Source organism: Uloborus diversus, chromosome 5 (assembly GCF_026930045.1).
Source record: "Uloborus diversus isolate 005 chromosome 5, Udiv.v.3.1, whole genome shotgun sequence".
NCBI lineage: Eukaryota > Metazoa > Arthropoda > Arachnida > Araneae > Uloboridae > Uloborus > Uloborus diversus.
The window spans coordinates 25,797,619-25,869,707 of NC_072735.1; the positions used below are offsets into that span (position 1 = coordinate 25,797,619).

Sequence of the window (72,089 nt, forward strand, 5' to 3'; positions counted from 1 at the left end):
TAGAGTCCCTAGTGGGACTCTTGTGTCGCTGAACCACTCACCATTCAAATGTCACTCCAGCTAATGCCGTGCTCCGTTGCTTCGTGGCATTTAAAGTCTTATGCGTGGGATTGACCTTAACCGCATTCAATGTGTACAAATTTCTGAAAAATGATTTCGGACAGCTGTTAATGTGTCCAAATGTTTTAAATATGATTAAATTTAAACTGTATTTGGAAATGCTGTCTAACTTTGTTTCTGAACCATTTTTTTAATTCATGTGTTTTGTTATTGTCATTTCTTTTCGTGGTTGATTTACTTTGAATCTACAAGTAAGATGCGATTGATGTTGAAAAACTTCATCCACTTCTGTATTGCGGTTGTATGTTTTGAGGTAATTTCATTTTTTTCCGGTATTTTTTTTTAATGTGCGGTGGAAAGTGAAAAATTCTTTCCGACCGAGGCATCTTCATTTCCTACTTCTCCTTCATCCTTATAGTTTATTTCTGTAGCCTGTTTTTTGTTCCTGCCCAGATCTACCTCATTTCTTGATTGATTTCTTTGATTTACTCCTCATTTTAAAGCTTATAGTGCAGGCTAATGACGAAAAATAGACCCAATGTCTAAAAATTGTTTTTTCTGTCGAAAAAAACCTATTTTAAAGCACCGTACTGAGGTTTACGGTTAAATTTATAAGTTTAACTTGCGCTGTGACCAACAGAGCTGAATAGCTTGATCGGCAGAGCGTTCAACTGGTAACCAGAAGAACGAGTGCAGTAGCGGATTTTAGGGAGGGCACAGGGTGCACGTGCCCCCCCAAAAGGTTTAATTAATTTCGCTATTTTATTTATTACATTTTAACTGACCTTTCCTTTGCACTTTTTTTACGTAGCTAATTAAAAAGAACACAAATCACACACACACACACAGCATATTTTGACTAAAAGCATTTTTGCTTGCTAAAGAAGTATTACTGGAGTCAGAGGCCAAGAGTTGCAGAATACATTTATCTCATTGGCTTCAAATTCAAGAGACCACATTATCGCGATTCGTCCATTAATTCTTCTTTGATGGAATCAATTATTATCATTTTTTTTTAATGTGTAGGCACACCTGATAGAGTCATTTTGATCTCGGAACCTATTTGCGAAGTAATAGATATCTTTTTCAGCTAATAAAAGATGCAAAATGAAAGAAATCATGTGGTAGTTTCTTAGAAAAACCATGATTTTTAATAGAAACGGCATGTAGTATCAATATGTTATCTCACTGTATCATCGCTTTAAGAACAAATCAGCAATTGTTTTGAAATTCACACAGAAATAGTTTCTGAATTCTTCAGTGAAACTTATATATGTTATGAAGTTATAATTAAATTAATTTTAAAAAACTCAAGAGAGGTATGGGTGTATTTAATAACCTTACCCTCGTGTTATAATCATTATGACAATGTTCCTAGGTAAAACCGCTCAATGTCTAGCATCTTGGTGACATTATATTGGGTTTAGTATTTAAATGGCTTGAAACGTTAAAGATGTATTCCGTCCACATTCAAGGTATATTAGTGCACAATATTCATGTACTTAGAAGTAGATTCATTAACCTTAAGGAATCCTAAAAAAAAATAATAAATAAATAAATAAACATGCACATTTAAAAATAAAGTCGTCAAAACTTTGTTATGAAACATCGAAAGTGGGGGGGGGGTATCCAATTTCCCGTGCCCCCTCCAAAAGATTTTTCTGTATCCGCCCCTGAACGAGTGTTCAGGCCAAGCCTAGATGATCTGCATCAAAAAACAAGACAAATATCATGCATTGCATGAAAACTTCAAGTGAAATAATACATGTGAGGCAATAAAATAATTGAGATGAAAATGCTCCTTGCTGTTACAAAAAAATTGATGCAATCAGAAGCTAAAGTAAATCTTAAGTGTAAGTTTTTTTTTTTTTTTTTTAAAGCTTTGGCTCCGGTCAGAAAACTAAAGCATAATGTAAGTGAAGATATAAGTATCAGGTTTAAGATTTCAAGCTGCAATGCAATGTTTTTTTGTTCAGAAAAAAAATCGTATACTGAAATTCTTCTAATGACACACAGTTTTTGCGCTTTGTGCAAATGTAAAATTACTACCCCAAATTGAAATTACACTTTTCATTTAATTAACCTATGAATATTTATTAGAATATGAAGTAAAACATTAAAATTACTAACAACTTGATGGGTAAATTATTTTTTTTTCTTCTTTCAGCAAAAAACAAATAGCAGTCGCATTTTTTACTACATTCGAAAAGCTACACTTAAAAAACAATCTTAATTTAACTGATTTTGTATTTTAACCATTCAGTTTAATGATGAACACATGCTGCCATCTAAGCCATAACGGTTCAAGCTGACTGCGATAACAAATTGTATAACTTTTCAAAAACGAAAGCACTTCTATTCAATATCTTATATATTATTTCTGTGGATTATTTGTCTGTTGGTATGCAAGATCTTTCTTATTTGTTCAAGAAATCTCCTCCCCCCCTCATTTTGAAGTTTATCGGGCCGACTAATGACATAAAAATAGACCTACGGTCTAAAAATCAATTTTTCGGAAATGCCCCTTGCTGTTGCAAAACCCTGATACAGCCTGTAGATCTTATGCAGCTTCTTTTCTTCTTTTTAAAGGAAAATTCTGATACAATTTTCCAATTTTTTGTGTCGCTTCCGGCGAAAAAAACCCCCCCCAATTAACCTTAAAAAAAAAAAAAAGTTTAAAAGCACTGGACTTAGTTGTTTGGTTGAATTGATAAGTTTTTCGGTAGAGCGTTCGGCTATAAACTAGCTGAATTTCGGGCCTGCCTGGGCTGTCCGCCATTATAGCTGATATTGATTAATATTGCGCATTACATGCCTACTCATGACATACAACTGATAACACATGTAAGGCAATAAAATAAATGCAACGGCAATGCTCCTTAGCGTTTGGACCCCTTTATGCAGGCTGCAGTTATTTTTCAGATAAGTTGACTATTAATCAAAGGGTGTTCTTTCATTTTTTTAAAGCTTCAACTCCGTTCTAATAACTAAGGATAATGTGAGCATAAAAACGTATTAGATTTAAAAATTCAGACCTCAAGGGGATCCTTTTTTGTGCGCAAAACCTTTTTCATTGTATGCTGAAATATAGATTTTTGTAATAGCGATGTTTGACCTTTTGTATAAATAAAAAAGTCCTACGCCAAATTCAAATTACGAGTTTCACCCAGCAAACCTTTACTATTTATTCGAATGTGATGTAAAACATTAAAATTACTTTCAACTTCATAAGTAAGAAATAATATTCTACTCCTCTCTGCTTTCGGCGACAAAAAAAAAAAAAAAAACATTTTCTCTACGTATGAAAAATTGCACTAAAACAAGGGACTCAGCTCAACTGGTTTTGGTTTTGAATTTTAAGCACTCAATTAAAAGAAAAGCATGTGCTGCTATTCAAGCCGCAATGGTAAAATACTCTGCTACAGGAAATTGTATCAATTTTCAAAAAAAAAAAAAACAAAAACGCTTATTTTCAATTTAATTTGTTTCTCCAGAAAATGTTTGTTTTCATCACTACGTGAGATCTTTCTCATTTCTTAATCAAAATTAATGTTTTTTACGAATAATTTTAAAGCGTATTATGCTGGTTGATGACAAAACATAGACACATGTTTTGTTTTTTTTGGCTAAAAGCTTTTTTGTTGTTTTTTATTATACATTACTTCAATGAACAGCATTCGAAAACGAAAGTGCAATTACTTGATTGGTTGGACTATCATGCTGATAATCAGAATGGCGCAGTCTGAATACGTGCCAATAAATATATCTTTGTTTCTTTTTTTCTGTCAAAGACTCACCTTGGCAGAATTGTATTTGCCACAACCAGTTTTTTCACCTGCACAATTACTGCTTTTTCACGAGTCACTAAGTCACTCTTTTAATGATATGTATGTTTGCATTGAAACTACGTACAACCAAAAGGTGAGCAATGATCACATTATCACAACGTTGTATCTAATGAGGTTTTGTTGCTGATGTCTTTAAATTACATGACTTCTTTTGTGCATTTACTTTTTTCAGTACCGTTGACTTTTTTCTATTCTTCTTCATAATGTTCTTTGAAACTTTCAGAGAGTAAAATGTCACATTAAACGATTCAAAGATCAGTGCAGAGTTCCGTAGGGGTCAACTAGTATCTTATGTTTACTTAAGCTTTTTTCGTTATTTGTTTTTCATAAAATGTTTTGTCTTTCAGAGAGCCTATAATAATGCATTGAATCTGAATGTTATTTGATTCTCGAAACTATGGAATTTGCACGTGCTGTCTTTGGAAAATCCCCAGAAGGATATAGTGGAAGAAATACTGCTGGTATGGTTTATTGAATCTGCAAACATAGTAAACTACAAAGTGCATGTAATAATGCCCCAGTTGTGCTGTTTAATTCAAACATGCGCCCTGCTACGTTGTTTTTATATGCAGAGCTTAGATTTGTTTCACTGAATTAATTTCCTCACAAGTGTTGAAATTGATTGGAATAACAATTATGTGAACTTGTAAATGGCAATATTATTGAAAAGAAAATGCACTAAAGCTGGGCAATGTCACCCTTTTTAATAATCCGTTCATCAGAGGAGGATTCATTTTTTTAACCTAGTTTCTTCCTATCATTTATTTGAATGACTTCGTTCATTTAAAAGTGTTGCATGGGATCTCTCTGCAAGACATACTCATGCACATTTGAGTTTTTTTATTGGGTCAGTAATATCCTTTTCACGAGTATCAAAGTAAGAAAAAAAGCCAAAAAACATTTAACCGAGAAATATTTTATTTTAGTTTCGATGCATAAAGCAATTTTTGTTAATTTTGAAAGATATTTATTAATAGCTGAGTGGTTAGATCTGTTTTTAATCCCAAAAATTGCAGATTGTTATGTAGGAAATTTCCTACATAACTCTTTTATTTATTGTTTTTTTTATTTAGATGCCTACATTTTGAAAAGCGCAATCTTTTTACATTCGATATTAGAATCATACTTTATTCTTTTTTCAAGCTAACTTCGCTTTATTAAGATGCAAATAAATGAAAAGTCTTTTTATTTTTGTAACAATGCTTATTTTAAGTTTTTAAAGAGGAATTCCATTTTCTTTTATGAGTCAAAAAATTAAATGCTGAATCGATGGTTTATTTTTTATTTATTTATTTTGATTCAACTGTGTCCAGACATTAATGAAATGTTTATCATAGGACTCTAAAGTGCAATTCTAAAATAATTTTATCAGAAATATTTATTTTACAAGCCGTTTTTATACTTTTGATGCTTTCACTTTGAGAATTGCGATCTCTTTGCATCCGCTATGGGAATATGATTTTTCGAATTTTCTATATTTAGTACGCTTTGTTAAGAGGTAAATAATTAAAATATTTTTTATTCTTGTAAAAATCATGGGGTTTATAAGTTTTAAACAAAATTCTGTGCTTTTTAACAATGTCTTGGTTCAAAAAGTTATATGCTGAACCCCTGCCTAAATTTCTTTATTACAATTATTTTAAATACTATACATACAGTGGCTCCCAAAAGTGTTCGTACACCTTGAGATTTTGTAGTAAAACCAAAATATCGCAAAACTGAATTCGAATAAGAAGTCCAATTTTTTTTTGCATCATTCCTATGTCATTCTGAATAAAACCCAGTAGTGTTTTTCAAAATATTGCCAGATTTTATTTTTGAAATTTGTCAAAAAATGAAGAGACAGAGAAAAAATACGCCACAAAAGTCATCGTACACTGAAATATTTTCGAATAAATTCATGATTAAAATTATCATATGTCGTTTCTTATTATTTTTGCATTGTATTGACCCTTAAAAGTCATTTGGATTTAATTTTTTGTTTATTCATTCCCTAATATTCTGCTTATTATTTTTAAATGGCTGGTATGCGTAGAAAACAACAAACACGATTCGAAATTTGTTTTTTTCCCTCATAGTAGCCACAAATTGGTTTGAAATGTTCCTAAATTAGTTAATTTATACCATTCTGTAGTGAAGTGCTTGATAAAATGCTTTTAAGACAAGAATCGGATCGAAAACAAGGTAAGAAAAGGTCAACTGGCAAAGTTAACAAAGCGTGATCGGAGGTTTACAGTTAAAGAAATTATGAAAAATACGCATTTGAGTGCTGAAAAAGTTTCTGCATAGTTGAATAAAACATTTTACGTTTAATTTTCACCTAAAATTGTTCGCCAAGTTCTCTGGTTAGTTGCATTAAAGGGAACTTCTTCCCGCAGAAATTTTCTTGTTTATGCGAAAAACACTAAGCTCACGCTTTCCGTCGTAAAATAAATGATAAATAAGCTCAAAACGTTTTGGAACAAAGTCGTACTTATGGAGGAAAATAAATTCAATATTTTGGGTTGAATTGTTGTATAATTGTCAATAGAAGAAAAAATGAGGAATTTAATCTTAGGAACTTAGCTGGATCCGTTAATCAGGACGGTGAGGTGTTCTTGGGGGAGGGTGCATAACTGTAACAGGACTTAGAAATTTTGAATTTTTTGATGAAATAATGAATCATGCTGTTCATTTAAATATTTTAAAAAACAATTTCAAATTATTAGCCCAAAATTTGGTAATTGGAAACAACTTTGTTTTTTATCAAGATAACGATAAGAAGTACACGTTTGCGGTTGGAGCCTCAAAAATTGTCCTTAAACTTAGAAATATCTCCTCAGTCGCCAGATTTAAACTTAATGGAACATATTTGGAAACATCTGGTGGCTAGATTACGAAAATACAACATTGAAACGAAAAGCGAACTAGAAACAGTAAGACTCGAAGTGCGGCTGAATACTTACTCAGAAATCGCAGAAAAAAAGAAAGAAAAAACAATGAAATCTATTCCCAGGCGTTTAAAAGCTGTTGTTGATACTCCATGATACTCTACTAAATAATAATTTTATAAAAAGTTAGATTATCTACTAATTTTTTGACATTTTTTCAAAGTGTACAAAGACTTTTGTGAGATAAAATTTCCGGCACTTTTTGGTTTTTGATTTTAAAAAAATTCAGTTTTAATGTTTTTTTTAAAAAATTTCGTGTAATTTTGTTAAAAATAGATTATATATCTTATAATTAAATACCTATTCCGAAATATTAATTCTAACCAATGCATAGGGGCCTATTTCATTGAAAGTCGTAGGTGTACGAACACTTTTGGGAGCCACTGTATAACATTTCCAGTATAATTTAACATAATGTAGAATGGTAAATGAATATTGATACTTGAGGGGTGCCCATCTCCCAGAGTGTATGCGACCCTCCCGTACTCCAATACTCGAAACACACTCAAGAATGATATTCTCAACAGAAAAGAGGGAAAACACTCAACATTAAGTGTCAATAATGCAGTTTGCGCCACCTCAAAATTCAAAAATTTTGTGTTTACAAAAAAAAAATTTTTTTTGCACAAAAAAATTTTTTTTTTTGATTTTTTACAAAATTAAGTGATTTTTCACAAAAATAATTGATTATTCACAAGAAACGAACCCTGTGAAAAATCCTAGACAGACCCCTGATTCGGCCGTGGCCAAATATTCATTGCATCATTAGTGGCCAGTACTTCATTAGTGGCCACTTCAAGCTTTATATTTGAAAAAATAGGATTCTCGGTCTCCCAATAGATTCAAAGGTGCAGGTGGTAACATCTCTTGCACGTTTTTGTTGCACTTTTAAATCCATTTGGAGAACTTGAATCCTATTTTTTCAAACATAAAACTTGAACTGGACACTACTTAAACACTGGCCACTACTGGTGTTTTACCTTATATGAATAATTCTTTAGTTTAAAATAAATTCTTTTCTCATTTCATTGCTTTAACATTTTTTAAATTAAAAAAAAAAGTTTTTAGGAGTTTATTGACAATGTGTTGCAATAAAAAATTTACCTACAGTGCAGAACCTTTTATCCGGGAACCGGAAAACCAGAAAACCGGCAACCTTTTGCCAATTTTCCCCCCATTTTTAAAAAACGTGCATTTTCTGCAATTTTTGAAAAACTAAGCATTTTTTGAAATACCTGAAAGTATATGAGCAATTATCTTAATAAATACCATATTACCCTCGGGAAAATGTTTTCAAAAACGAACTTCAGAGGGTTATCCTTAACGTGGGGCAAAATTTCCGAAATATTTTCTTGAATTAAAAAGTACATTCGTGAAATTTTCGTGTTTTATTCCAACTGAATATTAAAGAAATGAATATTGTCACATTCTAATGCAATATTGTATTGAATAGTCTCTAGTTAAAGCCGTTTGGAGCGTAAGTGACGTCGGAAAAGCGCGGGAAACACCGAAAACCAGATTTGCGAATTTTTGGATAGTTGATGGTGGAATCTAGAAATCTTTAACTGCAAGATTTAATGCAAAACAATAGTTATCAATAACTACCGTAATTGCAAACACCAAAACTTTACAAGAAATTAAAAAAAAAAAAGCTCGTTCAAGAAAACAAATTCTTTTAACTATAGTAGAAAAATCGCACATTTATGTTCAGAAACTTGTTGCTTGCCCTTCCTTTCATTTTCTTTTGTTTTAAAACATGAAAAAGTGTTTTTTTCCCCCATTTTCGAAATGAGTGTGCGGGTCTCAGGTCTTATATTCTCAGGTCTCTTTCAATAATAAGCAGTTCTGAACTGTTTTCTTCTTATTTTAATATGTATTACTATTTATTATAGTAATGTAAGTTTTATAAACAAATGACCAATAGCGCTTTTTAGCGATCCAGAAAATCGGGAAATTCAAATATCCGGGACAGCGATGGTCCCGAACTTCCCAGATAATTGGTTCTCGACTGTACTAAAATACAAGTTTGAAATGAGTTATTTTTCAATTGTTAAAATTATGTGAAAATGATATATAATATAAAAACTAGCATCTGAAATGAGGTCATGTTTACTGACAAAATTTAGTTTTTCATTTCTTGAAAGCATTTTAAGCTCATCCTAACATCCATAATTTTTGCAGTAGAGACATTATCAGAAGATGAAGACGATCCATATGGAGGAGATATCAGTGAAGCCATTAGCATTCGAGCTAATCTGTTTGGCTCGCCATCTAGTGGCCAGGGGTATTCTCCTGCTCCTGGTGGGCCATTTTCGGCTCTTACTCCTTCTATGTGGCCTCAGGACTTGCTTGCTACTCTAGCTCAGGTACATTTTATTTTTCTTGATTCCTTTTTTTTTCTTCTCATTTATTCATTTCCATTAAAGACCTGTTGTCTTGGCACTTTTTTTAGCAACTTTAGGTGTTTATTTTTATTGCAAAAAAGTTCATTGTTTTGTGCATTCAAAGACTTTAGTTTTTAAATTTTAGGGTTGCCACATACTTTTAAATATCACCAATTGCTTTAAGTAATTGTTCTATTGTCACCAAGGTAGAATGTAAACTAGTCACTAAACAGACACATACTATTGTTTTTTTAAAAATTAATTTTGCATCTCCTCATTCTGCAGATTTATTTTTGCTAGGTTTTATAACCCTGACAAAAAGTTTTGTGGCTGTCATTATTTCTAATCATTACTTGGATAATTGAATACAAATTGTGTTTTCAACAAGGTTCATTGATTTAAATCAGCTTGATTTAATTCATGATTGAAATCACGATTCACATCAAGTTTTTTTTTTTAAGTCATTGATTCAAATCAATTAATTTGAATTAAATGATTTTGTTAACAAAATCATTAATTAAAATCAGTTGATCTTACTTTTATAAATCAATTTCGCATTTTTAGAATGTATTGCTCTAAATTTACATTGCATTATACTACCTTACTTCAACAGGCAAAACTACATTAATCCCTCTTTCTGTGTGTGTAACAGAGATGAGTTCGGGCTCATTTTTGAGAGCCCAGACCCACCTGAGCCCGAAAATTTGTAACCGAGCCTGCCGGAGCCCGAGTGATATTGTCTCGGACCAAAATCTGAGCCCACCCGAGCCCGAAGGAAACTTTCTTGTATCAAAAACTAAGCCTTCTACAGTAGGGTGGTCCAAAAAAGGCCATTTTTAAAAAATTCCTGATTTTTGTTGGTCCTACCCACTCATTTGGTTCCATCTGAGTAAAAAATAATTAATGTGAAGTTTGAGCTCATAATTTTAACATTTAGAGGTAGCTCAACAGCCTCAAAGTTCCGCGTTTTACCATTTTATGCCATAAATGCAGATAGAAATAAAATTGACGCTAGAAAAAGTATATAATTTATTTAATTAAAATTGCCAGCATTTTTTAAGTTAAAAATAGTAACATAAGAATAATATTTCAACAGTTATGTATAATGACTTTCCTTAGTACACATTACAAACTCTGCTTTTTACATCCGGGATAAGCTCGTCAATGTTCTGCGACAACTTGCAACAAGAATTGGAATTGTTCTTCATTGCGTGTCATTTTTCCATTAAACTCTTTTATAAGGACTATACCCCTTTCAGCATTATCATTAACCACTGAAATTCCTTGAATAATCCTTTTTGCTTTCTTAAAATCCACCTGAAGCTCTCTGATTTCTGGAGGTACGTGAATGAAGGTACAGTAAAACCTGTAAAGTTGACCACCCTTGTAAGTTGACCACCTGTCTATGTTGACCGCTTTTGTCAGGAACGGAATTAGTCCTATCTCATATAATGAAGGAAAACCTCTGTAACTTGACCACCTTTCTATCTTGACCACCTGTCTATCTTGACCACTAATGTACGCCAAATTTGGTTTGGAGTATTGTAAAAAAACCTTTGTAAGTTGACCACTTGGTTTATTTTCTTAAACTTTCTTCAGCAAATTATTTTATTTTATTATCTATTTATTTATTTATTTATTATTTTCTTTTTGATTGCTTTCCAAGAATGTTTTCAATGCTTTGATGACAGACTAGCATTTTAAACAGCAGCATAAAGCTTATGCTGCTCTTTATGCTCCAAACTTGTTTATCATTTGTTGTTCTATTTGAGGTAGCTTTTTGTACTCTGTTCAATGAAAATAGGTGTCAGTAGAAAAGTTCAAAGTTTTTTCTTTCAGTTGCAATATGTTGGGCAACACAGGAATTCTGCTAAAAAGAGCAGGCCCCTGTGTACTAGGCCGAATATACAGTCGACTCGCGATAACTCAAACTTCGATAACTCGAAATTTTCGATATCTCGAAAAAAAAAGTATTTCCCTGCACCTTTATTGCGTTTTTAATGAAATTTTATCTCTTTAACTTGAATTAAATTCTCTTTCTTTTCGGTAACTCGAATTTTTTTCCCATTCACTTAAAAAATTTTCAATCCCTTAAAACTTGAATTTTCAAACAGCTATCCCTTTTCTCCCCCATTTACGTGCTCTAGAGAAGAAAAACGTGTCCTCGGGCTCTTTTGTTAGTGATTTTCAGTCGTGTTCACCACAGGTATGTGGGAGGGGAGACATGTTTCGGCTGCTGTTTTCTGTGGACAATGGTCGAGTTTCTAGAATAAGCGTTCTCTGAACTTGAATGACCAGTTCCTCGGAACACAAACCCTTTCTCGTTCTAGTCATCCATCGTCTTCTTACTTTACTTATTATACTCGATTGCAAGCTTTCTTGGCTATGGAGAAATGAGCTGCGGCCAAGTGAAGGAATAGTTCCTTGTGCTTTGCCAGATAATCGGGGGGAAATTACGCACTTTGCTTTAGAAATCGGATTAGTTAGTTAAACCGACGCAAAAGGGACATTTTTTTGTCATAATTTCTGTGAATCCTTAAATATTTTCAATTTTAAGAGCGGTGCAGCGCGGATCCATACATTCATTTGCAACTGAACGAACCAGCCAATCAGAGCTCACAAACAGTTGGCGATCTCCGGATATTCTGCGTTTGGCGCGATTTTGCTCAAGTGCTCCACTCTCGTTGAAGTATGCCAAAGTGGATTAATTCGCCAAGCAGGCAACTGCGAGTGCGGTGTCTTATCGGAGATCCTCCTTACAAACCTACAGGCGGTCTTTTCACTCAGTGTTTTTCCTCCGCGCTTAATGACGTCACTGACAAGTTAACTTGCAAGCTAGTATAGTGCTGTGAAAAAGCTCAGGTTTATTTGTCATCGAAATATGGCTACAAAACGAAAATGCACTACACTTTCTATTGCAGAGAAAAAAAAGGTGATTGATGCGGTTGAAAAAGGGGGAAAGAAAAAGATAGATATTACGAAGGAATTTGACATTCCTAACAGCACACTCTCAACCATTCTCAAAAATAAAGAGACTATTCTGAAAAACTTTGATGACAATCAAGGGGATCGGAAAAAAATGAAGATAGCGGAATACCCGGAAGTAGAAAAGTGTTTGATAAAATGGATTACCCAGTGCCGTACCCAGAACATTCCACTCGGTGGAAACATATTGAGAGAAAAAGCGGAGAATTTTGGGAAGCAACTCGGCTTTACAGATTTCAAAGCAAGCAGTGGTTGGTTTGAAAATTTCAAGAAAAGAAACAACATCACTTTTTACAAAATTTGTGGAGAAAGTGGAAGTGTAAGTCAAGAAGTCTGCGAAGAATGGAAGGGATCACTGTCTTCAATTCTAAAAGAGTATGACGACAAAGATGTATTCAATGCCGATGAAACAGGTCTATTTTTTAAATGTCTTCCTGACAAAACAATGGCTGTGAAAGGGGAAGCTTGCCAGGGTGGAAAGAGAAGCAAGGAACGAGTAACTTTGTTACTGTGCACCAACATGGATGGATCAGAAAAAATGAAGCCAGTAATGATAGGAAAATCAAAAAAGCCAAGATGTTTCGCTGGAGTTAAATCATTTCCTGTGGATTATGAAGCTAACACAAAATCATGGATGACAGCCGAATTGTTTGAAAAATGGCTGAAAAATTTAGACCGTAAAATGTCTAGTCAAAACCGCAAGATTGTCCAATTTGTTGACAACTGTACAGCCCATCCAAGCTCAATTACAAAAAAATTAAAATCTGTAAAACTGGAGTTCCTCCCTCCCAATACCACTTCAAAACTACAGCCGTTAGATCAGGGAATCATCCAAAATTTCAAACTAAAATATCGTCATCAAGTCGTAAAAAAATGCATTGCTGAAATTGATGAAGGAAGCAACCCTTCTGTAAATGTGTTGCAAGCAATGAGAATGGTTGATAAAGCCTGGAATTGCGTTGAACAAAAGACAATAGCAAACTGCTTTAGAAAGGCAGGTTTCCGTAAAGCATCTGCTGAGGAAATCCATCTAGAAGAGGAAGAAAAAGAAAAGGAAATCGAGGAAGTAGATGAGGAATGGAGTTTAGTGTCAAAAGCTCTGCAGCTAGATCCTGTAACAACATTTCGAGACTTTGTCAACATAGATGATGATGTTCAAGTGTGTGGAAATTTATCGGACAAAGACATAGTTGACGAATTTCGACCACTCTCAGAAGAGGAAGATGATGAGAGTGAAGAACTTATCCATCCAAAAAAGATAACCTTTAATGAAGCAAAAAGTGCCATGCATGTGATGCGGTTGTTTATTGAATCGAGACCTGATATGGACTTAAAGACATTCAATGCTATTTCCCATTTGGAAAATATAATTGACGTGGAGAGAAAAAAGAGTACCCGTCAAACTCTTCTGGACAGATATTTTAAATAAAGTAAGGTATGTTCTTATTTTGTGTTCGCTTTTGTTAATGAGGCATATAAGAATACTTATACCTTAAATAAAATGATTTTTTGTAAGATTTTTGATAACTCGAATTTTCGGTAACTCGAATTTTTTATGTCTTCCCTTCAATTTCGAGTTAGCAAGAGTCGACTGTATATATTTTTTAAAAGTTGCCTCTATAGCCTCACATGTACCACGAAAATATTTATCCAAATTAAAAAATATTTAGGTGTCCATTAGGAGTCCTAAACAGGGCCAGTTACCAAGGGCACCCATATAGGGGGGCTGGAGCCCCCCCCCCCTTGGATATTAGAACTTCCTTGCTTTTAGTACTTTTTTCTTTGCAAAAATATAAATATTTCTTCTCCAGCCATAAATTAATAAATAATTAAAAATGTCAAATTTTAATGACTGTAATCTGTCCTGAAATACGCAGAGTCGAGCTTGTTGCTCTTTGCGTTATAAGTTTTACATAAAAAGGCTTCAAAAAGAAACTTGAAATTAATAAAAAGTATGAAATATTAAAATTAATTGAAAATGAAGAAAACCTGAGAAAATTAGCTGGCACATATGGAGTTTCTAAAACTACAGTGTCTAATATAGTTAAAAACAAGGAAAAAATAACAAAATTATTTGAATAGTATTTTTAATTATTGTTTCACTTTCAATGATGTTAAACAATGAAAGTGAGTTGAACTGAAAGAGTAAGGGTGAATTACTCAAAAAATGAATACATGGTGCAAGAAATGAAAAAAAAAAAATCATTACCGCCCTTTATAAGTTGACCACCTGTCTAAGTTGACCGCCAAAGTACTGCACCGCGAGTGGTCAACTTACACAGGTTTCACTATATCAGGTAAACCCATGCTTTGAAAAAATGAAATTGACCCCTTAGTCACAAGTTCTTCAAATTTCATATCCATAAAATATTTTAGCAAAATCTTAGGGCGCTTCACCACATTATTTTTCCCGTTTACTTTATTCATCGCCTTCACCATCATCTGTCTTTTAATGCAGTGTGGCACTTTATTGGCAAAAAGGGCTAATGCCACAAGCTCTTCCGACAAATACCACAGGTGATTGACAAATTTCTGCGTTGCAGTTTTGCTTATGTCTTCTTCAATCTTTTTATACTTCAATAAAGATTTAATTAAAATCGTTATACGGTGCATTTTGAGACACAGAAGCAGTGATCCAAGCCTTTAAATACACATGTACAACAAATATGCATATTTTTTGCAATCCCTTTTGTTCTATTTACGTGATGGTAAATTGACAACTAAACATCCATATTTTGAAACAATACAAAATTTTGGACATCCATCTAGCATGATGCATAGCCCCAGATGCTACAAATTTGATACCATGTGGAGGAGCTTTACCGAGAAATATTAAGCATACTGTCTGACCACAGTTTGTGTGGAAAGACAAACATCTGTTTTACAGCAGGAAATGGACGAATCTATTATTTTTTAGCGATGCCAACTTTTGCAGAAGCAGAGTCTCATTCAAATGAGAGGCATACCTCCATCAAATGTTTACTTTTCCCCCCTCATTTAGATAGATTCCTCTTATCTGGACCTTTGAAAATTCCATACAATTCGTGGTTGGACAGTAGTTCAATACATTCTCGATAGTCATCTCTCGCTTGCGTGTCATGTAATAATCTTTCAGCAAATACTGTTGTATCATCCTTTACATCTGTCACTTGTGCTAAAATGTCCTTATTGTTGATGCCTATGATGTATTTGTCTTTGTCTATGAATTCCCAGTAGGCCTAGAAACGTTTAAAAAGAGATACGTCTGGTGCGGAAGAAAAATGCAAACATTTATTAAACACCGCACCATTAATTCATTCCATAATGTGATGTCGACATGGAAAATATAGTAACTATTTCTTTAGTTTTTGCTCTAGTAAAACATGGGTACCCTTGCTTTCCTTGGTATTGACACTCGTTGTGTCAAAGCACGTTGAAGAAACTTTGTCAGTAAGGCCCCAGTCCTGCAAAGCTCACCTTCTTTATTTTTTTGTGTCATAGTACTTCTGGTTTTTTTTTCAATAACTTCCATTGTTAATAAAGTTTTTCTAGCTTGGGCTGAGAGTTTTGGGGTCTTTGTACGGGTATTCTTGCTTTCTGCCAAAATTTTGTTATTTCTTCTATTGTATTTCTTGAAGATTCTCTTACGGTTTTCTTTAATTCAATATGGTTATGAAGAAACATGCCCAATTCCATACGAATTGAAGGTAGTTTACTACCTGTCAGCTCCCTTATGGTTGGAACTAAGAAGATAAACCTCTGATTTTGATCTAATTGATGTATTTGCCATACTCAGTTATTTCAAAGTAAAGAGACATATGCATTTCAAAAACAAGTGCAAACTGCAATTCCAACAGTGGTGAAACCAAAACAATTAAGAATACAAACATAAGCAAAAACAAGTTGAAAATTTATTCGATCACGACTGTTAGGAATAGATTTTATGTATTTACTTGTATTTACAAAAGTATTTTCATGATGGCTATTGTTAAGTCTCTATATAAAATAGCAATTTTATAAAGCAGTTGTTTTCTTGCTTATAAAAATAGCAATTGTATTTTACCTTAGTGAGGTCAATGGTCGTGTGTCGTACACGTTTTATTCAGCAATGATGAAAACTTCATCTGCGTTGAGCTACCTCTAAATATTATTGAAATGTTTTCAAATTTTGTCTGATTTATTTTTTAATACATTGGAACAAAATGGGAGGGTAGGACTCAAAAAATTTTCACCTTCGAAATTTTGGACCACCCTATTCTACAGTCTGACACGATCTCTCTGTTAATTAAAAATGTTACGTCAAATGTTCTTCATTAACAGAAGTTTCTAAATTTTCTTAAAATGCACCACTTCAAATGCATTACTGTATGACATATTGCAAAAAAACACTATAAATAAGCGTTAATTAATTAATGAATTTTTTTTTTTGAGAGGGGGGAGGAGTAAATTTGACATTGATTGAACTGATTTAAATGTTCCTTGCATTTTCTCACAGTAGGAAAATGTTTATTTGCTTTGAATTTGTATGGAGATTGGCGATTGAATATCTGTGCTTGAGCCCGAATCCGCCCGAGCCCAAAACCTATTTTCGGTTCCAGAGCCCGAGCCCGCTTTGGGCTGAGCCCCTCTCATCTCTAGTGTGTAACAGATTGTCACTCTATATTGCTTTTACTCTGAAATTACAGTTTAGAACAAATTAAAAATTTTGGAGTTTTTCTTATATACACCATGACTAATATAATTCAGAAAAGTAATTGTTCAACTTATCATTTTACACTAAAAACGTACATGATGATGGAAACCTTATCTTTAAGCAAAGCATAAAACAAAATCGCTTCTTATCTAAGCATTATAACGTATTTATAAGTCTTAAAATATTATTAAATAGTTAGACAACGTATCTTAATTTTAAAAGTAAGTTGAATGGATTCATCTGTTGTATGAAATATATTATGTTTATAAATGTAAAGTAATTAATATCTAGAAATTTTTGAACGTTTTAAAAAAATCAAAAAAATCTGATTTAAATAAAAAAAATCCGACTTTTTTGATTTTTTAAAAAAAAATCAAATAAAATCACGAGCCCTGGTTTTCACACAAAAGCTTTGAAGATCTGTCTAGCAAAGCTTTGTTATAAACTTGATTTGGGGTTAAAAATAAAAATGTTTAAGTGAAAAGAGGGACCGACTCTCCCTTCAAGCTTTACGTTTGGTGGGATCAAACATTATAGGAGAAAAAAAAAGTTCCAATGTTCTTAAACTTTCTGTATCTTCTTTAGTGTAAAGACTTGTATTTTTCTTTCTAAACTTTCAACAAACCATTAATTTTCACGGAAAATTTTCGAATCTTTGATGGATAGAAGTTTTCTGCTTGTGATATTTTTAAGAAGGATACCTGAGAACTTTTTTAGAATTCTTAGCCTGAATCCACCTTGAAATTTAGCCCATGACTGAAGCATAATTCAGTAAGTGTCGTCAAATTAATGAAAGTTATTGTACTATAAACAGTGCTGTTGCTGGAATGATGGTGCCGTTCCAAAAGTTATTGATTTCTTTATTGTAAGACTAATGTAAATTCAAGGTGCGTTGGTTTCAAACCATGCTGATACATTTTAAAGAATTTTTATTCATAACTTTTAGCATGGTGAATTCTTCTCTTCCAAAGAATATTCTCCATTGCTTTTTTATTGAAAACTATTTTACATCAATTTTGTTTGCCAAAAAAACATTGTTATAACTACATCTACAGCTTTATTGAAAATGAGAGTTGATATACGTTGAAAATTTTCAAATGTTTGTGCAATTATAAATCTTATTATTTTTACTCAATAAAGTAGTTCCTAATCATTACAGCCTGAAGATTCTGAATGCCATCCTGATTATCGATTTGACGAATTCGGTTTTCGTGTTGATGAAGAGGGTAAGAATGTCTAACGATCAGTTTTTGCCATTATTTGAACGTTGAAAAAGTTTTTAACATGCATTTTTTTTTTTGCAGATGGTCCTGAACAAAATTCTAGCAAACTTTTAAGTATCCCTTTTGTTGAAGACCCACAACATCGCTTGCAATGGATTGCCTATTTAGAATTTACTCATAACAATGAAGTAGGTGATCTGACCTGGGATAAGGTAAGTTTTATTTTTAAATACAGTCAAACCCACTTATTAGAATATCGGTAAAAAAGATATCCCACCTATTGTAACACATTTTCCAAGTACCAAACCATTGTAATTTATTATTTTGATCCCGGATAATGGAATATCCAGCTTATAAAAATAATATTTCATGGCAAATTGGCTATTCCATTATGCGGGTTCTACCAGGGGCGGATCTAGAGGGGGGCCATGGGGGCCATGGCCCCTCCCAAAGCCATGTGATTGTAGGAATTTTTTTAATGAAAAAAAAAAGAAAAAAATATTATGAGAAGATAACAAAATTTAAGACATGTGTTTTACTGAAAAAAAAGTATATGCCTTAATTGGGAGATAAATTATATTCCTATCCTCAAAACAAAAAACTTTTATTTCCAAAATTTTTCTCCATCTTTTGCATCATTTCTTAATTCTAACTACAGGCACTTGGACGATCTCTAAATGCTGATGTTCTCAGAGTATGCCTATTGTTCACAAGACCAAAGAGAGCCTAAATTTTCGTTTTTATGGCTTAAATTTCGAAACTAGGGTGAGAACCCCTTTTCCCATGCCCTTTCACAAGTGCCTTGATATGTAGCAAAAAATTGCATTTTAAGTCTTTTATTTGGAAAAAATATCAACGGAAACTAGCTTATCCAGCCCTTATCACTTAACTTGCTTAAAAGCAACTTAAATGAAATTTTTTGGGACTTCAATTACAAACGATTTTTGATATGACCCCCTCCCTCCCTAGTTTATATCGTGATCTGATGATAGCTTTAAAAGGAGGTTTTTGGAGGAGCTCACGAATCTTCCATCCCTTTCTAAAATGTGTACAAATATGGTTAAAAATCGAATTTTTAGAGTCTCAAAGGCAAAATATTTCCAGGAAGGAAGGATTCTAAGCACCTTCACACTTCCTGTAATGTAAGCAAACATTACCTAAAGGTGCATTTTTAGGCTGGACAATTGAAGAGCTAGAAGAGCACCCCTCCTCTTCTAACGTCTCAATGTATAATGATAGAATATTTTAGTTTCTAAGCTTTATTTTCAAAAAGAATTTTGGGGCCAGCGCCCAAAACCTCACCTTTCTCCGTACATCATCAAAAATAGACAAAATGCGTTTTTAGTTTCCTAATTTTCAAAAATTACTCTCAAATTGAAATTTTGAAACATTTTCGAGGGAGATTCCTAAATACACCCACTCACCTAATGTCTCGATACCCCGAAAAATGAGTTTTTAAAACTTCATTTTAATAAAATTTCTGGGGAGTTCGGAGTTTGTTCAAAAATTTCGGATGGCCCCTCCCAAAACAATCGGCTGGATCCGCCACTGGGTTCTACTGACTATGGTTTTCATGTTCAATCCAAATTTGCAGATGGTGGTCATATCTCTCTCTTTTTAAATTTAGGTTGATCCTTACTTGCCAAGGTCAGAGAAATTAGGCAACATGATACGCCTAGGAATTCCTCACTCTTTGAGACCGCAGCTATGGATTCGTCTTTCCGGTGCTCTGAAAAAGAAAAACTCTTGTGATTTGTCTTATAAAGATGTTGTCAAAGCTAGTTCTAATGATCACATCATGACGTCTAAGCAAATTGAAAAGGTAAGACAGTGTATCAAATTAGATTAGAGAATTTGGGCATGAAAGATTTAAATGCATTTTTGAGATTGCAAAAATGCATCTTAAGGACTGGCTGCATTAACAAGAAAATCAAAAACAACTTTGTCATCTTGTAATGGTCTGCTTGAGAGATAGACAAAAAATCAGTGTTTTTGTCTAAAATTGTTCATAAAGTTTGTAAAGCTTATTTGCTTATTATTACTAAATGTGTCATGAATGTTAGAAATTTTCATTGCCCAAGTCGTTTTCCTTAAAATATTTTTGTGTGCAGTTTGTAGACAATGTTTATGCTCTAGATGGAAATTCTTTATGCAAAAGAGTTCTTTTAATGAAGGCTTCCAATAGAGATTTTGCCCAATATTCTATTTAGTTTTGTCATTCTTTTAAATTTTTTCCTTGCCAAAACATATTCCAAGTACTGTATGCTTGAGTATAACTCATAGAAATACTTTTTGCATTTTTTAAATGTACTTCATTCTAGTTCAGTTAGTCTAAACAGCATCTCTTTTTAACCCTGATTATGTTAAACATGATAAATTGTTTTGCGAAATTAATAGCACCATTTAATTTTGGAAACAAATTCTAGTCCATAGTGAAACAGGAATCGATTTCTTTAACTTGCAGTCAATTCAGAAATATTTCATCTTATTCAAGGGAAATACAGCTCAAAATTCATGTGACTAATTACAGTCAAGTCTCAAAGTAACTCACTTATAATCTGCCATTGTCTACCATTTATGCTAAATTTCAGCTGAAAATGATCAATTTACAGTAAAATGCTGACTAGAAGTGATGAAAATAACATTACACTGCGATGCAAAAGTTTAGACAGTGAGGTTCTTCAGCGGTAGAATTTAGAATTGCAATAGTAGAAATGCAAAAGTCTGCAAACATATTCAAAAACTTTTTTGAAATACTATAACCAAAGTACAATTGTTTGATATGCTTTAACGATACTGTTTTGGATAAAAATAGAAATTTGCTTGTTGCAAAAGTTTAGACACTATTACGAGTTTCTGTGAATTTTTTTTCGTACATGAAAATTTAAAAGAGATTCACAGACCTCTTGTACTTAATGTCTGCCAACGATAACACTTGGTAGTCGAGATGCCGCAAGCTGAGCAGATTAAAGTGGATGAGGTAACTAAGATTTGGCAGTTGAAAGCTGAAGGTAAGCTTGTTCCTGAAATTTCAGCTATTATTAATAGATCAAAGAAATCTATTTATCAAGTTTTATCAAGTCACTGCAATTATAAAGCAAAACGCAGATCTGGGGAGCTGCGTGTGATGAATAAACGGGATGATTGTCAGATCCAAAGACTAGCAAGTACCCAACGAATGACTGTTTGTGAAGTTCAAAGTTCCTTGGAGCTTTCGGTATCAAAGAATACGATTCGTAGACGAATTTTGGAAACAGGGACAATGTTTCACTGCAAAATGAAAAAGAAACCGGCTCTAAAGCCACATCATAAATCACAACAAATGTTATGGGCTCGAAATCATATGTCATATGGATCGAAATGAATATCAGTAATATTTAGCGACAAAAAAAAGTGGAATCTGGATGGTCCAGATGGCTGGACATTGTACTGGCATGTCTTACGGAAGGAACCCAGATGTTTTTTTAGTCACCCACAAGATGGTGGCTCTGTGATGGTTTGGGCAGCGTTTTGCTACAATGGACAAGTGTCTTTGACCTTTACCAGTGGTGGCCAAACATCACAGCATTACACTAAGACACTAGAGGATAATCTCCTACCATTTGCTGAGCTTATAGGGGGCCCTCAGTGGGAATTTCAGCAAGACAATGCTTCAATTCACACTGCTGGAAACACAAAATCTTGCTTAAATTCAAATAATATAAAAGTTCTCAATTGGCCAGCATGTAGCCCAGACCTCAACCCTATAGAGAATCTTTGGGGTATCATGTGTTGCAAAGTTTACAGCAATGGTAGTCAAATACACTTCTGTATTGGAACTTAAGAGATCTATTGAGGAAATATGGTACAAAATTAAGCCCCAAACCATGCAAGATTTAGTTTCTTCAATGGAAACTCGTATTTATGAATTAATAAAGAAGAATGGATGCACAAGCAGGTTTTAAAACTGTTTTATTTAATTTTCATTTCGTTTATGTCTAAACTTTTGAGACAATGTTAATTTTTTGTTACAATGTAAAAACTTGTAAAATGCACAAGTCTACTTTTCATTGCTATAAATATATAGTATGCATACCACCTTAGACTAAAGTAGTCTTAAGGAAAACTGAATAAGTAGATTTCAAAATCTGAATTTGCTCATTGTCTAAAATTTTGCGTCGCACTGTATGAATGTTAAGCCTTAAAAATAGGAACTGATTTTTATTTTAAGGCTAATTTGCAAAGATTTAATTTGAATTAAATGGTTATCTTAATTATTCTCATAAGTTTTTTTTGTAGCCATTCAGCTGATTTCCCTTTTTATGGTTTTTCTTTGGTTTGCATTTTCTCAATCTCTCATTTTAAAGACTTATTTCACCTTTCAGATTTTATCCCCTCAGATTTTATTTGTGTTGTCTGGGAAACTTTGTAATTATATGGTGACTGTCAAAAGATGAAAACACAAGTTGTTAATTTTAACCTTAATCCGACTAGTAATGTATAGAAATTGCAAACATAAGCAAAGGGCATGAATTAAAATGAATAAAAGAACCTTGCTTCTTAGAATACTTTTTCTTTTCCTTAGGATCTTTTGCGGACACTTCCAAGCAATGCTTGTTTCTCTCACATGAATAGCACTGGTATTCCAAGATTAAGAAGGATATTAAGAGGTTTAGCATGGCTTTATCCAGACATAGGCTACTGTCAGGGAACTGGAGTCGTAAGTGTTTTTTAAACTTTTCTACTGAAGTTCTAAAGTGTATTATAACTTGGTCCTGCCTTAGTTTAATATATTTTAGGCACGACTTAGAATGGGATGGTCTGGGGGGGGGGGGGGGGAAACAATTTTTTCAGAAAAGTTTCGTTTCTACTTGGAAAAAATTGAAATTTTTGAAATTTCTAGTGCAAAAGTATCTGTTCAAAAATTTATAGTACTTACATTCCAACATTTTTTTTTTTTTTTTTTTTTTACGTTTGGTATCTTACATGAAAACACTAATTTTGATAATGTAAGCTGTAACATAATTTAATTCCGCATTACAGCTATGTCTAAATTCATGTGAAAAAAAAATCTTTCAATTAACAAGGAAAAAAAATGAAACATTTAATTCAACAATTTACAAAAATCCTATCTCACCCAAAATTGCTGATTGATTAATAAATGAACTAGTTTGATAATTTGGATAATTTTTTTGTATTTTGAGCAAAGGAAGCTGCAGGCGGTTTTTTTTTTAATAATAAAAGTTGAATGCATTTTTCTGTTGAAAAGAAAAAGCACTCTGGATAGCATTTATTTTTTAAAGATTTAACATTTTTAATATTTTCTAATAAAATATAGCTAATGATTACATTAATACCTATATTTAATTAAGACAAAAAAATTTTACATTTAATGTCAATTTTTTTAGAAAAAAACTGGGAAAACTTTTTCTACTATTGCCTTAAAACTTTTAGAAATTGTACATCCCTAGGCAAGAAAATTAGCAATAAAAGAAAAAAAAAGATTTTTTCTCCTATGTTTAAATTGGTCAAAACAGGAACTAATTACTTTTCTATGAAGATATTTTGTACTCAAAAATACAACCAATTTGTACTAAGCTGAAATGTTCTTTAATAATTGCTGTTTTTTTTTTTTTTTTTTTTTAGATTGCTGCAATATTGCTGCTGTTTCTAGAAGAGGAAGATGCATTTTGGCTTATGTCTACAATTGTTGAAGACTTGTTGCCAGCTTCATACTATTCAAGCACTTTGATTGGTGTTCAAGCTGATCAAAGAGTGCTGGTTTCTCTTATTGCTTCTTTACTTCCTGATTTAGAAGCTGTTTTGAAAGAACACGATATAGGTAACTGCTTTAGAGATCTATTGCATGAACTGATGTATTTTCTAAAAACTAAACAAGATGTAGTAATTTTAATACATTTTACCCATCTTAAACTCCTCAGTCATTACTATTTTAGGAGATTAAGAAATAATTACTGCTTTAATCTTCTTTTTACTTGCGATGTTTTTGATTTCTTTAAATTATGATTTTATAATCTCAATTATAGGTTTTCTTTCAAAGTTCTAAATCAAGTTGTTTTTATGTGTTTTAGTGCACGTTTCATACTTATTTTATAGCAAAATGACGAACTCAATAAAATTTATTCTACTTAATTACAGTAAACTCTCGATTATCTGCGGAATTGGGTGGCACAAGTGCCGCGGATAATAAAAGTCCTTTATAATCCGCTAAAAGGCTAAAATGAGGACAAATACGGTTTTTGAGTCCTTCCTCAAAAACTTAGCTTTATTGATGCATAATACTTTCTTCAAACAGGTAAAACTTATGCTGTACAGTAAAAATGTTTGTAAGTTTGCCCAGCAGAACTTAACATCGATAAAGAACTATTTTATATGCAATGAAGAGAACGCAATAAATAAATCTTTACTAAAAATAAAGCTGAAAGTCTCTCTGTCTGGATGTCTGTGACGCTCATAGCGCCTAGACCGTTCGGCCGATTTTCATGAAATTTGGCACAAAGTTAGTTTGTAGCATGGAGGTGTACACCTCGAGGCGATTTTTCGAAAATTCAATGTGGTTCTTTTTCTATTCCAATTTTAAGAACAAAACTATCATAAGATGGATGAGTAAATTACAAAATTGTCATAACGTGGAACGGTAACATGGGCACAAGCCAATTAGCGATGTATGAAATTATCATAATGTGGAACCATAACATGGGTACAAGCCAATTGGCGAGAAAATTCACCATACATTATTTGTAAATATAACAGGCGAACCAAAGGACCTTTTAATTTTTCTGTTATGGGCAAAGCCATGTGGGTACCACTAGTAAATAAATAAAACAGAAACAACCAAGTTTAAATTTACAAATTTTCGACAAAAGACAGCCATTGGTGATTGCCTCTTATTCGTACTGCGAAAATACATGTCCCTGATTATTGATTCACTCGCGGATAATCTGCCCTGCGTATTATCTGCTTGTGGATAATCGGGAGTTTACTTTAATGTAAATTCTAACTAAAAATGAATTTAGTATGTGAAAATTAAGTAACTTCAAAGTTGGAAATCTGTAAAAAGTTTCATTTTTTAACCGACTTCAAAAAGGAGGCGGTTATCAATTCATACCGTATGTATGTTTTTTTTTTGTTTGTCCACTCATAGCGTCTCACCTAGTGAAGCGATTTTAATGATTCTTTTTTTTAATGGATAGGGGATGGCTCAACTTAGGTCCCATTACTTTGTTTGACCATATTTGTTCATTAGAAAAAAAAGTTATGGGCAAAAAACAGTAAATTTTATGCAATTTCCCTATTAAATGATTTTGTAGCGAAGTTCGCACTTTTCATCCGTGGATAACGGTGGTTCAGTGGTAGAATTCTCGCCTCCCACACGAGCGACCCGGGTTCAAATCCCGACTAGGACAAAGTGAATTTTACTAAAATTTCGTTTCTACTGTTTCCCGTATTTTCTCGAATCTTCTATTAATTTTTGTATCTTTCTAAGTCTGGAAAGTTCCAGCACTTTCTCAAGTTGTATATAAGGAGATGTAACGTTCATTCGTGGTTCTGAATAAAGTTCTCGAGTTGAGACTAAAGAGTATTCGCTTCATTTGGTTTTCACATTGTCTTCGCTATCTTCATCTACGGGACAATAGGAAACTCACTGTTATAAAAGTTTGGTGCCATATAACAGTAACATTAATAGTAATTGTAATGATAATTTTGAATGAAGGCTTCTCTGAAGCAAGCATTAAATTCCCTTCTTCAAGGGATATTTCGATAATGGGGAATCTGGCGCTGTCGTCTCATTTTTGGCGTAAATAATTTTATTTTAGTAACCCTGCTGATTTATAGTAACCCTATGTGAATTATCAAAATCTTCCTTTCTTCAGTGCTATTGCTCCATAGTAGGGGTAAACCTAACCTGGAAGCGAGGTGATGCAGTGATTAGGATCTGCTTAGCCTTCACAATGCTACCATTAGGTTTGACTCAACTACTCTGTAGTATTTTTATCGTTATCATCTATGCCGATAACAGATGATCGGGGCTATGTAAGAAAATACAGGATTGCATCATGAGCAACTTAGATGCTGTGGAATGTAAATTAGTTCGGAAAAACGTAATACTTAAATGGTTATAATTGAATTAACTACGCATGATTTCCAGAGAGGAACAAAGATAAGTTTTTAGTGCCAATCGCTTAAAGTTTAACGCGTGTCAATAGTTTTTTTTAGTATGGAGCATTTTTAAGAAAAAAATGTGAAGTTTCGTGATGGTAACTTCTTATTATTTCTGAAATACCTACATTTACACTAAAAAGAATGAAATAAAAAAATTTTGAAAAAAAAAAAAATAGAACCGACTTCAAAATTGCTCTAAAAAGTGAAAAATAATTTTATTCTTTAAACACCATCGATAATGCTTTTAAACATAATTTTTGAAGTTGGCGCAAAAACGATAGATAAAATCATTCACAGCCATAACTCAAATACAACTGTATATTTAACCAGGACCAGTTTTTTCACTATCACATACATTATGCATTGATGACAGCATATTTGAATACCGATATAAATGTTTCGTTCGTAATTTTGGATGCTTTTCTGAAAAAAAAATATGAACGAAGCATGGTTACACTGGATTTTACGTTTTGTTTTTGCGCCAACTTCAAAAATTATGTTTAAAAGCATTATCGATAGTGTTTAAAGAATAAAATTATTTTTCACTTTTTAGAGCAATTTTGAAGTCGGTTCTATTTTTTTTTTCAAAATTTTTTTATTACTGATATGATTATTGATAGTTTTGAAGTTGTACATTTAATATTATCTTATTAATATTTATCTTCTTGCAAGGCATTGTATAGAGATCATTCATACTTAATTCGATTATTCATTTTAGAATTTTTTACTAACAGAACATTTTACTTGGAAGAATTCTTTATAGTGATTCATTTGCATAGTTTTTTTTCTTCTACTTTTGCCCTCTTACATATAGAAGGAAATTCTGTGCTTGAATTGAAGCTTCCAGTTTAAAAAATTAAAGTTCGAATGTACTGAAATGTGATAACAAAGTTTTAAAAAATAAATAGAGTTTTGGTATCATTTTTATGTTAACTTAAACTTAACTTTCTTTTCTTTCAAGTCATACATTTTTATATTGTTTTATCATGAAATACATATTTTAATTAATTCGTAGCCTAAGACAATATTATTATTATTTTTTTTTTGTTGTATGTTATACTTTATAACTCTGTATGTAAAAAAAGTCTCCTAATGCAGGGTTTCCCAAACTTTTAATATTTGTGGTACCCTTTGAAGAATTTTCTCACAGCTCCCTATCTGTAATACATGTCTATCTGTTATATAGACATACTAGTGGTACCCGCACGACTTCGCTCGTAATAGAAAATTAAAAGGTCTTTTGGTTCGCCTGTATATTTACAAATAATGTATGGCGAATTTTCTCACCAATTGGCTTGTACCCATGTTACAGTTCCAAGTTATGATAATTTTGTATCTCGCCAAATGGCTTGTGCCCATATTATGTTTCCACGTTATGATAATTTCAAAACTTACTCGTTCATCTTATGATAGTTTTGTTCTCAAAATTGGAATAGAAAAAGAACCACATCGAATTTTCGAAAAATCGCTTCGAGGTGCACACCCCCATGCTACAAAATAACTTTGTGCCAAATTTCATGAAAATCGGCCGAACGGTCTAGGCGCTATGCGCGTCACATAGATCCAGACATTCTACAGACATCCAGACATCCTCTGAACATTCAGACAGAGAGACTTTCAGCTTTATTATTAGTAAAGATATTAATACAGTGGACACCTCACAGCGCCTCTCGCCTCTTCCTACGGCATGCCAGGTTGACGTGGCATGCAGTTTGGGAACCCCTGTCAAAATGAGAAAGTGCTTTTTTGTAGCTTTTATTTATTATGTGCATTTCTCTATTTTTAAAAGGGGAAAAATGTCTGTTCTTATTTTCAAAAAGACATTTTCAAAATAATTTTAAACTTCAGAGAGTAAAATTTTGTGCTGTGGTGTTTAATCTTTGCCATGCTATTCTGTTGTTGCTACATAATTTAAAGCATGTTTCACCTAAATAATCATATACTAACTTCCTATTTTCCTCTAACTTATTCTTAGAATTATCTCTGATTACCCTCCATTGGTCCCTTACTTTATTTGCAAGTGTAGTTCATACCAAGATCCTGTTGCGAATCTGGGATTTATTTTTTTATGAAGGTTCTGTAGTTCTTTTTCAAGTTACTCTAGGAATGCTGAAAATCAAAGTAGGTTTAAATTATTAAAGTATTTCCAAGTGATTTTGTATATTACAGTCTTTCATATATTTTGTAACTAACATAGTGCATGCACTCTCTGTTTTATGTCCCATACTTTTGTGAAATATTTTTTGTTTGCATACTTAAAAAAAAAAAGTTTTTGAGAAAAGGCTTTCTTGAAAATATTTGTCAGCAGTTTTCCTATTTTCATTCAATAAAATTGTAGAATGTTATTTACCAAGTTTTTATTTTATTTTTATGTCAAGGCATACAAAGCTGTTTATCTCACTTGAGAAATTATATTTTTGAAAATGTATACAATAGTGAAAAATTGATGTTCTTTACTTTTTTTTATTTTATCAACTTTTTACAATTTATTTAAATAACTTTCTTATCTAGTTAACTTGAATGCAACGGAAGTAATTTACCAGTTTTGGTGCTTTACCCTAGCTTTTCTAATGAATAATTAAAATACTACTTATGAGTTTTCAAAAATTTGGTTTTGTAAATTTGAAAAAAAAAAAAAAAAAAATGCTTTTGTCTCTTTTGTATGCATTTTTTCTAGTTCTAAACCTTTTAATTTAAAATAGAATTATATTTTTACAGAAATGAAATTCAATCGATCCAGAACAAATGATTATCTGTTTTCAATGTTGCATGTCAACTATTATTTAAAAATTCAAAAAAGAAAAAGAAAAGGAAGAAAAACGCCTAAAGATTTTGCAAGCTTTTAAATTGTTCAAGAATCTTTAGCTGCTGACTTGTTTTAATAGGAAAATATTTGATCCATTTTATTCAAGGCATTATTTCTAATTTCATAGATACCTGTCTGAGATATTATCTTATTATCTTGTTTAATGTGCCATTCATACTTGCAGACATTTTCTATAGCTTGCTGTAAGAGACTTATTAAGGTTAAATTTGTATTTTGATAGGAACCTGATTTACGAACACTAGAGAATTCTGCTCAAATTTTTAATGCTCTTTCTGACATTCCTGGGGAGGTAGATGATGTAGATAAACTCTTTGAAGTATCTTATGAACTTGCCGGATCTCTTAATGACATGACTCTTGAAACACATAGGAGAAAACATCTTGCTTACCTAATGGCTGATCAAGGTGCTCTATTAAATCCTGAAAATGCCAAAAATCTTCCAAAGCAGGTAGGCATGTCTTCTGCTATTTTATGTGAACATATTTCTGAACTTCCTAAATGATATTATCGTTTTAACTTTTAAAAATGCTTTATTGCAGTTGTTTTTTGTGATTCACTTACTTCTTTTCTAGTAGTACTTTTTAGAAAAATTTAAATTTTATTGCAGATGGGTTTGCATTCCAAATTGAATTCCAAGTTCCTTTGTATGAAATGTCATGTAGTATTTAAAAATTCCATAAATTATTATTATTATTATTATTATTTTTTTTGTACTTGCTATTAAGAAGTGTTTAAAATTCCAAAGTCTTAGTAGTGAAAAAAATAAAAAAGATTTAAGACAATAATGCTGGTTATTTTCTGAAAAAGAAAGTACAAAAGCATAATTCTGAAAAGGAAACACTCTTGAAAGAGTTGAATTTTTTTTTTTTTTTTGGAAATGCTATGAGAAAAAATTATTAATTTTGGAAGATTTATTTTCTTTTATCTGTTTACATTTTAACATTAAAAATATGTACATATTATTGTCTTCTAACACAAATCATTTTTTGGTTGTTTGTTTTTGCTATGTGTGTGAGTATATATAAAATGTATTAGGATAATATAGTCTAGTAGCAGGGAGCCTTGCTGTACTAAAATGCTACATTACATGCTGTAGTTAGGCAAACAATCTCACTAGCAAAATATTTATTATCATTTTTTAAATAGCTATTTGATGTAGTATTTTTAATGAACATAGTTTGTAAATAAGACTTTGTGAAAGATCAATCTAATAATTACACTAACATACCAAACCCACACTCATACTAATTAAGCACATTCCTTTGAATGAAATAAATATATCAAGAGTTGTATTCCTTACTGGTATTAGTTTAGCCCAAAATTAAGTTCATTATTATATCTGAAGAGCCAGCATAAAACACAATAACTCTTTTTAAGGCCAAAGGATCTCCTTTCATAAAATAATCTATTATATATTTTTCATTTTTGTTATGCAATACAGTTTAGAAACAATGATATTTTTTTCTTAATTTACTCATAATTTTTTTCAGCATCTGAATCGGCGACAATTGAAAAGATCCAAATCTATGCTACAGTTGATTATATTTGGTGATGGAGAAACTGAAGAAGATATTCGCAGCAAAAATGTTCGGCAAACTGAAATTATGGTTGACTTGAGAGAAGCTATTTTACAGATAGCTCGGCATTTTCAGTCAGTTGATCCAAAAATCAAAGTTGTAAGTTGCTCTCTTTTCTAAAATGTCATGAATTTAACATATATTTTCATTTTTTTATTACCTACTTACAATTTGAGGTAAGATTTACTATATTTTGAGAGTGTGTAACATAAATAACTTGTTTAATTATCCTGTAGCAGAATTTCTTTCTGGAAGCTACAAATAAAAAAAAAAAAAAAATTAGTAAACTAATATAAAAGTTCAGTATGAGTGAAATATTATACAAAATGGAATGCTAGTAACTTATTAATGAAAATATTAGTAACTGATGTAGATTTTTTTACTGCACTGTTTCAAAGTCTATATTTTGGATTAAAAAAAATAATTTTATCATTTCTATGTTATCTGTTTATGTTATCTAAATTCAGTTGTTTTGATTGTATAATCATTTTAAAATATTATTAAATTTAAATTTGTTTTGATAATTTCAGAAAGGAAATTTTTTTCAGAATTTGGTTTCGGATTACAGTATGGAAGGACATGCAAGAGATCAAGAAATATTTGCCAACGTTGCTCGGAATCGTAGCAGAAGAGCTAAAGCTTGCTTAGATTTTGAGCGCCATGATGATGATGAACTCGGCTTCAGGAAAAACGATATTATTACAGTATGTATCTTTCTGAATGTTTAAATTTGATGCACTTTTTAATGAATTTTCTTATTATTTTATTATGACTTTGCAAAAAAAGAAAAACACATTGTAAAATTTTATCATTTGCTGCTGAGACATTTTCAATATTTTTTCCCTTGTAGTTTCTATTTTAGAATGTAAGTATGACCATTGTTTTGCTTTCATTCATGCTTAGGCATAACTAAACCACTGTCCCAATAAGTTTCAAATTTATTTCTCACATTTTCAAATGATTCAAAACGATTCATTTTGGGGTTTAAAGACAATAACATACCAAAATTCATCGCTCATGATCAAAAACTTTCATAAAATCTTTTTAACCAATCTTTAGCCAGAAACTCACGAAAAATAAATATTTACTCACCCTATCTTGATTTAACTACAGAAATCTTATTGGGTTCCTGTTTCTTCACCAGTCACTTGTGCATCATTTAACTGTCAAAAATTTTACTTCATGTTGTAAGGCTTAATATTACAACTCGGTTAATAGTTTGGTTGTGATTTTTTAAAAACTTGTAATTTTGTGTAGTGTTTTCACATTTTGCATCTGTAATGTGCCCTAAAAAGTTTGAATCCCTAAACATGCACCTGTATACAGTGCTGTAGTTGGGAGGGGGAGGGAAAGGGGAATAGAGGGATTAATCTTTGGGCTTATGGGACTCACCGAAAGACAAGGTGGTTTGAAACCAATTTTCATTATACTTGCATTAGTTTTACACTAAAAAAACCAAAAATTTGTTCTTTTAGACACCCTGGTCTGCCTCCTGCAGCCCCCCCCCCCCCCAACTACCGCACTGCTTATAGATAAAATTCTGCTTATAATAAACAAGAAATAAAAAAAATAATGTATTTGTTCTTACTTAACGTCATGATGTTCTTCTTTCAAGATATTTTTTATGTTCCTCAAGAATGAAAATTGACTTATTTCTTGTATTATCTTTTATGAATGGTACTTAAAGTCTGATTTGAACCAACAATGAAATTAGGGGGCCAGGCAAGTTATTTCTCAGAGTTTGTAGAAAAATTTAGTACAGCATAGTTTCAGAAAGAACCTTTTTTTTTTCGGAAGAACTAGTCCCCGAAGCATCTTTTTTTGTTACTTTGACTTTGCTTTACCGTGAATAGCTTCGCCTCAAAGTTGTCTGAGGCGATGCTGTTGTTGCTCTGAGGCAATGATATATATATATTTCTTCATGTGAAATTTTCAATAATTTCTTTAATTTTGTTAAAAAATAATCTTTTGCAAAGCACTCCTCTTCTTTTCTGTATCAGTGCTATATTTTTCAAATTTATGTACAAAGACAAGTTCAAGTTCTTTTTCATGTTAGCAGAAGATCTTTTCTTTAATTCTAGTGTTTGGTTTCTTTTCTGTTTGTTTTTTTTCTTTCTAATTTGGTGGTGAATTATGAATTATATTGTGTACTTTTTTTGTTCATAACCCTTTGAATTAATGTCAAATAAATTTTATATTTTAGATAATTAGCCAAAAAGATGAGCATTGTTGGATTGGGGAGCTGAATGGATTAAGAGGTTGGTTTCCAGCAAAATTTGTAGAGCTTTTAGATGAAAGAAGTAAACAGGTATTTTTTTATTTTTTATTCTCATTAAAGAACAAGTGGCCTGATCACATATCATGTGTTCTTAAAGCTATTTATTTTTTTTTAGTATTCAAGTGCTGGTGATGATTCTGTTACAGAAGTTATTACTGACTTGGCTCGAGGAACGTAAGTTATTCAAATGTTTTTTATTCATTTTTTTGCAACTTGAAGCTGTACTGGATCAATTTAAGTTAAAGGGTTGAAGTGTTTTATATGTCTTAGGTGCTGCAATTTTTTTTTGCAAGCACCTTTTTTGTAACATATATTTTAAATTGTTTTTTATCAAAATAACTCATTATGCAAAGGAAAATATTTTATTACCTTTGCTCTAAAAACTAAAAGTTAAATCAATGTTATAAAAGCACAAATTTTTTAAAACTTGCCATTGCCTGTTTCGGGGCTGCAAAAGAGATTTTTTACAATGACTGAGAATGTGAACTATGGATGTAAAGATACAGCAAAAAGCAAATTTTTGGTATTTTTAACGTTGTTCAATTTACTTGTGCATTATGATATAGTTTATTTTTTTGTTTCATAGATCTAGAATTCTCTGCCTTTGTGCTTGTTAGTTTTAGTTTTTTTTTCTTTTTATTTGAAATTTATAACTCTTTTGACTGTTGTTTAATTTTTTCTGTAGTTTTTTTTTTTTTTTTTTGAGGGGGGGGGGTAAAAGTTTTTTTGTGTAGATATGTATGATTAATTAATTTTTCTGTTCTCAGTTTGTGTCCTGCTGTAAAAGCTGTTTTAGAACATGGAATGAAAAAATCCTCAATTTTAGGTGGACCATGTCATCCTTGGCTGTTTATTGAAGAGGTATTATATCATATATTATTTTAGAAATTCAATTTTTTCACTTAATTTTTTACTCTTCTACCATGAATTAAATTTTTATGTATAATTTGCTTCTTGCAAAATGCCTTTTTACAGGTTGCTAATAAAGAAGTGGAGAAAGATTTTAACTCCGTTTATTCTAGATTAGTTCTTTGTAAAACATTTAGGTAAGTTTTGAGTTATTTGAATGGCTATTGTTAAAATTATAATTAAAATAATAATTTTTAAAATTGTCTTTCCTATACATTGGTATTGAGGATGCTACTCCAGTTGAGCTCATAAATCAAAGGAAGCATTTTTATATTTCTTGATCATGGTTTAAGTAGTTTTCAAGTTAAAATCATTAAAATGCATTCACACATGTATGGCAGAATAATTGGCCCTGTTGATTCTTAAAATGACTTCCCTGCACCTCATTTAAAAATGTATTTAAATTATTGTTGTTTTAATAATATTAATGTATTCTTATGTTATTTGTACTTTACATGAATAATATAAAGTTAAAATGTTTCAAAAAGGCTCACTGGAAATATACCCTGTTTTGCTGCGGGAGAAAGGGGGATGGGCAGTTGGATGGAGACAAAAGAATTAGAAGCATTTATTACAAAAATGTGTTATTCAAAAACTAGTGTTTTAAGTGAGAAAAAAAAACAAAAGAATATGGGAAAAATTGGAACAAAAAGTTTTGGATGATACTTAATGGGAACTGAATAATATAGGTAATTCAAATACAGTGCAAGATTTTCAAATGTTTCATCTTTACTTTTAGGTTAGATGAAGATGGTAAAGTGCTTACTCCTGAAGAAATTCTTTATAGGGTATGTGATGCTGTATTAAAAAAGAAAGAAAAAACAAACTGTGCTTGACATCTTAAATTGGTGCTTATTGCTAGTTTTATGAGTCTAATGTTTGAAATGTCATATGAAATTGAAGGCACATATTAATGTACTTGTTGATTTAATCTTCTGTCTCTTCAAAATATGCTACCTTTCATCTTTTATGTTCATCAATGGCTCTAAAACAGTAACTTAACAGTTATTTATTCTTTTGAATTAGACAATCGCCCGTCAAGATATGACGGGTAAAAATTGCTTCTACATTTGAACTAGGCAATTGCCTGCTTGGTGATATTTTTATAGTTGAAATTTTAATACTTACTCCAGTGGATTAACCCTAAACTCCAGTAGATAGCGTTCATTGTTAACCACTCTTCCACTCTTTTTTGTTTCTTCATTCTCATTAAATTAGTCTTACCAGTAAAACAGTTAAGTTAATGCATCCAATTGAGCCTTGTCAAAAAAAAAAAAAAAAAAAAAAAAAAAAAATAATAATAATAATAATAAAAAATAAAAAAAAAATAAAAAATAAATAAAAAATATAAAAAAAAAAAATAAATAAAATTAAAAAAAAAAAAAAAAGCATTTCCCTGCATGTCAAACATTATCATGCCATGGCGCAAGTAACATTGTTGATGACATCAGGAACATTACTCAACCATTGGCTATTATTTATTTATTTATATCAAATGGCAGAGAACTTGACAAATTGGCAGAATACAAACAGAACTAAAACGAAGAACAGGGGGAAAAAAGTCATTGTCTATTGGCTATTAGTATGGGCTAGTGTATTGGCTAAAAGTCATTGGTTATTATAATATATGAGGATTTGTCAACTATCTTGCTTTTGTAACCAAAACTTTGTTTGAGTCAGTTCTCTCTTTTAAAAGTTCAGCTTGGATTTTTTTGCTGAGAGTAAAAGTTATTCTCAGCTTTTTGTTTTTCATTTAAAACAAAGTTAAATTCATCTTCAAATCTAAATTATAGGCACCAGTCCTCTCACAGATACCAATATGTTGAGTTAAGCTTTTAAAAAAATGTTTAATAAGTTGTTTGGGTTGTCGGTATGTTGCATATAAAAAGCTTCAGCGGGATCAAATCTACCCATGCTAGAAATCATCACAAGTGACCGACCATTTCTACTTAAATTTCTAACTAAATTAATTTTTAAAAAACAGTTTTAAAAAGAGCCACTGAATTGTTTAGTTCAGCATTAGTGAATCTTAGAATTTTGTAACTCACTTATCAAATTGGAAAAATAAGAATATTTAACTTTAAACTTCCCTATTTTTTGCACACTAACTTTTGGTTATTTTGATTTTCATTAGTTACTAATTTTTGGATTGAATAAAGTTATTAGAACTTAATGAATTTATAAATGATACATAAACACATTTTATATTCAAAGTTACTATCATAAAAACTGCTTTATGGATGTTTTTTTCTTTTTTTATATTTTCAGTCAGTGCAAGCAATTAATTTATCTCATGATGCTGCAAACGCACAAATGGACGTTAAACTAAGATCACTTGTTTGTATAGGTTTAAAGTAAGTATGACTAAAATGTACACAAATATGTAAAAATTAATTGAAAAGCTTTTTACGAATGAATATAAATATAAAAGTTGCATGCACAGAAGTAAAATTAAAAGCATTCAGATGAATTAAAATATGGTAGCCTAGTTTTATTATTTTTTAAGACAAGCTTTTTTTTGTAAAGAATATCTTTTCTGGTCCCTAACCCAACTGCAAATAGAACATTTATAATTTCTAAAACGCACAGAAAAATACTTTTTTTAATTTGTCAACTTTTGTAGTATTGTTATTTCAAGCCTTGTTTTAATAATTCAATACTTAAATTTGTTACAATGCCTTTTCATGTGCCAGCATTAGTTATGCTCTGTGTCAAATGTCTATTCCATTTATCGTCACTTCAGAGCAACAGTAAGACATATAAGTGTTATGTCTGGGATTAGATGTCTTATTGTTGCTCTGAGGTGACAATAGTCTTCTATCATAAAAATAAAAAAGGGAAGGGGGGGAGGACACTGCTATTTCAATCATAAAATATTTTTTTTAAATTTAATTACCTCTTAGAAATTGCACTTGAAATGTTGATTTGTATACGTTTTCAACAATATTCAGTAGAACCTTGATTAACCGAGCTTCGATTGACCGAGGTTTCTGTTAACCAAGCCGATAACTAAGTCTATTTTTTTAAAAAAAACTTTTAATTTAATATTAAATGAAGAGTTTTAAATTTCAAAATAAGCATATTTTCTAGAAGTTTGTTTCTTTAAATGCATCTTTTAACATTTCACTCGACATTGTAAAAAAATTAGTAAATAATGAATATATTTTTTTAAAACTTACTACCAGTTATATTCTATTTTAGTTTTTAATTGCAAAATACTGCTTTTTATGTGGTTCATTTTTATCTTTTAAAAGTATATTCTACTGCATTTTAATTAATACTTTTTAAAAGTCTGAGATCTTGACAGGTTTTTGTGCAAAGTTTCTATTAACCGAGATTTCCAACATCCGAGGCACTAGCAGTCCCAATTAACTCAGATAATGGAGGCTCTACTGTACATCCATACTCAATAATAAATATTTTTTTTTGTTTCTCTTTCCAAAGTGAACAAGTGCTTCATTTATGGTTTGAAGTTCTTTGCTCGTGTATTCCTGTTGTTCAAAAATGGTATCATCCATGGTCCTTTATTAATAGTCCTGGTTGGGTACAAATTAAATGTGAACTCAGGTGAGTGAACTACTTTTGAATGTTGAAATAATAAGCAAAAAAATTTAAAAGGCACAAAATTTGCGAAAATATCTTTGAATATGTTTAACAAAACACAAACTCTCCTTTTCAATCACCCTTCTTGTACGTTAAGAACAGTAAATATAATCTTAAAAAAATGAGGTTTTTATAAAATGACTCTTGCATGTCTCATTTACCTTTTATTCAGGCAATAATTCAATAAATGAGCTTAGTAACAAATTTTGTGTGTATGTTTTTAAATGGTAAGTTTTTGTTTTATGCTTGTTTTAAGGAAAGTCAATGAACTATTTTACTTGGCAGTAAAATTAAGTAAAGCATGCAGTCTGTAATAAAATTAATTTATATCTTATTATATGCTTCATAATTTCGAGTGCATGTATTAAATCATACATCTTTTGTACACAGGAAAGAAAGAAAAAAAAACCCCTACAGTTATAATAGTAACGTCACCACTTTATTTAACGTTAGCACAGTTACAATATTAACATTACAAGACTTCTGGGTGTGTGTGTGTGTGGGGGGGGGGGAGGTTCAATCAGTTACCTTGAATTTCAATCAGTTACCTTGAGTTTTAGTGCTGCCTATTGCACATCAAACAATTCTAAGCAATTAAGATTTCTCTGTTGCAGAACAAAAACACATTTTTAATAGTGAGAAAGACCTTCCTTTTCTGATTATAGAAAAGATTCAATTACTGAATAGAAATTTCATTAGTTTGTGAAAAAATTGAAAAAGGCAAGAAATTCAACAATATTTACAAGAACAAAGAGGATATTTTCAGTTTTAGAAATAATATTAAATGATAAAATGCAATGTAACTGGAGAAAACCTTGTGATTATGAACTGGTGGACAAAATTGTAGGCTCAAAAATTTTAGCTTTTGTTTTAATTGTAGTTTAACTCAGTTTTGCTGTTTTTCATTAAATAAAAATGAATAAGTGAGTTCTATATGCAGTGTAACTGATCAACTAAATAAAAAAATTAATGTAATTAAAAAATGTGCGACTATAATATTTTATCACTATGTGAAACCTGGACAAAAGTGTAAGCTCAAAGGTAAAAAATCCTGAATAATGGTAAAATTTTGTTCAAATAATTTTGAACCAAGACATACTCTAATGGTGCCATTAGGGATTGTTAGTTGCTTTATTTTTCAAACTTTATGACAAACATTTAAATGCACTACTAGATAAAATTATAAACTAAAAAAATACTAACCTTTTCTGCTCATAACCCAGTTTAATGTTATTTGTTGAAGTGAAGATGAATAACTAAAGTATAATGTCAAAAGCAATTCCTGTATTTCAGTAAAACTTGTGCAAATGAGTCCATTTAAAGCAATAGCATCAATCAGTGTTGCAAATAATAATCACTAGTTCCTTTATGTTTCAAAATTAAGACAAACAATAAAAATATGAATATAAAGTTATAATTCTTCTGTATGAAATTCTAAATTTTTGATTTGCTTCTCATAAATGTGTTTTGGGGCAGAAAAATGAAACAAGCAATCAATCTCGTCGTTTGATGTTATTTCATTTTTAAAAAATTATGTCTAACGATAAAATAAGACTTAAAACAAAAAATTGGAAATTACTATTTTACAATTGTCACATTCTCATTTTAGCCTACTTTCCCATGAAAGTAAAAGAAAGAAGAAAAAAGTGTGAAAGAAGACTCAGTGCATCTTAAAACTATTGCTAAAAAACAGTCAAAAATAAATAAAATACCTTAATAAATATCAAAAATTAAATTGCAAAATAGGGTTTTGAGATGGGGAAAATGTGTCTGTCTGTCCACCATCAATCACTTTTGATTGAATAATCCAATTTGAACAAACTGTTTTTGTTCGGCAAGGACACATCGTTCCCATATTTCACTTTTTGATTTGAAGAATTTTTTGTTTAATTTTGAACAGTTCGAAAAGACTTATCATTAGTGTCTACTGGGAAATTTATAACGACACTGACAAACATAGATCCTGAACGTAAAGATCGATTTCTACGAACAAACTTTGTTGGAAAATTCTCCTAATGAAAAGGATGTATAGAGACATATTTTCGGTTAAGCTATGTTAAAAGTACTTTTTGAACAGTTCATTTTCAACAGTTTTTTTCATATTAATGCCTACAGGAGAAGGTACCAAAATGTTCCGAAAATCATGCAGATTTTGAATACATTCCTAATTTTCAGTTTCAAGAAATATAACAAAAAATCTTTATTAATAAAAATAAAAAAAACCATCTCTCATAGATTTAAAATTATTGCAAGTCAGAGATTAATATAGCTGAATCAAAATAAAATGAATTCAAAGTGCAAATATTTTTATCTTGGCTTCAGATTTGGACTCTTGACTCCTAGAATTTTAAGCCTTCAACTTCCGTTTTGTCTTTAAGTTTATATTTTTTCCAGTTTTTTTGGAGTGATAAAATGTTGAAGTAGCACCTTTTTTTAATTACATTAATTTTTTATTTTATTGACAAGTAATACTAAATTTAGAACCATTATCCAAATTATTGATTTTATCACCTATTTTGAACATGAATTAATTTTTAATTTAACAACAGTTGTTTAAGTTTCATACTCAAGTAAGAAAGTGGTAAGTAAAGTTTTGAATCACCATAAATGAGTGATTGATTAAACAGAATACAGTTGTGTCCGAACTTACACAAGGGATGCGTTTCAAGACCCCTCGAGTAAGTCAAAATTTCGCGTTGTGGAAAAAGGTATGCATAAAAATTTTTGTAAACTTACCCAATTATTTTAGGCAATTGTAAACACCAGCTCAAACTCTTTTAAACCATTCTTTAACTATACATTACCATTTCTAACATCAAAAACGTAATTTTTATTTGTATTGTTTTTAAAAAGCTGTTTTATTCGACATAAAATACTGTTACGATACAAAATCACTAATCAGTGGGAAAGAGGGACAGAAAATAAAGTAGTACAGCACGTACAGTATACTAATAAAATAATGCACTACATTCTACTGTACAGTAGAACCAGTAATTTATATTTTTAACTTAAAAAAATTAAAAATAATGAAGATTTATGCTGCATGATCCGTTTTATCATTATTCAAATAACGTTATTCAAATAATCATTATATCGTCAATCCTGATATTGTTATTCAAATATATATTTTAAATACACTTGCATCACTAATTCTTTTATAATGTTTCCATCTATGGGAACACCCCTCTTCCTGGTTTCTTTAATTTGCAAAACAAGATCAGGTTCCAGTTTCATCGTTTTTGCATTTTGCTTAGACTCTACTCGGCAAACTTTTATGGATATCCTTTTCTTGACTTTGAATTGTGTGTATGGAAGAGTCACTCATACCCAGTTGTCGTGTTACCTTACTTTAGATAAAACAGCGGTCTTAGGTGTCATTACATTTCATCAACTTTTTCATTTAAAATGAAAAAAATAAATGGAAAATGAGGAGTAGTGATTTGTATTCACTAACAAAACGATGTTCAGACTAGTACACTGTGGGAACTTCTGCTGTCAGTGATGCTAAAAGGATGAAGATATTTTTAGTAGCCAATAACAAAGTCAATACTTATGCACCATGATTCCCTTCTGAATATTTTCATGTTGCTGGCGATTAATTCGCGTTAGGTCGAAAATTCTTTACTTTGGAAAAAATTGCGTTATAGCTGTTTCGCGTAAGTCAAATCGCGTTGTAGCGGGAGTCGACTGTATAGTGAATTTATATTCTGAAACGTTTGAAAATCCACTCTTAAATAATGCACACTTGATTTTTAACCCCTGACACACAAATGAAGGGGGTTATAAGTTTGACGTGTCTGTGTATATGTGTATCTGTCTCTGGCGTTCTAGTGCCTAAACGGATTGACTAATTTTGAAATAATTCTTATTTTTTCGAAAGGAGAGTTGATCGAAAGTGTTCTTAGCTAGGTTGCGTCTTTGGTTGACATTCATTAATGAAGATATTAATTAAAAACCTCTAAAAGGTATTCATGATTTTTGCAGTGATAACATGTTTAAAAAATAGTACCAAAATGAAGAGCTTCTGATAAATGTGCTTGGAATTTCCACATTATATAGAATTCTAACTATAACGTTTTTTTAAAGCAGATTTTATACACCGCTAAGCCTTTATTCTTGCGATCATTAACCAACCTTGCAGTCGGTAATTGTTGACCGACAAGAAAAGAAAATTTATAGATTGACCATTTTTATACTGCCAGTTTCTATTTGTTAACAAATGAAATACTTGTAATTGTTTTTTAATGGTGCTATGCTTTTAAAATGATTTTCCATTTTCCCCCTTGATTCTACATTTGTGACTCAGTTGAAATTTTTTTAAATTTTTAGTTTTAGTTACTTGTTAATATTTTATCTAACAAAGTTAAATTGTTTTGATGTAGGCTTCTTGCTCAGTTTGCTTTTAATTTGAATCCTGAATGGGAACTACCTTTAAAGAAGGAACCTTCACAACCTCTGAAAGAGGGAGTTAGAGACATGCTTGTGAAACACCACCTTTTTTCCTGGGATTTGTGACAGTAACATAGATACCAGTGAGAAGCAAATTGTATGCCAAAGAACTTGTATTTTAAAATAATCAAAATAAGTTTTTTATTGTCTGCCTACATGCCTGTTTAAAAGTAAGCACATTTTGTTCTTGGTAATTGTAAATATTGTATACATTCCATTGAAATTATTTGAACTGTGTGGGAAGAGTTTAGTAGAGCTTGCTTGTTGTGTAGGGTGTCTTGGAAGTTTTTAATGTTTGGTAAAAGAGTTAAGTCTTGCTGCTCATTTTAAAGACGAATGTAAGAGTTTGTGCTTTAGAAGAAGTTTAAAACTATTTTATGAAAGTATTATAAATAAATTTATAAGACTTGTGGAGGTAAAGTTATGAAAAATCAATAATATTGAAAATGAAACATTCTAGATTAGATACAGAATTATTTATTATCTTCTTCCTGTTTTCCAAGTACTATTCTGAAAAAACTGCAACTAATACAGCAAAAAAAAAAAAAAAAAAAAAAAAAAAAAAAAAAAAATTGAAAGATTATAGAAACAATCCAAGTTTTATACACAAATTTTGTAGATGTTCTGTGCATGAGCCCTTGGTTGTAAGGCAAACATCAATCTGGTTGTCCAATTCCCGCCACACTCTGCTTAACATGGAGCTGTCAATGTTATTGAAAGTATGTGTTATTTTTGCACACTTTGTCTTGTATGCTGCGTAAAAGACTTTTCGTACCCCTTTTGCTACATAACTTAGCAGAACTGCATGGATAATGGGTAAGGCATGTTATCAATAATGTTGATGATATAGTGGTGAGTCGGGTGGCAGGAACTGGCTTATCACATTGATGTAGGCCCTGTGACCCAGGGGGTTTACCCATAGAATATCCATAAGATATGTAAATAAAATTTGGATTGTTTCTGTATTTTTTGCTGAATTGACCTTTTTTTTTATCAACTTTTCTCTTGTGCAGAATCCATTTGCTCAGGTGTGACATTTTTTTGCACTTATTTGCACTAAATTTTAGGAATTTTAAGCTCTGGTTTTCAATTTTTACATACTTGAAAAAAAAAAAGAAAAAAAAGGAACTATTACATTTCATAATATAAAGTATCAATATTCTTTTAAAATTTTTTGTATTAATGTTTGTGTTGCAAGTTTGACTGTACGGTTACACCCACAACATGTACCAACCACAATTTTTTAAGTAAAAAATTTCTTTTGAAAGTTCATCTTTCATATGACGAGTAAGCAATCCGTCAATAGATAGCCTGTTTTTACCCGACTGCGCGTGCACGACGCAAAGGAGGGTAATGTGTTTATCAGTCTATGTATATATGTCCGTTTCTATGTGGCGTTCTACAGGCAATTTTGGTAATTCTAATGTCAATCAATTTGTCTTAATCTTGGGAGTGTCACTAAACACATGACAGTAATCAAAATTCACCATATCAATAACCAGTTGCCATATTTTGTCAGTTCGGGATCGGCGCACGTTTGGTGTTGCACACTGTGTTGCACGCTACCTGCGTGCGACAAATGAAGGTAGTTTTTGATGCCTGAAAGTTTTTGCTTAATAAGTCTACTAATTGGGGTCTCATTGGCCGAGTGGTCTAAGCGATTGCTTCTCCCACTTGAGGCGGTGGGTCAAGACACCCTCGCTCCGCATGTACTTTCCCCTCTTTCTGATGTAAATTCTTTCATGTGTTCTTTATATGTATTCTGTACTGTAATAAAAAATATATTATGCGTAATGAAGGCAAGACACTCAGATTGTAGTCCTCATCAAAATAAACCCGTGCAATAAGCACCAAAAGAAAGAGTCTACTAATTCGATTTTCATCTCTATCATGTTGCATTTGTTTTTGTCTTGATTCAAAGGACTGAGTTTCGCTACGTGTACTTTCTTAAGAGGCTTTTTTAGTTTTGCGAGAAAGATTTCACTGACAACGTTTCCGATTTTGCGCCATCATGAATTATGCAGGCTGTTTATATAACTGTGCTGTGGTTGACTTAAGTTCGCGTATTTTTGCCGAAGGTCAAGCACATGTAGTTTTAAGCGGAGTTAGGTTTCTAGAGGGACTAATTATCAGTAGTTTAGATTAGACCACCGCAAGTTACTTAAAAACCTAACAATACAAACAAACTCTCCCAATGAAATGACAAGGTTGCGAAATGTACCGTCTTATAATCATAATAACTAAGTCAATAACAATTAACTAAAAAGTGTAAAATAAAAAATTATTAAATAAAAACAAAAAAACTGACTGCGTAAAAACCAAAAAAAACTAAAAAGAAAAATGTGTGAGCCCAGTAGTTTAGTATGTTATTAAGTACTATTGAATAACTACACCGTTGAAATAGTTTTATATTCGTACACAGATAAGACAAATCATAAATTCAAAAGCAGAATAGAAGGATCAACAGTCGGGGCTCATTCAAATTTTACAGGGTTCCTTGAATCAGAAAGGACTGGGCCCCGACTGTTAATCCTTCTATTCTGCTTTTGAATTTATGATTTGTCTTATCTGTGTACGGTTATAAAACTATTTCAACGGTGTAGTTATTCAATAGTACTTAATAACATTCTAAACTACTGGGCTTATACATTTTTCTTTTTAGTTTTTTGGGTTTTTACGCAGTCGGGTTTTTTGTTTTTATTTAATAATTTTTTATTAGTCGATTGCGGTAACATTCTGGGCCATAATTTTGTCAGAGAAAAAAAATATATTTTCTGGAAAGAAAATTAGGTCCAGTAAATTTAGTTACTTTTATCTAAAGTTATTTGACTATTTTTCAAAACTTTTTATAATTGCTGGAAGAGCCCTAATTTTTGATTTTTGAGAAAAAAGTTCTTTTCACCTTTTGTTCTGAAAAAATGTCACTAAAAGTTACTATGAATTTACGGATAAAACTTAGTACAGATGTTTCTAAAAAAAATTAAAATAGGAAAATATTGTTTGAAACGAGATTTTACCAGTGTCACATTTTGGGGGAGAATCAGCACTTCCCCCCCAGAAGTCGATCGTTGTGTCCCCAAAATTGGAACATAGATTGACAGTTCATTTCGGTTGCCTATCGCTGCTTTGTACTATGATGCATAATGGTTCATTATATCTGAAAACATATAAATCAAACGCCAAAGTTTAAAGTGACTGGAATAAGTGCAAATGTGTGCATAAAAATATCACACCAGTGCAAATGTAGTATTTAAGTGTTGCATATTTTTCCTTTGCAACTAGGAGTGATATTCTGCTCCTTTTTCATACTCGTCCTTTATACAAACATGTGTACACAAGCATGAATCAGGGTTTGTACGGGTCATGGAAATCCTGGAAAGTCATGGAAAAAAAATAAGCAAATTTCAGACCTGGAAAAGTCATGGAAAATTGAAATTTTCATTGAAAGTCATGGAAATTTATTTCAAGTCATGGAAAAATGTCCTGAACAAAGAGAAAGTAACAGTAACTAAAGGAACATTAGAAATCTTGAGAGATTTAACAGTATTATACATAAAAGCTATTAAAAGTGGAAAATTGATCGATCCCAAAATCAAATCTGAATTTTGAAATCTCATTGCATCCACTTCTGTCGCAGCCGCTTGTCTTTTTTTGCGATGTGATATTACTGCTTGGACATCATTTACTTTGAATTTACTGTTATTTTCAACACTTCTTATGTTTCATATTCTGTAGTAGCGAAATTTCACGTTCTTAGTTTTGCCACGCCCACTCAAAAAAAAAAAGCAATTCAATTGCATCCGAGTTTGATTCCATCACTCTTAAGAACTTCATTATTAAACTTATCAGAGTTTATCTTCATTTGTTGAAGGTTTTTGAAAATAAAGGTCTTTTTTTTGCATTGAAAAAGGCGTTCCCTGTAACGCCGAAACACGTGTCTGCTGTAATTTACAAATTTGTGCTTCTACTTACGTTGTTTGGTCTGACTTTACTATTCAGCACAAAGGTATTTATTTATCTTATATGTGGCTTTACTTTAAAGAATCGAAATACTGTCAAGTAACGTGGATGATTAAATGCACTGTTGACACTAAAAGGCAACTTTTGAAGCAAATTTATTAAAACTTAGTGGTGACTCTTTGTCCCATTCAATATTATTCTGCCTGTTTATAAATAAAATATCTGACATTTAAGCATCATCATATTCGTTTCACTGCATTTTTACTTCACTTAAATTTATATGATGAAGACAAATAAAAATAGTTTAGTTTTTTAGGTGTACACTTATATTTTTCTCATTACAAGTAAGTGCTTCAATGAGGCTGTGGCATTCGTTTAGACGTTTCGCTAATGCTCATTTCCAAAAATTATCAAGTTTGAGATTAAATAGTGCTATTCTTTTCGAGTAACGAGGTCATGAAAATTTTCATTGAAGTCATGAAAAAGTCTTGGAAAGGTCATGGAATTTTTTCATCCAAATAGAGTATGAACCCTGATGAATGCTACACTATCTTGAGCATAGATGGGAGTCAGGTTGTGCCTGAAATAAAAAAAATAGAAAGTTTTAAAGAATCTCCTACCCCTCTGGTATTATCTTTCTAGGATTTAAATTAATGTGATATTAATTCAAAACACAATAAGCATATTTTTGTTAACTTGATCATAAAAACGAACTTTCACCCATTCTACTCAAAATAGTAGATTTTTCTGTGAATAGAATTTTAGTTGGAACTGGAGTCATAACTGTTTTAAGCACAGAATTTGAGATCTTAAACTAGATCACTGTTACATGTTTTCTTCACGCTCTGTAGTTGTCATTTTTTTATGATTAATACTAATCAATGTTTTTAATTTTATATGTTGCCATTCTCCCTATGTATTAGCAAATAAACTTTTAGCAGATGTTTATGTCACTCATTCACTTTCCAAGCACTAGAGGATTACACCAAAGATATTTAATTAAAGAATAATGTGTTGAAAGCATGCTTTTTCATTTTCAACTTGCCTGTTTTATCATTATTAACAATAAGGTGTAACCTTAATTAAATCGATTATTTCAGAAAGGGCGTAAGTCCTGCGGGAATCCATTGGCCCTTTCTGAAATAAATGATTCAATTTTTCATCATGTTAGAGTATTTCTGAAGCAAAAAATAGAATCATAATGTTATTTTTTGTAAGAAAATATATCACATGATCTCAATATACTTTTAAATTCTCAATAACTTTTGAGGTACCCTTTAGAAATTTTCTTCTGTGGATATTTTAATGTTATTGTTACATTAATTTTTAATTATGATATTAGAGCTTGAATTGTACATTTTTATTTTGTTTCACTATGTATATGCTAAATACAGTGCTCACAACTTTAAACATCTTTGGTCTGGACTTATTTTCTTGATGACTCAACTTTTGTAAATAACAATTTGAATTGTGTTTTTATAGAACATTATTAGTCTTCATTGTCAAATCATTAATTGTGCGAGATTGACATATAATTTTAAGATATTATTCAAATTCCAAAAATTTCTATTAACTTCAACGTTTTAGTTCTATCTAGTTGTTCTTTGGTGTTTAAAGTACTTTTTTCTTTGTAAGATAAGAGCAAAGTTAAAGCTTCGAAAAAAAAAAAAAGTATGATCTTAACCATCAATGTCTTTACTTTTGAACTTCATTTATTTTATTTTATAAAGTAATAATTTTATGTCACTAACCTTATTATATGTGAGTACTGTGTTGAGAATCTATAGGATTATTGAAATTTTACTTCTGCAATAGATTATGTAATATCCTCATTACTATTGGTTAATGATTGTTCCCCAACCCCTTTTGTTTTGCTTCAAAATTTGATGATCTTAAGAATATTTTTTAGTTTTGTTTTTCACTTCTACCTCATCCTAAGCATAAAATCTTGCTTATTTTTTAGTGTTTCGTATGTATGAGTTTTGTATATTAATAAATCACTTTGCACTTTTTTTCTATATGGTAATGGTTTTTGATTTGTTCTTATGCTAGTCCACTTTGTTTTTTTTTTCCCTTTAAGTAAATGTATTGTTTTCTCTTTTTAAACAAATGTTTATTTTATCTTTTGTTTATTTTAATGGAGTTCTAGTCAGAAAGGATGTAAAAAAAAGTGCTTTTAACTCGGAACTTGTTTTGAAATTATATTTGTAATGTTATTGAATATAGGTTCTATATTTCCATGTCAACAACCAATTTAACAGTTTGGCAACATTTGGCAGTATTTAGCAACATTCACACAAAACCAGATTAGAAGGCGAAATATCTGTGGAAAATTTTGGTAAAACTTACTTTCATTGACTTGCAACAACCTATGGTTTCTAAGTACTTAAAATGTTCTTTAACTCACTCTAAGGCACTTTTATACATTTTTCTTTGTTTTACACATTCCATTTCGTTTTTGTTATTCCAATTTCAGATTTTTCAATGACAACAAAAACATCAAATTTCATTAAATTTGGGAGTACTATTCTCAGTTTTTTATTCTTTGTAAAAATGTGGATAGTGCCGAAAAATTTATTAAAAACCAAATAGAAATTCTAAAAGTTTATTTAAAAAGTATTACTTCTGATGAGCATACATGAGTACATGATGCCATTTCTTTTGAGTTATTAAAAACATCAATTATTTAATGGTTTAAAATGAATGTATGTAGTGACTACGTCACTTTTTTTTAAAGATTGTTTTAAGAGGAAGTTTTTACGTAAAATATTGTTTTAAATTTGAAAAAAAAAAAAAAAAAAAAAGGCTGTGTGACAGCTCTAAAAAATGGTTTTGATCGAGTATGGCTCCAATTGTTTTTTTTTCTTTGTTTCTTTTTGTTGGTTTAGCTTCAGATCTTCTTCTATGTATTATCCAAGTGCATTTATAAGAAATACAGTAAAGTCTCTCTAATGCAGACACTAACGGGACACATTTTTTTATCCACAATGGAGAGGTGTCCGTAGGACAGGGATTTAATAATGTTATTTGCATTGAAACTGGGGAATTAAAAATTGTCTGCATCAGAGGGGTGTCCGTTAGGAGGGGTTTTACTGTATTACATTTTTACTTAAATGTCTTCAACTTTCCATTTTTCTTGTTTTTTTTTTTTTTGCATTTAAGTTTATTAAAAAAAAAATGCTTTTGTACTCGAATTCATTTTTACTATGAATTTATTTTTCTGTGTTTACACAAGTTGATTTGCTACTTTGAGTATAATAATTTATATGTTTTTTAATCAAAGATAAAACGTTTTTGTACTATCTTATGTCATAAAATATTTCCCTGTCTATGTATGAGCATCAATGGGTATCAGCTCATTGAAGTGTTTTAATTACTGGAGCATACTGGATTTTTTGCATTTATTTTTTGAATATATGTTTGCAAAGTGTCTTGGACTTTTTTCTTCATTGAAAGGCTGATTATTTTTTAATGTTATGTATGATATTTACTTTAATGAACATAAAAAAAAAATATTTGGTGGTTTAAAAAGTCTTTCACATTATTTTTGCTATGTATTTATAATGTAGCAATGAATTTTCCTTCTAGTCTTATTTTATTATCTTCTTTACTGAAATTTTTATTAGTAAGTTATTATAAAAAATTATTTTAAATGAAAATATTATATATATCAATGGTTAATTATTGAATTATTGTGATAGGATTACTTCCTTGTTGTATTATGTTTCTTCAATTCTTCTCTCTCTCTCTTTTCTATGGGTACTTTAAATTCTAGTCAGTTAAGGTTTTTATATATGGAGTATTTATATTTTATTTTCTTCATTTTTTCCATTTTTTGTATGAATGCACTGAGATATTAGGTGTTGTACTTATGCAGAGTTCACTTAGTGTTCTTTACATAGTTAGTTAACCTGTGTCAAGTTTTAATGATTTGGTGTTTTCGCCATTAGTGAATAACTCTCCGTCAGGTTTTAATATTTTTTTTTCTTCTTTTCATAATGTTGTATATTGAAGAGGCTTTTTGTTTTGAAATTTTCCTTGATAAGCATAAACTTCGAGAAAAAAAAAAAAACAGTTGTTACAAACTGTACATAGGCAATTCCACAGTAAAACAGACAGACGTTTTTAAGGGAAAACAGTAAGTATTTTGTAATTTTCAGCACAAAACATACATTACACAAAATATCTTTATAGGAGAAGGCCAGTTAGGAATCGAGGGGCATACAGCATGCCACAACCACATTACATCTTCATTCTTTCTATGCAGTAACTTCAATGTCAGGATTGGATCCTTCTAGTTCTGAGCTAAGTTAAAATAAATGATAAATTATATAATTTGAGAATTTTTTTTTGCTTGGAAAAATGTTAGTTAAATTTGCAGCAATATTGTGAGCATTAAGAAAAAGAAAATATTTTCTGTGGTGTTTCTAAATTATCCATGCCTTTGTATTTTGAAATGCAAATTGATAATCACATTATCACCTATTGAGACTCAGCTCCTGTATTTCTTTTGAATTTTATTTGAATTTAATTGTTTCATATTAAACACAATTTAAAGCTTTTTAATTCAACATGAAATGTATTTTAACATGAAAAGTGAGGCTCCAGGCTCCTGCAGTTCTTTTGTTAAAACTTAGGTCCTGGTTATAGGAAATATTCTATGAGTTTTTGTTCCTGTTTTTTTACTTTGTGTTCTTTTTTTTTCTTTACATTCATTTCTTTCCTTTTTTAATTATTACTTTCATTGTATAACTATATATATATATATATATATATATATATATATATATATATATATATATATATATATATATATATATATATATATATATATATATATATATATATATATATATATTTGCAAATTTTGTCTTTTTTGTTGAAGTTGATAAAATATTGGTATTTTCTATCTCCCAAAACTATAAAAAGAAGCATTTATACATATTAAATCACCTACAAATTTAAAAATAAATTCGTATTTAGATGTGCTTAGACCTTTTCAAAAGCACCTATTAGTGTAGAAAGTATTCATTGAATTGAGCAATTAAGTATGAATTGATGATTAGTGTTTTGTTGAATTCTTGAATCAGATCTTCTGAAGAAAATTACTCTGTACTAACTAACTTGGCAAATGTAACTAACATTTGGCATATTAAAGTATATAATTGCAACCTAAATTTTCTATACTCCAGATTGCTTTCATTTTATTGACTATTTTTTCACTTTCTTATGAGTTTACTTAAATGTAAATATTTAGTGTGGTGTGAAGAATGGATTATACTTATATGTACCTCATTGCACTTCAATAAAGAATATTTTACTTTCAAAGAAGCTTTATGGTTCATTTAAGTATTTTTGATGTCAATTTTCTTTTTAAGTCTTTTATTTCAACATCTATCTATATTTGTTTTCCATATAAATTATTAATTAAATAAAGCGTAACAGATATAAGATTTGTTTTGAATTTCAGACATTTGATTTTACAATATATTTGAAAAAAAAGGCAAATTTGTGAAATTGCTCAAAATGATTGATAAAATAGAAACTAATGCATGAAATACCCTACTTTGTTGACTTTCACATGAAAAATCTCTTTTTTTCCCTGGAATAACTTAAGGGCAATCTTTAGACTTAAGCAGGGTTCGAAAATATGATATTTTCGAAAATATCAAAAATATCCGATATTTTGGTATACATCCAAAATGAAAATTATGTAATGAAATTGTCAAAAACTGAAAACATTAGGAGTGCCATTTCCAAAAACCAGAGAGTGATGAAAAAAAAAAAAAAAAAAACGGTGGTCATATTTGGAATTAGGAGGTCATTTTACAGAAGAGCCAGCAGGTATAGGGCCAGAACCATTTTTTGTTCGGCATTTTTTATTAGCTAATTGTTCGGTCAATACAGTAATTTTACGAAATAATCATTAAGGAATGATTTTGAAGTTTAAAAAACATGTAATTGGACAATATTCTTCTGGAACAAATAGTGAAATTTCGTAATTAACGGTGATTTTGGTTAAAAACATATTGCTCAGTACACCAACATTACTCTCAGAATTCATTCTCCCCTGCACAGACTTCATCAGATCGTTGCTGAGCCGCCTCCAAATGCATGCTTTGAGATTTTTTTTTCCTTCATAGAGGTACCAGAAGTAGCAAAAACCATCTAGTCCAGCAGTTCCCAACCTTTTTCTCCTCGCGAACCCCTTTCAAAATCCAAAAGAAGTTGGCGAACCCCTTGTGTAGTAAGTAATGGGTTTAAAAAAATAATTAAAAAAAATTATATAGACGCTCACACAACACAGTAAAATTTGCAGTTTTTTTTCACTTTGATGTTACTCATCGGCTCATTGCAAGAACGTACAAAATACAGAGGTACAAATGAGGCTACAAACTAAAATGATAGCTATAAAATTAATGCAAAAAAAAAAAAAAAACTCTGTGATTATACTTTGTTCAACTTCAGTAGTTTGAAAAAACTCTTAAATGGGATATTTGTGTAACAAAGAAGCTAAGCCCAAAGTTGGGCTCAAATAACTGAGTTTTAGGCTTGCATTAGCTTCTACATTTAAGTTGCTTCTGTATTTATTTCTGTATAAGTGAAAATCCTTCATCACATAGAAACGCTGTCCGAAAAGGATTTTTTTTTTCCAGTAAAAAGTTATAAAGTTCACTAAATCTGTCTTTTGAAAAAGGTCTATGGACTCCAGCTGGTTGATAAGGATATAATGCGAACATTAACCATTTGAAAGCTGAAGAATGTACATGTCCTTAGGCTAAAAGTGTGGAATAAAATGCAAATGCGTCTATTGGAAAAAAAAGAAAGAGATACGAGTATAGTTAGCTCTAATCTTTATATATAAATGGCTACTTCTGTATGTATGTCCGGGGTAAGCTTCAAAACTACTGGACCGATATTAACAATTTTTTCACCATAGATAGCTACATTATCAGGAAGTAACACAGGATGTAATTTATATCCATACTAATATTATAAAGAGAGGGCGGATTTTTGTCTGTTTATATGTTCGAGTTAATCTCTGGAACCACTGCACCTATTTGAAAAATTCCTTCACTATATGAAAGCTGCTTTATTACTGAGTGACATAGGCTATAATTCGAAAAAAAATCCGATAAATAGTCTTTTTTTTATTCCAATTTAGGCCCAAATTTCACATAAATTCCCAAACATGGGAGTGAAAAATTTGCTTGCACATATTAATATTACATGTCGTTGAAAAGGGTAGAATTTTCCGCGTTCTAAACAATTTGTTTCAATGTTCTAACTTAATTACGGCGGGAGTAATTTGCGTTTTTAACTTGAACTTTTTTAGGCTAGCTGAAATTTAGGCACTACTTTCTTCATTAAATCTATCACTAAAAAGTAATGGAATTGTCCCACAGTTTTCTTTTTGATACCAAAAAAGTGACATTTTTTACTCCAGATCTCTCTCGACCTATGGTCCAAAAACCTAGCTTCTATCTTCAAAGGAAAAAAAAGTTACAAGCCTTTTTAAATCAAGTTCGAAACATGTCATTTTGATTCAGGTTATCAACCATTTTATTTTTGTGTTTTCACGGTTTCGCTTTTTGAATCCATTGTTTCTTACTTTGCATTTAATTTCTTAAACTTATTTTATTTCGTGTTTCCATGGTTACGTTTTTAAAATCCATCTTTCGCATTTTAATTTCTTAAAAGTATTTTAATATCTGTCGTCATTGTTTGGAAGGGTAATTTTGCATGGTGTTTTTTTTTCTTTTATTTAAGCCTGATTGTTGAATATATGCCACTTGACACAATTTTTATTCTCAAGGTAGACAGGGCAAAGATGGGCAACGCAGCTCTTAATATATGAAGATCTGAAAGCTACTGTTAATATGATTTTATACTTTTTTTTTTGTTTGGCGAAACATTTATTATTGCCGAAGAAAAAACATCCGCTTCAATCGCAAAAGGGCTGGGTTCCGGTAGCGTGATTGCTTGGCGCGTTAGGCGCTGAGCAGTTCAGTCTAGGATTATTGTTTTAAAGCAACCTTAAATGTAATTCATTGTTTTGGCGATTTGTTTTGAAAGAAAAGAAACTTTTGATTTGTTTTTATCCGAGTGAAATGTACGACATTTTCTTCTTTTTTCCTGACGAATGATTTTTGAATGTTCAGGGGCGTAGCTAAGGGGGGGGTTGGGGGACAACCCCCCCCCCCCCCGAAAAGTTAGTCTCAAAAAAAAAAGAGAAAAAGAAGAGAGAAGAGAAAGAAAAAAAAAGGAAGAAAAGGAAAAAATTCCAAGCGATTATATATATATATATATATATATATATATATATATATATATATATATATATATATATATATATATATATATATATATATATATATAAAGAAGTAACCCCCCCCCGAAAGTCGGGTCTAGCTACGCCACTGGAATGTTCCATGGTATGTTTTTTTTTCGTTAGGCGGATGGATTATGATAGTGTGGTTGGAAACGCATCCGTTCGTTCATTTAAAAATAAACGACAGTTGTTTCAAACGGTGAGCAGTTTGGAAAATTGTATTGATGCACTTGTGATAGAATTGCATTAAAAAAAAAATTACATTTATCTTAAAATTTTTAACTCTTAATCAATCTCAAATTTCTTTTTTCTTAGCTGCAGTACAATACATTCATTCAAACTTTTTTACTTCATGCTTCATTCATCATTTTTCTTTAATCGTTGGAGTTCATTTGCAATTTTCCAATGTATCCATTAGTAATGTTTTGTGTAACTTGTTTGGGCTACTAACAAAATGTTTGGACATTCCACTTCTTGTCCCACACACCTAGTAAAATTCTTCTCATGCTTTCTGTCGTTAAAATTGTTTCTCGTCTTGTCGTAAAAATACCATTTACCACTTTTCCTGCAAATCTTTTGTCTTCTATAACACCCCTATCAACTACTGTCTATATTGATTTTGCTGTATTTTTTACCGACTATTAATGTCTATTTTTTTCTCCATTTAAAAAAGTGTTGCTATTTTTTTTTTTTTTTTGTTCTTATCGGTACCGTGGAATAATTCTGAAGCTCCCTAATATTTTTAGTTTTTCCCTTATACATGGTCTATTGGAAATATTATAATTATATTAGTTCAGAAAGTACTTCTTGGTGGCCGGGACGCTCCCGCGTCTCGTGATACAATAATTATATACAGTGTTGTAGCTGGAATAAATTAACTTAATTTTCTGACATGCTGAAATGGAACTTGCGATTTTTTGAAATGTAAAACATATCTTACTATTCGCCAACTGAGAAATATCTTGAAAAATGAACTATAAAATTGCTTTATACATCAAAACCTGAATATAAAAATTTTTTGATTAATTTTTCAAGGGAATAATTTTTTTACTTTTAGATCATTTCGTTATTTTTCCTTCAAAGAACATTACTAGTCCAATGAACATTTCGAATGTACTTGAGTATATCGTGCAGAGAGATCACCTTTAACTTTTTTTAATGAACGAAGTCGTTCAAATGAACGAGTTGAATGAACGAATCAAAAGAATGAACGATTCTCTGATGAACACATCATTAAAAAGAACGGCATTGCCTACGTCTAGTAGTTATTAGTGTTCCTAGAAACGACGTACCTTAAATTAGAAGTAAGAAATAATAAAGCACTTTTGTTAACCCACTGCCTGTACGTGTACAGGTTGTGTTCTTCAAAGCCTTTTACTGATGTATTGTTGTATAAAGACTTAACTATGAAGTACTACGTATAATGCCGTGGGCAGGTAAACGGTAATTTCCGCAGAAATGAGTTTTCGAGATATTTGAGGAAATGTGTGTGTGTTTTCTTCAATACTAACAATAGAGAAATGTTGAAATTAAAGGTTTTTTCGTGCTTTTTTTTGAGCGTAAACCAAATAAACAAGCTTGTACAATAAAGCAAACGTACAACAAGTGGCTATATATATATATATATATATATATATATATATATATATATATATATATATATATATATATATATATATATATACACACAGTTGGCTCTCTGTTTAACGACTTTAAAGGGACCACAAAAAATAGTAAGTTAAGTAGAAATCGTCCTTAAATTAGAATGCTTTTAAAACTAAAACGGACCATCTGAGACCGGGAAAAGCCGTCGTTAAATAGAGAAAGTCGTTAAATAGAGCGTCGTTAAACAGAGAGCAAACTGTACATATATTTGCAGTCACTGCCCTTTACTTGCCCACCTACGGTAGTATAGCTCTCAGAAAGAACTTCAAACAATGACAAAGGATCGAGTGATTCTTTGCATACAATGTAACTTTGATTAAATCACATATTGGATCAAGTGAAAAAAGTTAAAAAAAAAAAATGACATATTTCTTCAACTTTCTGTCTAACAGTACTCCAGTCTTTGTTAGAGATGTGCGTAAAAAACCTTTTAATTTCTTACGTCGTTATATTTTCAAAACTTTATCTTGAACTTGAAATAGGTAATTTAGATACATATCAAAAGATGATGTAACCAAATTATTTATTAAAATATCTCGTTTGTTAGATCTCGTAGAAACACCCTATGGCATTAAAAGAGTAAACTCTTTGTAAAGCAATTAAGGTATAATTGTTGCAAAAGTTATTCAAAATTTATATACATACCAAAAGATTATTTAACTGAATTATTTATGAAAAGATCTTGTTAGTTAGATCTCGTAGAAACACCCTTACCCTATGGCATTAAAAGAGTAAGCTCTTTGTAAAACAATTAAGGTATGATTGCTGTAAAAGTTATAAATAATTTAGATACACACTAAAAGATTATGTAACTAAATTATTAATTAAAAGACCTCGTTAGTTAGATCTCGTAGAAACGCCCCATGGCGTTAAAAGACTAAGTTCTTTGTAAAACAATTAAGGTATGTATAAGGGTTGCACATAATTTAGATACTACATACCAAAAGAGTATGTGACTAAATTATGAAAAGATCTCGTTAATTCTGCCGAATTATTATTACAAGACATAAGAGTAAACGAAGAAAAAAAATCAGAGGCGTCGAAAACTTGGTGCTTAGGAAATGTGATACAATTTGTGAAAGAAAAAGAAACAACAAAACTTACAACATTTGATGACCAACACACGCTACTGTTTGGGAAGCGAGTTCAAAAAGTCTGTTAAAAATAGAAAATTGACACTATAAACTATAAAGTTTCAGATTATTATTGTCTTTTTAATTTCAAAGTTTTATGGCATTTTTTGAGCTAATTTGCGTTGTTCCATTCCACAATCTGATAAAGACGATACTTCACGTAATTTGTGGGTAACTTTCAATACCATCTGCTCGGAAGATTTCTTTTTTTTTTTTTTTGCTGGTAATTGAAAATCGTTCCAGCTTTATGTATTTTCTTTGCTAAAAATATAACTTTTAAGTTTCGGGATGCAGAAAGTGCAATGAAGCTATTGATAAAGTTTAATGCTTTAAAACGAAAGAAATGTTAACATTCTTATTCATTGAATTAGAAAAATGCAAGTAATTTTTCTTTGCGGATTTTAGATGTAAGGTATTGTTTAACATGTTAAGATGTCTCAGAAACTGTAAGAATAAAAATGTGAGCGAAAAATGAATTATTTTTCAGTTTTATGTACAGACTAGCGGTACCCGCACTGCTTTGCCTGTAGTAGAAAATTAAAAGGTCATTTGGTTCGCTTGTATACTTAGAAATAATGGATGGTGAATTTCTCACCAATATGCTATGTTAATTTGCTCCTCTACGTTATAGTAATATACTCATCCATGTTATGGTACTTTACTCGTCCATGTTATGGTAATTTACTCGTCCTTATCATGGTAATTCGCTCGGTATTGCAAGCACAATTGGTGGCTTAATTGGAATAGAAAAAGAACAAAATCGAATTTTCGAAAAATGGCTTCGAGGTATACTGCACACTCCCATGCTACAAACTAATTTTATTCAAAATTTCATGGAAATCAGCTGAACGGTCTAGGTGCTATGCGCGTAACAGAAATCCAAACATCCAGAGACAGACTTACAGCTTTATTATTAGTAAAAGGAAAGATAAAGATTATCGTGTTAACTGACATAATGAAACTGTAAATGTTTAAGCGTTCATTTCCTGGGTTTATTTTTCCCAATACTCAAAGGAACTTGGGGAAAAAAGTTTAATTAAAATAAATGAAAACAGCTAATGAATGGGAAGGTGGTCCTAAAATGATGCTAGCAGGCTATCCACATGTGTTTTCTCTTAATCAAGGAGCCCCATTTATGAGGCAATACATAAACTAGTTGTGCTTAGTGAAGAAGAAGAAATTGTGGTACTCAAGTGATTGCTGTATTACCCGTCTGAACAATGTTTGAAAATTAGTGTTCATAGTTGGGGAATGTGGAACAAAGTGAAATAGTTAAGATGACTGAGGTTTTTCAAGCAAACACATCATTTGTATCGTTTGTAATAGGTTGATTGTTATTATTTTGTGATAGATAGGATCAGTGAGAACGACTCTCACTTTTAGGTGCTTTCTGCTTGATTCTATCTATTACAAATGATACAAAATGAGGTTTCGCTTCAAGGTCATCCGCCTTCTCTTCGCAGTCAAGCTATAATAGAAAAATTAAAAGGTCTTTTGGTTCGCCTGTATATTTACAAATAATGTATGGTGAATTTTCTCGCCAATTGGCTTGTACCCATGTTACCGTTCCACGTTATGATAATTTCGTATCTCGCCAATTGGCTTGTGCCCATGTTAAGGTTCGACGTTATGATAATTTCGTAATTTACTGGTCTATCTTATGATAGTTTTTTTTCTTAAAATTGGAATAGAAAAAGAACCACGTCGAATTTTCGAAAAATCGCTTTGAGGGGCACACTCCCCATGCTACAAAATAACTTTGTACCAAATTTCATGAAAATAGGCCGAACGGTCTAGGCGCTATACGTGTCACAGAGATCCAGACATCCAGACATCCTACGGACAGAGAGACTTTGAGCTTTATTATTAGTAAAGATGGGACAAAGTGAAAAATAAAGTATTTTTAAACAAAATATTTTCTATTCGATTGCAAAAAGTATTTTTGATCAAATGAATCAGTGAATAAAAGTTCAATGAATAACTGAAAAGATTATGAAGCAATAAATCTTAATATATAAAAATCTTCTGTGCGGACGTTTGTCACCATAAGGCTTTTAACGGCTGGACCGATTTTGATCAATTTTTTTGTGTGTAATTAAGTAACGTGGCAAGCATGGTTTCGAAACGCGATGGATTAAATCGGAAACGTTTTTGGAACTACTTTGATATACCCCCCCAAATCGGAAATTTGGCGACTTTTTTTCTCGCCAAGCAAAATACCTGTTTTTGGCGTTGGCGCAAAATACCTGGTTTTCAACAACAACATATACAGTAGGCATAATGAAAGCTAAAAGATAAAAATAATTAATAGAAAAAAAATATAATTGGAAAATACAACCAGATTTGCGGAAAAATACAGCAAGTCAGAAATCTGCTTGATCACTTCACAAAGAAATAGCGAATGAATGAAATGGCGCTAAAACATTATGAAATCCAAAAATTGTTGCCACAAAACTTTCAACAAAACTTCAAAAAAACTCAAAAAATGGTACAAAATACAAGAAAATACTAAATTTGGCAACAGCAAAAACCTAAAAGCTGAAAAATCCTAAATTGGCAACACCAAAATAAGAAACAGCAACCCTAAAAAGTCCGTAGGGAGTGCCAGATTTGGCGCGTAATTTTTGGGGGGTTATATCAAAGTTATACCACGTTTTTGTTAATTAATTAATTAATTTAAACATTGGATGGCTATATCTCCCAAATAATTAGTATTTATTTTAATCTATTGCTGAGCGAGAACTGAAATAAATATTTAACCCGTTGCCAAAGGACAATAAGAAAGCCAGTTCTGCTTTTCGTAATGAAATTTCTTACTGTGATATGTGAATTGAGAATAGATAAAACGTCGAGAGAGAGTGAAGCCTTCATTTTTTGAAAGCAACGATTTTAGGATAATGATATCGTTAAAAGACTATGATGTATTTTAAGCTAATGTACTGAAAGGTTCATGCAAAACGTGTGTTTTCCCGTCGTAGTTGAACCATGTGACCGGATCGGTGCTTTAAGTTTACCTAACCAAATGATCAGAAAGTACCGTAGCATACGTTTGTTTCTCGGCTCAAATGCATCTGAGTTTTGTCACCAATGTCAAGAATACTTTCAGGATTGTCAAACTAATCAGTACATTATTAAAGGAAAAGATGATGGAATTTAAAGACGGAACAAATTTTATTTTCTTTCAGATAAATTACAACAGTGTAGTTCTGTGCACAAAAAGATCAATGCATCTTTATCTTTGGTGGAAAGAACAAATTAGGAATTATATGGAGTTGTAAAAGTCTTCGTTCAAAAGATCGGACCGTTAATCGATCGGAGTTGGCTTCGCTCACTGATTGGCTGGACTACAGTAACGTGGTGACTTGGCGACTTTGGCTGTAAACAATAGAGTTGCGTGATCATTTGTTTACATTTTAAAGCTACTATTAATGTAATTTATTGTGTTTTTTGTTTATTTGGCTAAATATTTCGAATTGCAAAGAATTGTTTTTCGTTTTTAAAGAGTGTTTCGTCACTTTGATTGAAGAATGTGTTCATTTTGCATTGGGGGGGGGGGGGGGGGAGTGATTTTCGCTTATTCAGAGAACTGTTTTTACCTTTATCACTTTTTAAACGATATCCTTTCGATTCTTTTATTCTTTTTCATATGCGGGATTTTCCGTTTGTTCTAGATAGGTAGTTCGTTTTTTACACTTAACATCTGAGGATGCTTCTTATCCATTAAGTATGGCAGAAGGAACAAACCATCAAGTACGGGAGAAAAAATAGTTAATAAAAGTAGTCCAGTGGGCATTAGAAAAATCAAGTTGTAATAAATGTACGCATTCTGACACCAAGCAGCTTAAAACATTTTCTTTTTACTTATTTTTTTTTTCAACAAAACGGTTCAAATACTTGATAGTTAATTGAAGTTTTTTAACTTTTCAATTTACAAAGTTTGAACAGAACAACGTCTGTCGGGTTCTCTAGTGAATAAATAAATAAATAAATATATGAAGAAAAAAAGAGAAAGATATGAGAACTGAGGGAGAGTAAAAGGTTGAAAGAATAAGAAAATAAGTGAATCAATGAATAAATAAGTGAATTACTAAGTGAAAGAATGTAAATGAATTCATTAATGAATGAAAACGTAGGTGATTTAGTAAATGAATGAGTGAGTAAACGAACTATTTCACTTTGCTCCGCATGTACTTGACTGATTGAACAAATTATTTGAAATACAAATAATCATAATATTAAGTAAATTAGTACTGCACCGAACACTAGGAAATCTCAATTAATATTTAAAATGTTAATTACAAGAACTTTATCATTTTATAGTAAAAAAATAATTTTTTACTTACAAAAAAATATTACAATATGAGTATCAATTTTTTTAAATTGCGTGTAATATCAAATGCTTTAATCTTCGGCGGTGTTTTTTTCATTACTGTAATAGAGTATATGTGCTAATACATAGTAAAAATATTACTATATAGGTGGCGCTAAAAGCAGAGTAAATATTTCACCATTTCACTTTGCCCCACTATTTCATTTTTCCCCACATTCCTCTATCTCCCAACCAAGCGCTAACATTCCTATTTACTAAGACAAACAGCTTTTTATGTAAAGAAATAAGACACTTAAATCAATCTTTTCAGCAAATACCATCTTTAGAAATGAAAATAGGATTTTTTTCCCCTGTTCAAAGATATTTAAGTACTTAAGTGTTTACGCAATTGATACTGATACCTTTGTGGAAATACTTTTTAACAATATTTCATTCGCGCCGTCAGAAAAAAAACATTAAAGGAAGATAAAGATTTCCTAACTTGACGAGTGAGAACCAAACTTGAACCTTTGCGCAGAAAAGTAAAATTAAAAATAACTATTCATAGTACAAAACTTGCAGATTCCTGCTAACATGTTTCGGCGCTACAAGGAACGCCTTTTTCATTGCAAAAGAAGTGAGCTCACGGATGAAAAGACATTTGTCGGAAATCTCTTCATACCATAAGCTCACTTTTTTTTAAAAATACGTCCATTCTCACGCCGAAAGATGTGCAATGCATGCAGTAATCTGCAAGTTTTGCACAATAACCTTAAGTGTGGTAATATGAAGTATACTGTGGGTATGCTGTGGCTCTGATTAGTTGAACCATGACCTTGACAATGCTTGTTCTTTTTGAAGAAACAGGAAAGGGTAATCGGAACTGAGTTGTGATGGGGTAGTTTCGTAGTAGTTTTACGAAAGTATTGCAATCAAAGCCGTACTAATAACACATATCTCTTTTTCATGAAACTCTTCAAAAAGAAGTAAACAATGTCAAGGTCACTACTAAGCTTATTAGAGTCCTAATATACAGCAAAATTTCGTTTTTCCGTGCGAAGGAGCAGAAGAAACAACTAATTAAAACAATTTTACTGTCTGACCATCGATTACATGGAAAAGCTGATATCCGGTTTATAGGCGGAAATGGACGTATCTATTAGTTTATAGGGGTGTTAGTTGGTTTGTTTCAGATGTGCACTTCTTCCTCTCTATTATTATTTAGCCTTATTTTGTGAAAATGAAAATTCGCTCTCAGCAACATTTTTTAATCTAAAGTGCATTCGATCTATATTCTCACGGCAAAATTTGATTTATTTATTCACAGCAAAGTTTTGAGCGTACCATTTTGCTTTTACGTTCCTGAACAAAATAAAAATATTTTCTTTTCTTTTTGTTGTTTCCATGGTAACTATTTTTGTTTTCCCTTATTTTATTTTTGAGAATGCAATAAATGAATAAGGCACTAGTGACATTATAAAACGCGTGCATCAAAATCCCACCGTTATTTTCCCTTCTCCCCTGCTAGATTCATTCAATTGGAAGTCTTTACTTGGCAGATTGCCAAATCACATACAATCTGCGGGCAAACAGTAGTTGCCCTTTCCATCACTCGATTTTCTTTTACAGTACATTGTTATCGCACTTGTAATGTTAAGTTATGAGTTTGCCATGTGAGCACTTAGCAATATTTATGATGTCGGAGCTGTCTCGATAATCGTACGCAAACTGTGAAAGCTCATAATTTCAAAAACATTGTTTACAGCACCGAAAATGCGACTTGACATGAACCGAAAAGGTGGCTGAATTTGGGAAAATGGCGGAGCGTTATTATCAAGGATGTGCGCGCAACAGATTTACGTTCTAAATTTCTGCGTTTCACAAGGATGTGGCCGAGTTTTCGCTGCGTTATCTTTTCAAGTTTTTGGGACTCTGCTATAACTGTTTCGGAGTTATATTTAAACCTTGCTGCAAATATTTTGATTTTCCGATGCCTAGCATCAATCTGGTGTGATTGCTGCTGAAGAATTCTTTTCTGGCCATAAAAAAAGCGCCTTGTACAGGCATCCCCCCATAGATCCCCCAAATCTGGATCTACCCCTAAAAGGAAAAAATACCTCTCAAAACATCCCCCCTAAAAATTTCAATGACGCAAAATGTACCATGACCTCCTCTAGGTGGGCACCGCTGCCTTAAAACTCCCAAAACACATAAAGTGTGCAAAAATGTGGAAATTTTGTTCTTTAATCCCGTTGATTTGATCATTTAAAATTTTTTTTTAGCATAATTTGTCTTAAGTTTATGGTGTTTTAATTTTCTTCTCTTTCCGCTACAGGCTACACTCACGAAGGGGATTGGGTCCCTTGCACACAGGCATGTCATTTTTGCAATTTTGCAAACACTAGGGGGGGGGGAGGATCCCCCATAAATTTTAGAAACATAACGTTTTTGCATTTTTTTTTCTGTTGTTGTTTCTTCCGTTTCAATGCATTGCCCTTTGCTCCTCCACCCCCTGTACAGGGGGTGCACATGGGGAGGGGGGAGAAGGGACATTTGTTGACCCGGGCCCGAAGGGGCTCAAGATTTTTAAAATGTAGGACGAAATATGTGTAGGGACGTAGGGGTAAACAATACGGAAGGGGGGGGGGCGTAAAAGTCATTTGTGGCTGGCCCCAAAAACTTCTGTGCACAACATTGCACCTGCAGAAAACTTTGAAACGATTAAGTTGCTCAAACACATAGTCAATGTTCTCGCCCGTAGATGGCAGCAGCTTACTGTCAGCTGTTACTTTACCTCTTCCACCTGCTCCTTATTGATCCATTTTAACCCAACTCGAGATCATCTTCGTCCAGGATGTTTAAAAGGAATGCGCCTTAAGAGATATGAGCAAACAGGGTAAATTTAATGGGTTTAGCTTAATGGATGCTTGCGAAGCATTATGTTCCCTGTTCAGCGGGTAGAAATTCACAAACAATTTCTCGCAGGGCTGAAATTAATCTGCGGCAAATAAGGATACGAAACAAGGTACCTCACCTTTTCCGGAATAAGAGGTATTTGATGAAAATAATTAGCGGCTTTTGCGTCTTAGGCTGGGATTAAAAGCCCCGACTTTCAGAAGTTTTCAACCAGCTAGGTTAGGTACAGGGAATGATGATCTAGACTTTGGCAGAGGCATTTGTTACCGCTTTCTTTCTAGGAAGCTAGTTAATGCGTTTGGGGCTTAATTCGAGGTTTTTGATATCGAACTAGACTTATCTCAAAGCTAACTATATATTTAGAAAAAAAGAAGCTAATTAAAGGCAAGCTTTATTGACAATTTCTTAGGAGTTTAAAGAAGATTACTAGTAAATATTTCGTTCTTCTTTAAGAAAGATTAAGTACATTCATTAAAGCTTTTTCTTAGAATAAACAAGTTAGTATATATGTTTCAGGAGTAATTTCAAATGCTTTTTCCAAGAAAGGAAAGGAAGACCGATTTCATGGGTCCGGTGATTTTTCAAAAATTTGACTGTGTGTATGAAGTGGGGAAAAGTCGAGAGAAAAAAAAAAATGTTTGTAGCAGCCCAACTAACTTCCAAAAGTTAGAAAATTATCTCTTAAGTTTCTGAGTTATTGTTGCTCATATCATATCATAGTCCATGGTCCCCCGTATCTTCCACTATTTGTGGTTTAATCGGTTGGATTAGGCCCCAAAGATATCAGCTCCGTTTCTCTGATCCAGATCAGAAGCCGAGCAATCCCTTTTCCAGCACCCCCAGAGGTATTAATTTACTTGAAGGACTTTGTGACCACAACATATTCAACGTGTCCAAGTCATTATTGAAGAACCTGGAGGATCCGGCTGGCATCGAACCCGGGACCCTTCGTTTATGAATCTGAAGCCCCAGTCCACAACGACCGAGAACCCGAAGACCCCGAAACCCCGAACGATGAGGCCACAACGACCCAGCTGTTTCTCATAGGGATGCGTATTGCCACTCCACCATGTGCAGACATAGTGACACCAACAACTATTCTGTCATATGGCATTACTATTGGCGGATATCATTACCAGGAGAATTTTGACGTCCAGTTTCCACACCAGATAGAGGGTGCCTCCATCTGGTGGTCTGGAGTCCTACAATGTGAAGCTTCACAATATCAAGAGTTTTCAAAGTTAAACAAATGCTAGAAGGATCTTTCGCAATTTGCGTAATTATACGTCACTCACGCTGTCGTTGTTTTGCCACGGCTGGATCCGTGTTTGAATTCCCGCCTTTAGCAGTTAGAGGCTGACGCCTAACCACTACGACACTCTGTTAGCTTATCTCTTAAAATTACTCGAAAATTTTCTGTTCCTTTGCTGCAATTGTGGTTTTGAGAGGGGTAGTAGTCATTGGGACGCGCTGTCTAATGTTCATCGCTCTTCCTGATAGTTTCCCTGGTTTTTCTCTCCAAAACAATACTAAAATCTAAATAAGTAAAGTTTTTAAATTCCCTGGGAATGCACGTATCTCCTAATAATTTTTCTCCTGAACACAACTAAATCTTTCGTGTCTTTTGCAACATAAAACTAAAACAAAATTGAACATAAATGAAATATGTAAAAAATATGGTTTAAAACATGTTTTCAAATTGGGCACATTTGTAGGACAATTCTTAGAGAACCATTTGTGCTTAGATCTCAGTTTAAATAATCATCGTGAAACATTAATATATAGCGCTTGTTAAACAATAATATTCAGACGAAGAATAAAAAAATTAATTACATTCGTAAGAAATCAACAGCATCCATTTGGATAAATAATGAATTGTGATATTTACATCAATAACAGTAATGAAATACGACTGTGGTGAAGACGAAGCGGTTGACTTCTTTAAAGTTAGATTTCAAAAGCACCATTTCCACAATTTACTGGAGTGAAAAATTTGACCATTTTTGCGGCACTCGATTACTGAGAATAAGAAAGTAATGTTTTCTGCAGGATAAATAGATCAGAGTTGCGTAAAGTGATTTGGGGGGCAATGTAAAAAAAACCCCCTTGGCAATAATGATCATTTTGTTTCTCGGTAATTGATGATTTCTAAATCGGTTCTGTGGAACGATTTAGGAAAGGAAAAGAACGCTATTTTTCAAAGTTCTGTTGTTTGTTGTTGTCAACAGCATTAATAAAGAAGAAAATTTGACGTTGTCACAGATTTTTGCATTAAAATGCTATATGATACCTAGAAAACCACTGAAAACTAATAAATGATGACACTAAAGAATAGCGATTGAAATTGTAATTTATTTTCCATGTTGGCAATAAATTTTTCAAATGAAAATTTTTCTTTCCTTGACTTTTGTAGTAATGTAGAACATAACAAATTCGAATAATTTAGATTGGTATCTATTGGTATCAGTGAACATAGAAAAACACAGCAGACCAATCAAATATGACGCTAAGGAATAAAGGCTGAAATAGCAAATTGCTTGCTATATCGGCAACGATGTTTTCAAATGAAAATATCTCTCGCTTTGGTTTTTGTAATGGAGTAAAATAAAACAAAATCAAACGCGCGCGCGATTTGATTCTGGCGTCTACTATTGGTATCTGTTAATTCAGAAAACCACTGCAGACTAATTAAAAATGACATCGGAGAACAACGACTGAAATTGTAAATTGTTTTTCAGATTGGCAATAAATTTTTCGAATGAAAATTTATCTCACCTTGGTTTTTGTAATAAAGTAGGACAGAAAAAGTACGAACTGTTTGAGTCTGCGAGCCCAACCCAGATTAACCCTGCAGAACCAATCAAGTATGACACCAGGAATAACGACTAAAATAACAAATTGGTTGCCTTTAGGCGTCTACTCCTTGTGTCTGTGAACCTGGAAAACCACGCTAGACTGATTAATGATAGCATTATTGAATAACAGTTGAAATTGTTTTCCGTGTCTGGGGCAATAAATTTTTCTCATGAAAATGTTTCTCACACTGATTTTTTAATAAAAAGAGAAAAGTTTGAACGATTTGAGATTGGCATTCACTGGTATGTGTCTGAAAACTTTTCTCAGTTATGTTTTTGCAATGGAGTGCAGCACAACACGTTCGAGTTTTTTGAGGTTGGCGTGTGTTAGTATATACTAAATTTCTGTTTTAAAATTGTTTCTGTTCTAGATAAACTCGATTCATGCCATTTTTGTGAAATATTTTTGAAACAAAATCGATTGGTGTCACGCTGATGAAAAGCATCAAAAACATACTTAACTAATGTTACGTTGACGAGATTCTGGTGTGACAGAGTCAGCTGATTCTCTGACACATGTTGTCATGATTAAAGGTAATCAACTGATGTCATGTTTGTGAGAAGTAGGGTAAGCAAAATCCATCTACATCATGTTGAAATGATCATATTCTCTGTTACTACATCGGTCTGGACAAAGAAAAAAAAACTATAATGTACAAAACTGTTTTTAGTGTTGTTTAACTCTTAACTCGGAGAATACTTTTCCGAGAAAAACCACTAGATGGGTATTGTTTGGCAAAATTGCTGGTAGAACTGAGAATAACGGCAGTCCTGCCCAACACAGCGATGTTCCATTATCTTCGGTAATTCTTCAATTCAACCCGTCCATCCTACCCAAACTCACATACGTATTCTATACGTACATTCAGCGTATCCAAGTTCAACCTGAACGAGTTACATTTGAATGAGAATGCTGGAAAGTTTTGAATGCACTAGAGCAGTGGTTCCCAACCTTTTTGATTGTGCGGCCCACCAGTTTTGTAGAAAACAAGATTGAGGCCCACTAGCGAATACATTACTTTCACAGACAAAATTTGTTTTCTGTGTGTGTTTTTGTGTGTGTGTGTGGGGGGGGGGGGTTCCTGTTCGAAACTGGTCTTAAGTGTAAATATTACCTTATTCGGACTGAAAGTGCGTTAAAAACAAGAGTTCTGGTGATGTTAATCTCTTTATTTCTTATGTTGCACCACAGATATGAATATACTGTGCAAGAACAATTTTCAAAATATTTTTTAGGGAAAAAAATCATTTTATTGCATTTACTTGGCTGGCATAGCTATAAGGAAACTCAAGAACAAGTCAACTCCATGGGATTTTTTGGCGTTGTTTTTCCTCTCCGAGGAAGTTGATATCTGGACTGAAACTGGATAGTTTTAGTCTCAAATAATTCGCAACATTCAATGCATTTCAATACATTTTTTTTAGAACTGCAGTGAAAAGTCTCATTCAAATAGGTAGGTTGTCGAAAAGCCCTCAAGTGCCTCCATTCACTAGTTAGTCATGCCAGTTCAGCGAAGGAGGAGCATTTTTATCTTGAAGTTTGTGGGAATTTTCATTAAAGAAGTTTCTGATTCATTAGATTTCATCTTCAATTATAATGGAAAGTTCCTAAGAAATATGAAAAATCTCAATCCTAAAGTTCCTTATTGGCGATGAGCCTGAGAGAGTTGTGACTGTATATCTAACAAGTAAATTTTCGCAAGAAACGGTGATTAATACCCCAAGATTTATCTTGGTTCAGATTCTCGACCTGTGTCCACGGCCCAGTAACGCGCTGTTCGAGGCCCACTTGTGGGCCGCGGCCCATGGGTTGAGAACCGCTGCACTAGAGTGCTCTAGTCCCATACTGTGATGTTTAGCCTAAGTTGTGATTGAATTATTAACTGCATCAGTTGTAAGAGGCAGGACTTGCACATGGCACTTCAATTTTGGCCACCGACATCCCCTGACCCCAGACCCAGAGATTTTTTCTTGTGGGGGTTGTCGAAATATGCTGTTCAAAGATCACCTCTTCCCACATGTTTGAATGAGCTACGAAACCGTATCACAGCGACGGTGATCTCAGCAGAGAAAGAAATTTGTCATCGAGTGTAATATAAAATGGGTTATGTGTTACCAGTGCAGCGGAGGACGACATTTTGAACATCTCTAAACTTCCATGCAAATGTAATCCCATATTCTTTACGGAACTCAAAAGGGAAAATATGCAATTTGAAATTGTAACCGCCTTTTTATATTACCATACGTTTTAGATTTAACATGTAAAATCCTCCTCCAGTTGTAACTGAAATTCTAGAATAGATTTTCAAGCTTTAAAACTATTCAAATAAAAAAACAACATTTTTTTGTTAATTTATTTCAACCTTTTTTTTGAAATGTACTTTGAAAATTTTTTACGCTGTTTATCAGCATATGTTTCATGTTAATACTATCAAACATAAAGGCTTCTAGTTCGAATATTAAAACCTTTTTATTTCTAGATTCTAGAGCTTACAAAATCTCTTTTCAAAATGACAAGTAAAAAAAAACATTCATTTATGTTTTCTTATGTCATGAGCTTAGGATTTATCGAAGTTCCCTGAAAGAAACCGTGAGTTTTTTTTAATATTTTATTATCCTTTTTATTTAATCTGTAGATGAATCTTCATGAATCTTTTACGAGAAGCGAAATGAAAAGGTCGTATATTTTCTACTAAAACTTTGTTCGGCTATTTTCATTATTATTTCTTTTCAAAAAATTAAATCCGGTGAGTTTCGGGGAGAAATGAATGTTTCTCGAATTCGCAATCTTATAAATGAAATACTTTTTAAAAATGAAAATTTTTTTTTTTTAATATTTTTTTTCAGTTTTTCAACATGAGAGTTACTTTCAATATTTATTCAGTCGGAAGTTCTAATTATTTTTATATTTTAAAGTTTTGATTATGGCTTTTAAGCGCGATTTTTTAATGTAAACGTTTTGTGAGGATCTTTTGTGACAATATTGATTCTGTGAAAATTAATTTCGTACTTTTTCTTTTTTTTTTGCAGAACTCTTATTAAGCGTAGGAAATTTCTTTTGAAGAAAGCGTAAAATCGAGTCAAAATCTTCTTTCTGAAACATGAAGCTTTGCAACACCATAAGCTGCGTAAAATTAAATAAATCACCTGGGTCGCCATTCAGAAATAAATCTAGCAAAGCTGAAACACTACCTTGTCAAAACCAATAAGCATAATGGGGTGGTTTCCTTCTGTCAAAAGTACTACTTTTAGTCATTGAAATGGATAGAATGAGCCAAAAAAAAAATATATATATATATTAATTTGAATTTTTGGCATCTTGAATTCAAATTATGTTTTTCGCAATCACGAGTGTGTGTGTGTATGTATGCGCATGTGTTTGTGTAGGCGCATGTGTGTGGGTGCGTGTGTGTGGGAGTGTATGTATGCATGTGTGTGAGTGTTGTGTAGACAGGGCTGTGCGTGTAGGCTTTCGTGTGTGTGTAGACATTCGTGTGTGTGTGTGTTTGTAGGCATGTGTGTTTGTGTCTGTGTGCAGGCATGAGTGTGTGTGTGTGTGTATGTGTAGGCGTGTGTGTGTAGGTGTGTGTATGTATGCGTGTGTGTGTAGGATATGGACGCAACCTGGACACGGTTTTCACAAGAGGAGCAGCATCGTGAGGCCGGTCGACGCGACGATGGTGCTGGCGGGAAAATAAAATAAGCGTAACGCCAAAAACAGTCAAATAAGAACAATAAGCAATCGTGATTGCTCAAAAAAAAAAAAAAAAAAACATGGACCCAGAAAATACTTTTATTTTCCCAACAGTTTTTTTTTAATTAATTTTTTTAAATGTCCGATTTTTCAAACAAGGCGTGGTCTTTATGACGTCACAAATGATGCACTTTGCCGCACCTTTCTACTACGTTTCCACGTTATGATAATAAAGCAGCGAATTAAAATTGCGCTCTACGCTTGCTACCAACCATATCGTTGCCAATACACGTGAGTAAAGATGCGAATTAAATATTTTGGACTGTGAATGGCAACACTGAATGGCATTTCATCATTTGTGATGTCATCGGTAGAAGCGTTAAACGATGAAAGAACACCTATTTAAGTAATTTTTTAAAAATATAAAACTTAAAGAATTTTTTTGAAAAATGGTCAGATTCTATGTTTTTAAGCATGCTCTTTCCGAAAAAAATACTTTTAAAATTTTGGAAACGACCCCATTACTAACCGCTGGTTACATAAGATGATCATAAATAAATATACGTGCTGGAAACTTGCTTAGAATGTATTTTGGAAAACAGTAATGCAAACGCATATATAGAGATTTAAGCTATTTAAAAACACTCTTCATAGGTTAATGGGCGCGTCTAATAATTTTTATTTGTTTATTTAGTTGTAAAAAACTGAAGTTATAAAGTAAATAAGCTTTTTAAAGAGACTTAAAAAGGAAAACGGTTTATTTACAATATTTCTTTTTGTACTTAAAAGTATGAAGAGCCGTATCTAATGACCCCTGTTCCGAATAGCGCTCTCATATAAATTTCATCGTGTTTTTGAACGCGTCTAGGAATAACAGAAAATAGAACCTAACTACTAACCCTCACCAAATAGGCGATATTTTACGCCGGCCACTTTTACTAATTTACTCTTGACGCGACATGACGATGACCACTACGATTTTTTATTCTAATTAGTTATCCTGCTAAGCTACTAAAGTAATCTGTATAACTCAAGTACAAATGCGTACAAAACAATTCTGAGGAGCAAATGAACAAATGGTAGAGTTCGAAAAGTGAATAAAGTAAAGTAACACAAGCCTATTGCAATGCTCCATTTATAGTTAATGGAGATAATGCATCTAGAAATAGAGTATTGTACGACTTATGGTGTAGAGTTTCTGCAGATTGCTAAAACAATCCAGTATGAATATATGTATCCGTGGATACATACGTATAAAATCTATGGATAATTCCTATTTCGGCAGTTGTACTTTAAGATCTTTTGTAAAATGTTTTA

General features: G+C 31.9%; 1 protein-coding gene across 2 annotated transcripts; it reads left to right on the forward strand.

The window, feature by feature from the left end:
- The first annotated feature begins 272 nt into the window (after positions 1 to 272).
- On the forward strand, positions 273 to 44,215 carry LOC129222842 (small G protein signaling modulator 3 homolog). Of its 2 annotated transcripts, none has more exons than XM_054857393.1 (20): positions 273 to 373; positions 4,256 to 4,369; positions 9,020 to 9,204; positions 18,039 to 18,105; positions 18,184 to 18,314; positions 19,730 to 19,924; positions 22,667 to 22,801; positions 23,728 to 23,923; positions 28,241 to 28,386; positions 29,313 to 29,540; positions 30,583 to 30,768; positions 31,200 to 31,373; positions 32,873 to 32,977; positions 33,063 to 33,121; positions 33,715 to 33,808; positions 33,923 to 33,993; positions 34,596 to 34,644; positions 36,125 to 36,210; positions 37,301 to 37,423; positions 41,842 to 44,215. In XM_054857393.1, the coding sequence occupies exons 2-20, from the start codon at positions 4,306 to 4,308 to the stop codon at positions 41,972 to 41,974; spliced, it is 2,427 nt and encodes an 808-aa protein (XP_054713368.1). In that variant the 5' UTR covers positions 273 to 373; positions 4,256 to 4,305; the 3' UTR covers positions 41,975 to 44,215. The 2 variants fall into 2 exon arrangements, with proteins under 2 accessions (XP_054713368.1, XP_054713369.1); XM_054857394.1 differs by having other exon boundaries at positions 31,218 to 31,373.
- Positions 44,216 to 72,089: the final 27,874 nt, after the last annotated feature.

Excerpts from the sequence above, each read along its gene's own strand:
- LOC129222842 (XM_054857393.1), top strand. The coding sequence starts at position 4,306 with ATGGAATTTGCACGTGCTGTCTTTGGAAAATCCCCAGAAGGATATAGT. Across the intron at positions 19,925-22,666 it reads CGTCTAAGCAAATTGAAAAG|GATCTTTTGCGGACACTTCC; the intron begins GTAAGACAGTGT and ends TCTTTTCCTTAG. Across the intron at positions 31,374-32,872 it reads GGAAAAACGATATTATTACA|ATAATTAGCCAAAAAGATGA; the intron begins GTATGTATCTTT and ends TTTATATTTTAG.